We start from the raw sequence: 60,948 nt of genomic DNA on the forward strand, positions 1-60,948 counted from the left end.
GATAGAAAGAATGTTTATGTTAGATACGAAGGCTGTTATTGTCATGAACCAAGGACAGATGGACAGTATTCAAGAAGACACAGTGAGTAGGAAAGTTCAAAACGTTTATTAAATAAACGTTCAAAACGTTTATTAAATAAACAGAGGTCATGCTGGAAGCCGATCCTGGTCGGGGATCCAGAACAGACAGAATCCGGATCAGGCAGGAACAGAAACAGGTGGCAGGATCCAGACTTCCAGGCATCCACAGGCTCCAAGGAGGGTTCAGAGTCTGACTGGGACCAGAAGCATGACCAGGTGGTCACGCACAGGAGCAGACAGGATCAGGTGCAGACAGGCAGGCAGGCTCAGTGGAAGAGGGTAGCCGAGACAGGACGTGGAACCAGAACTTGAAGCAGGACTTTAAACTGGTCTCCTCCTTGGAGCCAGGCTTACTGGATAAAAACTGAACCTCCCCACATAAAGAGCCAAAAACCCAGAGGACTCCGTGGGGGAGGAACAGTGGACGATCAGGAGACGAGACAAACACAAAAACCCTCTTTCCACTGGCAGCTAGGATCCAGGACATGAACCATGAAATAAACTCAGACAGAAAGACAAGTAATGATCTGGCACTGAATGCTCAGGCTGAACTGAATATAAACCAGAGGAAACAGGTGAGAGGAATAAATTATAATTGAGGCTGGGAGGGAAAACGACAAGTGAAAGGGATTACTAATTAAGGAGCAAACAGGCCAGATCATGACAGTTATTTCAGGTATCTGGAAATAAAAGCCCAATACAAATGGATGGGAAACCTGGCATCATTTGTAGTGGTAAGAATTACATCTCAGATATCTGAAATGTTTATTTTAGATAGGAGGAGTCAAGCTAATAAATGTCAAATGCATAGGCGGAGCTAGAAGGGGGGACAGGGGTGGCCATGGCCATCCTTTGCCAATCAGTGGCCTCCCTTGTGGCCACCCTACCTTTTTTTCCCTCTTATACAGATGTTGGCAGCAGTAATACTCTCAAGTGGAATTTTCAGAACATTTTATTTTTTGTGGTTGATTATACACATCAATATACTAACATCAAAGATGATGAATACAGAATTCATGCTCTTTCCAGAACTAGATTTTGTGTTTTATGGGGTAAAGAGAAAATGATGTGTCTCTGTAAGTGATCTAGGAGTCTTCAGTGAAATCAAAGATAAATAACAATTTTAATAACAACTTACCAAATGGTAAATTTATGTAGATATTGGTGCTTGTAAATATTAATTTTATTCAAAATGTTTATTGATACAAGTAGGTGATTAATGACAATGGAAAAGATTTACGTCCCAGAACACAAAACTGAGTTTTATCTACTATACCTTCTATCTAGAAATTATGAATGTTTGAATATATGCATCTATTTGTTAGCAAAGGCTGTAGGAAAGTATAGTTAGTCTTTATTTAGAAAATATGGGTGTTTTGCTCGTTAATTTTCCTGTTGGAACACTGTAGGTTGACCCCGGGGTTCTGTGCCTATCCACTCTTGGCCACCCCTCAGCGTATGTTGGTCGCCTTATAAAACATTTCTGGCTACGCCTCGGGTCAAATGGTCTGCCATAGGCCTGGGATCCGCTTTGCTGAGGACCAAAATGAAACAAGCTTTTATCAACCAAAAAAGTTGTTCCTTTGAGTTCACTTTCAGTTTTGACACATAATCAGAACCAAGCAGAGGAATGTAGAGAACAGCCTGAGCTCAGCTGTTCCTCATCAAAGCAGCTCAGGAGTCTGGATTAAAACAGTAAAACTAACTAATAGGTCAATCACAGTGGCGGCTGGTGAAAAATATTTTTGGTGGGGCTGATATAGCCTAGTGTATGTCTCCAACTAACCCGGAATAAGAATTCAAATAAACAATTGGACAATACATACAATTTAACAGTAATGATTTAATTTACTATATAATAACAGTAACAGTGATGATTTGGGTCACTGTGACGGGGTTCTTTGGCCTCCAAGAATCCAGTCTCAGTCGGGTTACCGGTGTTGGTGATTTATTGAGCTCAAAAACTCAAAACAGGGTGCAAAAGAAACTAAACATATACAAGATACTCTGGGCCTCAGCCTCCCTCCAGTTACCAGCAATGTAACAAAGAAACAGAAAACAAAAATTGCCGCTTTTCTTCCCACAGCCCTCATTAAATAGTTTAAGCCCCTCCCCTCAGGCTCTCTTATTTCTGATTTCTTCTCATTAATCAGTTTTGTCCATATATTACCTCCACAAACAATTGATGTACAAAAACAAATAATTTTTACAACTTAATTCTTTTACACAATTCTTTTACACAATTCTTTTTTCATTGACTTATTCAATTACACCAAACTGGGTTTGAACCCAGCAAAGACGCAGCCAGACTGAAGATGACAAGTCCCCGCATAAACACGTACACACCCACACCCCCCACATACCCACACACACACACACACACACACACACACACACATGGCTAACCCCACTGAAATATTAAGTGTGCACCCTCAATACGCCAGCAGGTAACCAGGAACAGCTTGTGTGTTTTAAGTTAATAGAGCTACTGATCTCAGCGCGAGTGTATTGGTCCTCACAAACACAGTATAACAGGAATGTGTGTGTGGCGCGCAAAGTTAGAGAGGTTGTTTTAAGCGACGAGGTGGATTTGTCACAGTCACAATAACCATGACATGAAATGTTCATATCATACAACAGGGATGTTCTTCTGGCAAACGGGTAGATAAATAAGGATCTCACCGAATTTGGTGGAAGCTGCATCTCGCTCGTTACATTCGCCATCATCCCTCTAATTGTCTGCACCTGCGCATTGGGTTCAGAAGCCTGTAAAAGCGCAGTATTTTCAGCGCCCCAATACCATAAAGTTCCGAGACGCTGATTGGCCATTAAATTCACCTAGCAATAGTACATGATTGACAGATTCTCTGCAAATGTGGGTCAGTCTGATCAGCGCCCCCAGAACAGAGACGGTAGGAGTCTGTCTGTGGAAATCCACAAATTAATGACAGTAGATAGGGAAATGTAGTTTATATAATTTGTTTTGCTTATAGTTACACAGTGTTAAAGAAAAATGATTATTTTTTTAGACTTTAATACAGTTAATCTTATGGCATGTGTAAACACTCTCACTTGAACATATTTCTTAATTTTGAACAAGGCTGTGTTAATGATTTAAAACTACTAATGGGTAAGTATTTAGACCACCAGCCCATAGAATGAGTATCTCCTGGGGGGTGAATAACAGTTAAGCCTGCAGGAGAGATTTCTGCTTGGTTTACAGAAGGTCAAAAGTCTTCCAGAATAAACAACCAGGGATGGTGAGGCCCCCCGCATTCCACAAGCTGTCTGTGAGAGCTTATCTTGTGTTTTATGACTTTAGGAATTCTAGATGCCAGGACAAGCTTTCCGCCTTTTCTTGTTAAAACAAAGAAGCAAATGACCCCAGATGTTTGCAGTAAATAAGGGGAAGCCCTAGCAGTGTCAGAGATGGCGTTTGGTTGGAGGACCGAGGGCCAGCCCCTTTTTGAATGGATTAGATACAAGAGGATAAAGCTTTCTAAATAGAAGAAAAAGATCAGATTTGCCCTTGCAACTCTCCAAAAATGTCTCTGTACTCTTTGCTTTCTTTCCTCCTATGTCAGGTAATGGAATGTATGTCTCTGTTGTTCTGCAGTTTCTGGTGTAGGTTTGTGCATTGTCTTATTTCTAAAGTGTATGCATTGTCTTATATTGGATTAAACTCTGTAATTCTGTGACGTCAACACGCAATGTTGGTTTTATTACCAAACGCAGCTCGCCGAGTGGACCTGGGGAAGGGAAGAATCAGAAGCCAATCTTTTTCCAAAGTTAACTATGTTAGAATATTTTCTTCCTTTACAATTGGGGGCTCGTGCCGGTTCTGGAATCTCGGCGCGCGGCTGTTTGGTCCTGATTGATCCGTTTCGGCCCGACGCTTCGGTGTGGTAAGACAGTATTTGATTATTTTTCAGTTGTCTGAAGCGCCGTGTGGTCGGACCGGGGCTGATTTGCTGTGTGCGGCCTCACAGAATTCAGAAGCTGCAGAGGTAGATAAAATCCCTTCTAAAAGAGTCAGTTGTTTAAGGATTTGAATAAATACACATTACAGGGAACTGTGGCTAGTTCAAAACAGAGCCTTTACGTTAACTCTGACTTAAGCTGGGTTTTAAAAAATGTATATTCTTTTTACCCTGAGGAGCAATGCCTGTGCCTCTAGAAAAAGTATTTTGGAAATTTGTGTATTGGTTAGTTTTGGCTTGTATCAGCCGGAGATTTCGACTCATCTCCAGTGGACTTATAATTATTTGGGTTAATTGGATCGAGTTGTATCACTCATGGAAAAGGACTAATAGCAGGTTAATTGGACCGAGTTGTATCACTCGTGGAAAATAAAGGACTAATAGCAGGTTGGATCACCTTTCTTTGGCACCCTTAAGCGGGTTGCTTATAGTATAAAGGACTAAAATAAATTATTTGATTTAATACGGGTTCAATCGCTCTCCCCAGCTGAAAAAGAAAAAACCTTTTGTCACTGGGCGGATTGAGTGATCGAATAAACTAAATTGAGGCTTATTTTCGCCTCGAGCTTGACCCAGCTCTGAAGTGTAGGACTGAGAAGTTGAAATGAGAATAAAAGGGATTTGTAAAATTGAAATTGGACAATTAAAAGATGCGTCATACATTCTTTTAGCCGGCTCCTGACGTTTTCTTTTCTTTTTTTTTCTGTCTTTTCTTGACTGAACTACAACGTTGTCTGTGTTTCTGTGTTTTGTATGTTTCTTTGTGTTTGTGGCTGTGTGTCTGTCTTCCCCCGTTATACTGTAGCCTATGTCCCACCACGCGCTGCTGTCTATTCGTCTGTCTGTGTCTGAATTGTGCTGAGATTGTGCGGAAGTGATTTGTGTTTCAAGATTGTGTTCTGAAATATTGTTAAATATTTTTGCTGGATGTTGTATTACTAACTTTCTGTTAAAATGTGCTTCTGTGGGACAGCGGTGTCTCCGTTTTGGATGCAAGTTTTGTTTCACAGCGGGGGGACTGATTGACCCCCCTTATTTGCATTTTGGGAGTGCTTCAGTTCTGTGCTATTTCCAGCTCACGCTTTCAGGATTCTTGGATTTTGATGTGAATTGCTTTAGGACTGTGTTTTGTGTTGAAATGAAAAGTACAAAATAACAGATTTACAGATGTTTTTACTTTCTCAGCGGATGAAATGTGTTGCATCAGTTCCAGGCTTGAGCACTGGAATGATCCAATTGTTTATTATAATACTGTAACATTGACAATCACTTAAATTTCTAGGTTTCCTGACAGGATGGAACACCCTCACTGATTGGAACAGGAGAACATATGGATGTTTTTCTGCTTAACAGTGTTTTCTACACTGTTAATGTGGGACATGTTGAAACACTAATGAATGACTTTGTTTCTTGTAGGACGATCTTCGTGTGCAGCCCATTTCGCATATTACATGACCACATGAACGGTTTTTGGGTTTTCCTACAGGGGGTCTAGGTAGCCATTTAATAACAGTGGGCTATCATGAAATACGGTTGTGTGTATAATTTGGAGTTTTTAAAAAGGTTCACTCAAAACTGAACAATATTAGAACTATTGGATAATAATGTCTTTTTATTATTTTTTTCAACCATGGTGTTATAATATTTGTGTTTAAGACTTTTACAGGATGAATTTTGGTTTGAAATCTGGGGTAACATCCTGCATCTTTCTTACAATGGGGTGTTGATGAGTGCTTGAGTGTGAATGAGAGTGAATGTGTAGGCTGATGGCCTTTGATGGGTTTTAGGATGCTCTATGTAAATATGACCTCAGTTTAGTGTGTAGCTGTGTGATATTTTTCTTATTTTAAACTATTTAGGTACACTGAAGGTTTTGTTTCATAAATATGTTTTTATTACTGCTTTAAGGGACAATTTTAAGGTAATGACGATTTCATATTTTGGTGTCACAATCTGGTTGAAGCTGAATCATCTGCTTGTGCAGTGAAATTAATATGAAACGAGAATTCAGCCTTGGCTTAAAGCAGATAGATGTAGTTATTAGGAAATTGTGTTATCCACTTTGACTAACAACACTAACAAACTAACCTAAATTCTAACTAAATAAACTTGGTTTATATTTCATATGGGTGACTGATTGGACATGTTGAAATTTTAGCATAATGGGGGTAAGTTCTTCCATTTTTGTTTTTCCACCTCTAAATTGTTTTTCTTTTGGAAATAAGAAAACACAGGGGGATGTTATAAAGATAAGACATTACAGATGGAACTTTGAAATTTACATAATCTCAGTCTAGTTTGAATACTAGATGGAAGATTTGGAGAAATGGTGGAACATCTTATGATATTTTGGTTTTTCAGCAAATTATTATATAAAAGTGACATAGATTCCAAATTGTTTTCAAAATGAGAATTTTATTATATCAACAGGGGGAGAAGCAGAAGTAGACCCTAATTCCTGGTAAATTTTTGGATATGGTTAATGGTAAATTAGTTAATCAATAATTTTGATTTTTTCGATTCAACAATAGTGAATTATGGATTTCTTTAATGTAGAGTCATATGGCCTTCCTGCTTTACTACAATATGGTGTATGTGATATAGAAGCTTCTACTAAATTAGATTTGATCATCTCAAATTGAACGGTTTCAAATAACATCTATGCCATGTCTATTTACATTTAAAATTGTTGATAGATTTCTGCATCACTGCTGACTTTGATTATATACAGTTGGGTGTAAATTGTTAATTTTGAGGAAAATTTTGGTTAAAACTGCTATGAAATTCAAATAAAATGTAAATAATTTCTGAAATTTTGAAATAGGACTTTGTCTTGAAGCGTGGGACAATGATAAGGATGTTTGGTATTTAGTAGAACAATATGCAATTCATAATTATTTGACCAAGGGCAATTCCATCACAACTTTTATAAGTATCAGTACTTGGACATTCTAGAGTTTGTTCTAATTCTTTAATGAGTTTGTGAGGTTGTGATTTTAGAATTTGTAGTTGATATTTGGCACAAGCAGAGTGAATGTCATCGAGGTATTGACGTTTATTGATTTTGAACAGTAAGTGTCATTATTTTCTTAATTCTGGCACATCCGATCGTGGACTATTTTAACAAATTTCTATCTATTCTTTTTGCAGTTCAGGATTTGGGGCAGTTGGCCGTTTGTGCTATAACAACAACAAATCTAGCGCCACACGGGAGGAGGCATCACAAGATAAATTTTATTTATAGTAGTGAAAGTAACAAAATGTGGCAAATATAAGTTTTGCTTTTTAATTACTTTGTATTATTTTTTCTCTGGCAGTTCTCCTTCCTTCTGACTTGATGGCAATCTTGGGGGAAGGGTCTTTTGAGCTCAGAGATCATGGGAAGATGTATTTGAAGGGATCTTCTTGATTACCGCATCAGGCCGCTGTTGTTGCTGAACAAAGACATGATGATGCTGAACTGTGCCCATCTTCTGCTGGACTGCTGTATGAAAGCCAAACGCTGTTGAGCGATTACGAAGGTCAGTGAAGGCGAACTGTTACCTGGCAACAGATGTCTCCTTTGACTGTTGCTTTTCATGCCTGGCTGAAAACAAAAGGGACTCAAGCGTTATCTGTGGGAGTCTTCTATGGCTGGGAATCAGCAGTGAGTCGGGACCACAAAGATCATAGACAAACCCGGACGGGGGCTTCAGTAGATGACTGGTCTGCTGGTTTCTATGTCCTGCTCTGTCGACCACGAAAGGCTGACCAAAGTTCATCAAAGCGGGACTGTATCCAGATGTTTCTGCACTGCTGGAATGACTGCTTCTCTAGACACGTTCTGATTCAGCAGATACAGAATTGGGGCATGGCAAGTCGCTCAGCGGTGGTCCTGTTGTGTGTTCTCATGTTTGATCCTGGATTCTCACCTCTGATCATGTGACCTGGGCGCCAGAGCCCACTCCTGGGGTTCCCTTCAGTCTGCAGGTTGGAGACGAAATGGGTGCCAACACAACTTGGTAGTGGTGAATAAGTTCTTTTCTTTAAATTTTTGTAGTGTGTGATGCCATTGTTCTCTTCTTATTTTAGATATAGCACTGAGGCGCCCTGTTTTCTTCACGTCCTGCAGCCCTGCAGTGTAATTCTAGGTGTTGAGGACAACCCCATCTCCTGGGGTCAGAGGTTTTACGATGCAGTTAGGGGTTGGTGTGCACCAACTGTTACGACACTGCATTCCTCCATGATTCACTCTGTTTGTCTCACAAAATGCTAGTGTGTTTTTTTCCTTTCCTGCCTGAAAAGAATGGGCAGGGACTAACGATTGCAATTACATTTTTTTTTAACTATAGCTGAATTGCATTGTGTGTTACGCTTCATCTACTAAGGAAGATGATCTAAATTTTTATTTGCATAGTACAGTGGCTACCATTCAGTAAAACTAAATTTAAATTTAAATGGAATTTGAAATTAAGGTGTTAAAGTGGATTGGGTGTCTATAGACTGACTTACTGAGCAAATGACACCAAGTTCTGTGTTGATTTCATAAATTTAATCAAACATTAAATTCTTTGATTGAGGTGTGCAGATTGTAACAGTAACTGGGACACCATGTTTGAATTGCATCCAACTGTGTTACATGAGGCTAAAGTTAGTGGTGATAGCGGATTTCATCTCAATGAGTTGTATAGGATTTTTATTGTATTCTATGACAGAACATTTGTTCTGTTATAGAAACAGGGGGACATGAATGGAATTGATCTGATAGGCAAATTTTTAGTTTGGATCTCTGCATTTACTTTTCGGAAAAAGAGGTTATTGAAGTTAAATCAAAATACATTAAATGTTTTACGGTGTATTACCAGCATTAAAGATGAGCTAACTATTTGGATATGAAATAAGTAAAATGTATAAATTGAATATACTAAACAAAATATTGACTATCAAATAATTTACATAAAATAGTGTTCTTAAACTAAGGAAGGTGATCATTGGATTGTTGTATCTCTATTCATATGTTTTAAAATAAGTTGTTTAACTAAGACATCCAGGAAGGTCTAAACTAAAGATTTACATCATTTAATAAATTTAGCTGTATTGAATCTCTCTCCAAAACTGAAAAGGCATTGATAATTGATAAACAATATAAAAAGGGTAATACATTATTCAATTAAATATTTTATAAATAGGTTTTCAAATGAATAAATGGATCAAAGGTAAAAATGGTTGAAATTTTTGGGATTTAAAATATGATTGGAATAAAGTAGGTCATTTTTGATATTTAGTGACTCATGTAAAGCAGGCTGATCATTCTTTAAGGTTTTAAAAAATAGAAAATATGATGATTGAAATTAAATTGGTCTAAATTGGAGATTTACAAATTAACAGTTATGGAACTGCTTCTAAAATACAGTTAAGTTTTGGGTTTAACATGATAGGAAACTTTCATTTCTCATGTAGGCCTTATATAAAAAGAGGGTCAAAGGATGGTTAAAATACAGCTCCAAAGTAGCAGATTTATAATACAAAAGGAAGACAGTGAAGCTGTCATAAAGTGTAGGATCAATTATTAACCAATCAACAGGGTTCTCTCCATATGAGCTCCAGACAGGACGGATGTTTCCAGGACCTGCTACCCGCATTCCAGGATGGAAAGGTAAGCTTGCACATTTATCTCATAAAGATTTTTTCAATGAGTTACAGGTCCTGGCAGCAGAATTTACAAAATACCAGACGTCACAGGAACGTCCAGGCTCGGGATCAGTTCGGGGAATCGACTGGGTGCGCCTGATGGTCATCAAAAGAAAGTGGTCTGAACCTCGCTTCGCCAGACCATACCGAGTCGTGGAGAGTACATCTCATGCTGTCCGTCTACAAGAGAGAAGGAGACACGTGGTTCCATTGGAGTCAGTGCACATCAGCTGAGGAGCCACGGCGCACGCTGCAGGGCATACAGGAGAATCTACAGTCTCAACCTGCGGTCGAGGAGTGTCTGAGGGCCATCACAGCGCGGAGGAGGATCTGCATTTCCGGGCAGAAGTCTGCCAAAACCACTTCATTTTCCTGAATTACAAGGCTTAAAAGGCCCAGACAGGCACAATAATCCTGTTCCGGTGTCCTTCCATTGAGAAAAGGAGATTGCACCCTCTCCTTAAACTCACTGTTAAATTGGCATAATACTCCAATTTTCAGTGAGCAACGGACACTCAGGTGGAAAACCTGAGGTTTACAACCGAGGAGGAACACGTGAAGGATCCAGCTACAAGATCATCATTAACTTATCTTCTTTTTATTGCGTGTTTTCGTTTTTGCGAACTCTTCAAGAACATTCGTTTCTTTTTGCGCGTATTTTTGGATCGTTTCCTGACGAAGAATTCATATTCATTTTTGAAAGACTATCGAAGGAGCATAGAGACGAACTCTAACTTCTTATTGTTGAATTGTGAAAAAAAAAGAAAAAAAGGTCTTTTGTAATTTTTATGTGTTTATGATGTATTTTTTATGTTGTTATTGTTTTGTATTGACAAATTGTAATTTTTGTGGCGAGTATTGTCTTTTGAGTCTGCTGAGCATTTTTTGGTAATTTCGAGATATCTTGCTTTGGTTTTCTAATTTTATACTTGGGCTAATATTTCTATTGTGTGTTTTCTTCTATTGACATAACTGAGTTTTATGATTTTTCATGTTTGATAAGTGAAATGTATTTTTTAGTTTAGTTTTTACTGGTTAAAATTTTGTGGTTCATCAGGTGAGTATTAAATTGTTGGACAGCGCAAGATACATTTGATAAGTTTAGATTATGGAGTTCAGCTTTAGACACATGGCCTGGCAGGGGACCTAGGAGGTGCTGTTTAAAAAGGGGACTGTTATAAAATTGGGCTAATGTTTTAGTTTTTTAGTATACTAAATAGTTTTTTGGTTCCTCTATTAGAAGGCTTAATCATTTTATTTGTGAGGTCTGTATGTCTCAGACCTCAAAACGGGGACTGTTAAAGAAAAATGATTATTTTTTAGACTTTAATACAGTTAATCTTATGGCATGTGTAAACACTCTCACTTGAACATATTTCTTAATTTTGAACAAGGCTGTGTTAATGATTTAAAACTACTAATGGATAAGTATTTAGACCACCAGCCCATAGAATGAGTATCTCCTGGGGGGTGAATAACAGTTAAGCCTGCAGGAGAGATTTCTGCTTGGTTTACAGAAGGTCAAAAGTCTTTCAGAATAAACAACCAGGGATGGTGAGGCCCCCCGCATTCCACAAGCTGTCTGTGAGAGCTTATCTTGTGTTTTATGACTTTAGGAATGCTAGATGCCAGGACAAGCTTTCCGCCTTTTCTTGTTAAAACAAAGAAGCAAATGACCCCAGATGTTTGCAGTAAATAAGGGGAAGCCCTAGCAGTGTCAGAGATGGCGTTTGATTGGAGGACCGAGGGCCAGCCCCTTTTTGAATGGATTAGATACAAGAGGATAAAGCTTTCTAATTAGAAGAAAAAGATCAGATTTTGCTCTTGCAAACTCTCCAAAGATGTCTTGTACGTCTTTGCTTTCTTTCCTCCTATGTCAGGTAATGGAATGTATGTCTCTGTTGTTCTGCAGTTTCTGGTGTAGGTTTGTGCATTGTCTTATTTCTAAAGTGTATGCATTGTCTTATATTGGATTAAACTCTGTAATTCTGTGACGTCAACACGCAATGTTGGTTTTATTACCAAACGCAGCTCGCCGAGTGGACCTGGGGAAGGGAAGAATCAGAAGCCAATCTTTTTCCAAAGTTAACTATGTTAGAATATTTTCTTCCTTTACAACAGTCTAGAGAGTAAAACTGACATTTATGAGTTAATTTCTAAAAATATATTTTACGTTTCTCTCTTCTTATCAGGGAGGGCGGTGCCCCAGCGCCCCCTATGGGCCGGCCGCCACTGGTCAATCATTTCTGTTCACTTCTTTGTTCCCAATTAATCCACTTTAAGTGTGATTATAAAGGAGTTAGTCAGAACAGCTCCAGTTTTATGAATACAGGTTTACAAAATTATTATTTTATATTTATTTTGATTCCTCAATAACTTCAAGACAACCTATTTATGTTTTGTTTTATATATCTGAGATGTAAAGAACTAAAAAATGCCTAAAAAAATAAATCCTCAAGTTAAAAGATTAAATAAAATAGTTTTTATTTATAAGCAGTTTCCACCTTTGGACAATCATGGGTGAGATAAGATGCCCAAAGGGACAGAAGTCACGAAATCTTCAGCACAAAGTCTGATTTTTATGCCTGACGTTGTTTTTACAGGACATCAGTGAACACTAGAGGTCGCTGTTTCTCGGTGGTTAGACCCCACCCGACGTCCGATGGGGGGGGGGCGTCTGACGTAAAGACAGACTGAGGGGGGTGGGGGGTTCTGCTTATTGCCACATGCTCTGTGACAGGACGCCCCGCGTGGAGACAGCAGCCCGATGACGTAGCAGCGACCGATCAGATCCGGCTGACTGCCCCCCCACCAGCAGAGGGTGGCGCAACCGACGGAGTAACAGGTAAACCACTTCCTCCTCCTCCTCCTTCTCCTCCTCCTCTGCTGGATGCTTCCACTCGGAGCTGCGGGCCGCTGTTTGCAGGTAGGACCGTCTTTCGCCTCCTTCTCTCCTCCTGTCCAGCTCCTCCTGTCCTCCTGCAGCAGATCCTCTGGTTCAGGTGATGCCGCTCTGAGGCTGGTTCTGCTGGGGAATCAGAGATGGAGAGCCGGGTTTATGGGACGAACACGGCTGCCTTTCCTCCAGTAGGTCTGAAACCATCCTTATTAGATGGAGAAGGAGCAGGAGGAGGAGGAGGAGGCCTCATCATGGGCTTTGTTTTCCCGGACCTGAGGGTCCCACACACTGCAGGCTGCAGGCTCATTCATCCACCTGAGACATTAGTTTAAGGGATTTAGGGAGGAAAAATGCAGAGTTCAGACTTTTTCTGCTCACAAATTCGATGTTTTTTGATTAAAAAATATTATTATAGATTATAACCTCATTTCTTCTCGAGTCTTATTTAGATTTAAGGGAAAAAAATCATTAAATAAAGCAGGTAAACATGATGCTGAGCTGGTTAAACGAATACAATATCCCCAAAACCAGTGTTTGCTGAAGACTTTTGATGTTTTTAGCTCAGGTCAATACAATAATATCATTAAAGAAACAATTAGTGCTGTTTTAATGTGGATTTAGTTAAACTGAAGGTCAAACATTATCTTTTTAAATGTCAGCTTATAAATGTCTTATAAGTTGTAAAGAATAAAGGGAAAAATAAATCTAAAAACAATGTTTTTTAGTGGATGGTTTGTATAGCTTTGAGGGAAACATCCTTCCTGTTGGATTTTGGACATTCAGCTGATCTCCTGTAAAGTGTGGGACCCATTATGGAGAACACACCACCAACCTGAGCTCCATCAGCTGGCAGTTAAAAGCTCTCAGTGATAACACTATCAGCCTGACAGGCTGCAGCCTCTTAAATGCCCTTTTATCAAAGCACTCCAAAGCACCATGGTTAATGTTTGGTTTCATTTGTAAAGACATATTTTTGTTAAAATTGGGTTTATGTTATTTTTGTTTCTCATTGTTGTCATTTTTATTATGGAAATGGAGGACAAAATAGCAATAATGCAGAATGGATTGGGTAGCAGACGTAAAGGATAGGGACCTGTAATGCCAAAATAATCTGCATCAGCCTTAAAAAACGTATCAGTTTAACTTAAGTGGTGACAGGACAATGTAGTAATCCCACACATTGAGGAAACATGTCGCAACATTTGAGAGGAAAACCTTTCAAACAGCAATAAATCCCCCGTGGATCACTTGTTTATAGATGCTGCAGATTGGCCTGTTTTCCAGTGTAGTCCTGTTTCTCTGACTGTGACTAACTGGATGTGCTCTTTTCAACCTCTGACATGGGAGCTGGCTCGGAGCTCGTCTGCCTGGCTGTGTGTTTCCTGGACGGGGCCGCCTTTTACAGCTGCTGTTTGTATCTCTGTTTCTGTCTCCTTGAACCCCAGTGGGCCTCAGCAGATGGCCGCTCACACTGAGCCTGGTTCTGCTGGAGGTTTCTTCCTGTTAAAAGGGAGTTTTTCCTCTCCACTGTCGCTACAAGCATTCTTAGTGTGAGGGATTGCTGAAGAGTCAATGAGTCGATGCAATCAGCTGGTTTTCCTTAGATAGAAAAATTTTAATCAGTTTGATTGTATGATGGTTGAACTGTAAAGCGCCTTGAGATGACGTGTGTTGTGAATTGGCGCTATAGAAATAAACTGAATTGAATTGTGAGCAGCCTTCTGCCATGAGGTCGTTGATAAACTGCTAATTTCAAATTTTTACAATTGTGTTTTTTCATTAAATAAGACATAGACTACATTTAGAATTGCACATCAATACATTTGTTCTTGAAAAACAACATGGCAGGTGCAGATTTTATATTCATATTTATGCCACACCTCCGTCTAGTTCATCAAATAAATGTAAAAAATACTCTTGCCTTTTCTCAATCTGTGTTCTTGTGCGTTCTCATGTGCTCGTGAAACGTCATCAGCCTCAGCCCTAGTGCTGTTCAAATTCACAAGAACAAGAAGATGGAGAACGGACAAAGTCCCCGGTTTTTGTTCCCATGCACTGCGGCAGAAGCAGCTTTCAATGGAGCACTCATAGAGCTCAGATTATTAAAAGTTCTAGTTTCTGTTGCCGTTGTTCAATAAAAATGCGTATTAAGATCATTTGAGGCGAGAACATTATACTTTTAAGCATCACTATATAGCCCATTTACTGATTTATTGCATAATAAAAAAAAAAAATTCCAAAGTTGAAAGAATCGCGGCAACCAGGGAGCCTAACCACAGCCAGGGCTAACGTTAGCCCGTCTGCAGTGGCCAGGGCTAAGGTTTACCCGTCTGCAGCGGCCAGGGCTAACGTTAGCCCGTCTGCAGTGGCCAGGGCTAAGGTTTACCCGTCTGCAGTGGCCAGAGCTAACGTTAGCCCGTCTGCAGTGGCCAGGGCTAAGGTTTACCCGTCTGCAGCGGCCAGGGCTAACATTCGCCCGTCTGCAGTGGCCAGAGCTAACGTTAGCCCGTCTGCAGTGGCCAGGGCTAATGTTAGCCCGTCTGAAGCGGCCAGAGCTAACGTTAGCCCGTCTGCAGCGGCCAGGGCTAAGGTTTACCCGTCTGCAGCGGCCAGGGCTAACGTTAGCCCGTCTGCAGCAGCCAGGGCTAACGTTAGCCCGTCTGCAGCGGCCAGAGCTAACGTTAGCCCGTCTGCAGTGGCCAGGGCTAAAATTTACCCGTCTGCAGCGGCCAGGGCTAACGTTAGCCCGTCTGCAGCGGCCAGGGCTAACATTCGCCCGTCTGCAGTGGCCAGAGCTAACGTTAGCCCGTCTGCAGCGGCCAGGGCTAATGTTAGCCCGTCTGAAGCGGCCAGAGCTAACGTTAGCCCGTCTGCAGCGGCCAGGGCTAAGGTTTACCCGTCTGCAGCGGCCAGGGCTAACGTTAGCCCGTCTGCAGCGGCCAGGGCTAACGTTAGCCCGTCTGCAGCGGCCAGGGCTAACATTCGCCCGTCTGCAGTGGCCAGAGCTAACGTTAGCCCGTCTGCAGCGGCCAGGGCTAATGTTAGCCCGTCTGCAGCGGCCAGAGCTAACGTTAGCCCGTCTGCAGCGGCCAGGGCTAAGGTTTACCCGTCTGCAGCGGCCAGGGCTAACGTTAGCCCGTCTGCAGCGGCCAGGGCTAACGTTAGCCCGTCTGCAGCGGCCAGGGCTAAGGTTTACCCGTCTGCAGCGGCCAGGGCTAACGTTAGCCCGTCTGCAGCGGCCAGGGCTAACGTTAGCCTGTCTGCAGCGGCCAGGGCTAACGTTAGCCCGTCTGTAGCGCCCAGGGCTAACGTTAGCCCGTCTGCAGCGGCCAGGGCTAACGTTAGCCTGTCTGAAACAGCCGTGTGTTAAGTACCGCTGGCTCTAAAGGAGATTTTATGGTCTATTTGGCAAAATGTTTATTATATTTGTGTTTATCTGACTGCGTTCATTATTATTCCCCCACCCAAATGAAAACGGAAAGAATGTATTATTATCTAGAGACTATTAATAAGAGGAGATAAAATTCAGCTCCAGACGAGCAGAGCGTGTGGTGATGTCATCAGTACGCTTCTGTTCCAATTGACCCATATTTATTCTGCGTGCTCCCGTTCTCCCAGAGTCCAGACTTTCCTGTGTTCTTTTCAAGAACGTACTTGGCGAGGACATGAGTCCATACTTGCTTTCTAGTAAATTGAGAAACGGCTTCAGTCTCCTCATTAATCCAAATATGCGATGCCTTCTACTTCTAACCTAACTACTACTTCTTTGTCTTTTTACAAGGTACTAAGAATTTTTTGCAAAATGTAATAATTTCAATGCAACTGAGAAAAATAGACCATGGACGCTTAAAACATTTAAGAAAAAAAACAGGAGGTTTTTGTTTTTCAAATTCCCAGTGTTTCCATTTAGCAAATTTACTTTTTTGATTACAATTTGCAGATTTTGATGGTTAAAGGAAACACAGCTACTCATACATTTATCAGTCTCAAGTTATCCTTCACGTATTAGTCATTTTTTTTGTTATTTCAAAGCTTGTTGTTTTAAACATAAACATGCTAATACTTGAGTTAGAATCTCTGTTATGTTCAGAATAAAAGGCCTCAAAGTGATATTAATCCATGAAGTCCACCTGAAGCCAAAACCTTTCAGTTCTGTTCAATTCAGTTTGTTTCTATAGATTCAGTACACAACTTGTTATATCATGACACTTGGCAGAGACAGTTCAGTTAATTTACACAGTCAGGTGGTTAAAGCAGAGGCACTTTACCTTTGGGCAAAACTATGCAGTTGGCTGGGGCTCCAACTTCCTGGGGGCCCCATAAAACTCATTTTACCCATATGGGTAAAATCCTTTGGCTAAAATGCCATCAGAACGCTTATATATTTTAAGTGTGTCTCAGCACCCCCTACACAAAAGTCCATTTGCTGCACATGTTCAGAAAGGTCCAAACAGACAGCAGCAAACCATTTGAAAACAAACCATGCAAAGAGCAGTGTTGCCAACTTAGCGCTTTAGTCGCTATATTTAGCCACTTTTCAGACCCCTCTAGCACTTTGATTTCTAAAAAGCTCCTAGCGCCAAATCTAGAAACTTTTTTCTGCTACTGGAGACTTTGGAGACAACATCTAAAAGCAGCGAACTCTGCTCTCCAGAGCAAGTAGATTGGTAACCCCGCCTCCTGCTCTCCTCTATCTTGTCTGCTGTCATGATTCATGCAGCTATTATTTCATCCAAATGAAAAATGGAGAACAGATAAGCAGATCATGGCTTGTCTACAGTGAAAAGAAGGACTGGGTTATTTACTTTGGCCTTTTTGGAAACACAGGAAGGAGCAATCAGCTAAGTAAGAATTGGCTTAGTGTGTAACAAAAGGTAGAACAAATAATGTATGTCTATTTTAACATTTCTGTATCTCACACTATGCATCCATGCACCAGCAGTAGAAAGGAAAAACTCCCTTTTAACAGGAAGACTACTTCATACAGACCAGATATGAGCTTATTTTAAAAAGGAAGAAAGGGAGCATAGTTAGTCACAGTAAAAACTACGCCTCTATAGCTATAGAGATGCCTCTCTGCAGGATGGTGCTACTATGACGAGACAAATGTAAAGAGAAAAGCAAAGATAGCAAAAGTTAGAGGTTAAACTTAAAAATAATGCAAATTTGGAGAATGGAAATGGAATGTAGCCAAGTGATGAAAAGTGGTCCCTATGTCCTTCAGCAGCCTAAGCCTATAGCAGAATATAGAGATAAATCTACATAATAAAAAAGCAGAAATCTGTCTAGATTTCCAGTTTTCCAGGCTCAGGACCCCCAAACTGATGGCGAGATGGAGCAGGGACCCCTTAATTATATATATTGTATGAAATTGTGTTATATCAAACTGGTCCTATAGTCACTCTATTACCGATGGAGTATTTCTGATTCTAATTCCCGATTGATGGGGCAGGTGTTGTGAATGAAAGAGCTCCTGTGTGTCGCTGAATGTGTGCATTGATGACTGAAAGACATCTTCTGCCTCAATTTTTTTGCTTACTACAGTGTTTTCGATTCATGTAAAGGTGTATTTAAAGACATTTCAAATAGTGGAAAAAATTGCAAGGGGGAATATTAAAAAATGCAGTACCCCTTATGAAGACCTCTGGTCTAGACTAAGAGCGAAAGACACAAAGTAACCATAAAAACGCACAATGTAGAACACAGCAACAATAAAAAGGGAAAAACATGTTTATAGGAAAATAACTGGCTTAATGGTCACAATTAATAAAATGACAGAAAACAAGACCAAGGAGAACAAAAGTGACTGGAGGCCCAAAATGGGAAGTATCTGTCGCTGATGCTTAGAGGTGTGACACACTTAAAGCTAATTTTTTTTCAGTAGGTTGGGGTCCTCAGGGGCCAGAGCTCTGCAGATTTTAGACGGGTTCCAATACAACCGAGTCCAAAGCTTGAATGACCTGGAAATAAAACACTGCTTTTATTTTCCCTCCATCTTTGATAAACAGGTTGAATTCAGCTCATTTACTGCTGCTCTAGTGTTTGGACATGGAGGACAGGACATGTTGGACAGGCAGTGTTTAACGGAAGCTGCGTCTTAGTCTGCTCAGGTTCAGGGTGAGGTGAGGGCGAGCAGAGAGGAGCTCCTTAATGCTCCAATGGGTTGGACCCGCCGTGAAATGAAAGATGCTCTATGCTTGTGGCAGTGTTGGATTGTCCCCCCGGAGGGAGGAGTGTAACCACAGCAGTAACGGTTGAGGAGCGGCTGGGCGTTGGCCTGGCTGGAGGAGCTGATAAACAGGAGGGGAGGAGGGAGGCAGATAGATGAAAGGCTGCTTCAAAGGAAGTCCGGATGTTTTAGTCCATTTTTTTTACCTCCTTGTGCAGAAGCATTTACAGACGAGCCCTCATGTTGCTAAGACCCCCTCAGTCCCCAGAGAAGGCTTTGATATCAGCCACCCCTGAAACACACTATGGTGTCTCAGCATCCTCGTCCCAACAGCTGTCCTCAGGGATAAACTGCACATCTGCAGCTGTACTGATGGTTTGTAACCAGGCTCAGGTGGACGACCCAGTCAGCCATACTCTGTTCTGTTGTTCTTGGTTTAAATTCTTTCCATGAGTCAAGACCTCACCTCAAGTATTCATACAGGTCTTCAGTCATACACTTGTCACCTTTACCGTTCAGGTTCACTTTTGTCGATGTTCCACTTGTTTCATTTCGACTTGATGGTTCTGGTGAGCAGAACCAGCGTTGGGTCGAGACAAAATCCACATAACTTTCTATAAACATCTGACTCACAAAAGAAGAACACTGACAACATGCCTTGCCAAAGGTCAAATCAACATGTGCCACGGAAAACTGAAACCAGAACCACAGTTTTGGTGACTGTGATATATTTTCGAAACTCAGACAGGAATCCGATCGGTGCAGAATTCTGCAAATCGGCCAAAGATTACGATGCCGCAACTGAAGCCAGAAGAGTGAGATGTTGCACTGCAAATAATTTAAATCTACATAAGCCTTTTTTTTTTTCAAATAAGTGCATTTTTTCTTAAATGGAAGTAGTAAGTTAGACACTGCTAATGGAACAAGACAATTTAGATTGAAAATAAGAGATAAACTGCATTGCATTGTCTTATTTCAAGTGCATTTGATCTAGGGCTGGGCGATAATTCAATAACGATATATATCGATCGATAGACGTGTGGCACAATAGAAAAAAAGAGGGTCGATAAAAGTTCGATAAAAAAGAAACGCAGTTTTCCTTCCTTCTCATTGTAGCCTAGCATGTAGTCACTGCTTCCTCCCAACCAATCACAATCGCGGACCCAGGCACGCCGTCACCAAGCGCCGTCCTCTCAAACCACAACACAGAGCACATGAAGATGTCGCAGCAAGGAGAGTCGGAGGAAGTTGTTTCAAAGAAGGGTTTTTGTAGTTCGGCAGTCTGGCAGTATTTCGGTCATGGCAAGTCGGACAAAAAACAAACCACAGTCATCTGTAAAATGTGTCGGGAACCAGTGAAAACCAAGTCTGATAACACAACCAACTTTTTTTTTTTTATCATCTCAGCCGCTCACACCCGCAGGAGTACGAGCTGTGTAGGCCCCGACGCGGCTCTCCTCCGAAGAATCTTCGGGAATTTGGGGAAAATATATATATGTTTTCAGTTCTGGGCAGTTTCCCACGTAGTTCTAACAATTGAGATAAAAATGCTGAGGTGCAAGAAACTTCAAAGTAATAACTCAGGTTAAAGCAGGAAACGGGGGCGGCGCCGGTGGGGGGGCATTTATTTATTTGTTATATTTATTTTGGTCACTTATCTGGTCACTTTAGTTTATTCTTTGTCAGTATTTAATAACATAACTCAGGTCTCTTAAGTTATTTTTCTTTAAAACAATTCTGTTATGGTTAAAAAAGTTGGTTAAATAAAGATTTAATTCGAAGTCTGTGTTTGTGTTTTTTATTAAAATTAAATCATTTAGCAATATTATAAAAAGTCCAGGCAGAGCTGCACATAAAATATGGTTTCAAATCTTTTCAATAATTATCGATATCGATCAATATGCATTGTTTTTTATCGATAAGCTTTTTTTCTATATCGCCCAGCCCTAATTTGATCTAATTATCTCATTAGGAGTAAAAATACTAATTTCATTGGCAGATCATCTTATTTACCTACTCAAAATAATGGTAAATACACTAAATGTAAGAAATCATTCAATATTTATAGATTTTTTTTGCAGTGTAGAACAAAAATCTGTGAAATAAAGGACAAAAATGAATCAATAATTCCAATCCAATCCATTGGAAAAAAAATTTTTTGCAGAGATATTTCAACAGTGCAAAGAAGATTAGTTGCAAAGAAAACATTAGAAAATACCATATATGTACATGTTCATTCACACCTTCATGTCCTGGCTCTGTTATTCTGCATTTTGTGCCTTTTTATAAAAATATTCATACCCATCTACATTTAACATATGATAGACATATCGCAGCCCCAAATGCCAATGGTGTGAACAAAACATTAACCAGCTTCTTAACTAACCCTGTAACTTGCTTTTACCAGTTCTTTGTAAGCTTGTCATAATTTGAAAGAAAATAAATGTTTTCATGTCTTTTTCCCTCTTTAGGGCTGTTTCTATGGTTGCTTTGAATGATTCCTCTTCTGACATCAGTGGCAGCTTTGGTTCTTACTGACACCTTCAGGTCAGAGGTAAGAACTGAACCCAGTTCAGCGGTTGAACTTGGATGCCGTCTTCTGTGGCTGGAGGGTTTATCTCATTTTTCTGCCACCAGATAAACTGACCAACATTTGACCTGTGGAGCAATATCTCACTTTGGCCTGAAAAATGTCTCTGTCAGTGGATTATCTGCTGAATGTGCTACGATTCACAATTTTTGTTAAGGACTTAAATGGAAATAAGGATGGCCAGGACCGGTTTTTAAATCGGTTTGGAAGTTATGTGTTCGACCAATCTTATGGCTAAACCAACCAATCTAATTTGGTTTTACCCAGTCTATATTTGTACAAGGACAAACCAATACAAATTGGTCACAGTAGCCAAAATACTAAAGTATGATACATTAAGTATGATAGCAACTTTCAAAATTTAAGGTGAGTCTCAAACCAACCACCTTAGAGGTCTTACAGCCGATGCTAACGTCAATGGTAGCTGCACTCTGGAAAGCAATACTAGGTAATACCAATGTTACAGCTGTAACTAGTTGCTTGCTGAGATTTTGATCATTGGTTTGATGCAGAGTTCATACCTTTAGTGGTTGAAAGGTGCTTGGAGGCCCTGCAGTCGTCAGATTGTGTGTAGCTTCTCCACGATGTAAACCCTTCCAAAGCCTCTTTCCCACTGAAAATACCCGGTTAACGCATCTTTTTTTCAAACATGGATCGACTCGCTTGCAAACAGCATTTTGGCTCCCCTCCCAGTGGCAAAAAAAACTGTGTCCAACCCCTCGCTGCCATTGCTGCATGTCTGGTGGCACCATCATGCTGGGTTAGCGTTGATGATGTCACCAGTGCAACAGAAATCAGGAAATAAACAATGGAGAGTGACCCTCTTTTATCTGTCTGAATCCCTCTCACCAGAGCTGCTCCATATTTATCAAATGTAAACAGAATTGTTTCTACTTGTTAGATGCCCAATGGTATCATGTAATTAAGCGGGTTGACCTGGCTCCAGTGTTCCCACTGCATGCCAATCAGAGCTGAGGAGATTTTAACCTCTCAATACCCATGGTGGTTTTAAAGCGTTTAAAAATATTAACTCAGAATGCATGAAAATTACACTGTTAAACATTTAGATTCTCCAATTTCAACCATCTAGTTCATTTTATGAACATAGTGAGCACCAAAGCACAATTAACATAGATATGGCAGCATGTCAAAATGTACCATGACAAAGCAGCCACAACAAGCATGTATGTCTTTATAACTGCTGTTCAAAAAACGTATTATTTTCAAGAATAAAAAACAACAACTTTGAGCCTTGTTTGAACTGATGCAGCTTGAGCTGTGTTTACTTTTTATGTATATATTCAGAAACTAGAAGGTGTTAGCTTTCAAATAATGTGTCACACATGTAAATTGGGCGCACAGTTCCTAAGTTATTTGCTTTTTCATTTGGGTATGCAATAGGCGAGAATTTCGAAAAAATGAGGTGGATATTAAGAGGTTAAAGTGGGTCACTTGCTGAGTCGTTTGAGTAGAGAAGCGTCAGTGAGCTGTTCCCACTGCCACTAAAAGCTGGTTGTTTCCGGAATCAAGCGGAATCAAAAGCCGATGTTATATTTATAGTCTTTGTCATGAACACACCATGTCTTAGATGTCATCACATTGCTTTAGCAGGAATGCTTTTCATAAACACTTGTGTTTGCATGTTTATCTATCTAATGTTTCTTCCTGTGTTTTAAGCCTTTGGGTTTTGCTGTTGAAGAAAATTATGGATCTTTTGAGAAAGAAAAAAACCTCTGTGGCATTTTCAGCTGTTCCAGAGAAACATGATTAATACAATTCTTCCTCAAAGTCCGGATCCGGATGAGTAATTCTCTTTCCTGCTAAACTGTCCGGCTCTCGTCACATATTGTATATCAGGGTTTACTTTCCCTGAATCCCTGTCTTTCCCCTGTGCTCCCTCAGCTGGTGCGAACTGAGCAGAAGGCGCTCTTTCTACAGAAATGCAAAAGGTAATCAGTCTTCCTGCATCATATCTCTGCTTTTTTAACGTATTGCATGTGAGTTTGTTTTTCCAGATATCCTGCCTCTCAGGCTGGAATAAATGGAACCGAATTCTGTATGTGAAAGAATCTGCCTCGTCCTACAGGTGGAGGGACGTGTTACTCCTGTTAACGTGCCATCCTCTAGGGGCCCAAGTGTTCCAGGGTCTCCAGCCCCTGGCATCATGGTAAAAATATATATTTTCCTCGTGTCTGTTGGAAAATGTGACATCTTTGTAAGTTTGTTCATGGTGTGCAGGATTCACATCATGGCCATTTGCAACATAACTCAAAGCTTATGTCTGTGTTTTTGCTTCAGACCTCACATAGTCTCTCTCAGAGATGTTGCAGCTTCCAAACCTAATGATCTCATTGCCTCAGGGTTGCTTTGTGCTGTTGAAATTCCTTGATATGTTTTTGTCTTACTAGCAGTGAAGTGCTCTGTGTGCACGTTTTTGCTTAGGCTCGCCTGAATGACCAGGTGGTGGGTTACAAAGACCTGGCGGCCCTACCCCGAGACAAAGCCATACTACAGGTGGAGAGGCCTGATCTGATGACCTACCAGCCCCACCTGACTTTCTCCCCACTCGACCCACCACGCAGAGAGGTACACACACACACACATTGCATGCATATACACACAGGTTACTGAATTACAAATAAACAATGGGCCCCATGTCCCAGCAAAAGATCATTTTTTTCATCCTTTCCTCACAGCAGAAACCTGCTTTAAACTGATTTAAAGCATCAATTTTATATAGGTTTGTTAAATAAGGTCTGGATATCAGAACAATTAACTGGTGATCTCTATTTCTCTGCAGCGTTCTCTTTCCCCTCCTCCTATGTCTCCCTCCATGTCTCCTGAGGTAGGACTTCAAAGTTTAAACTATGCTTCAATTAATGCCTGCCAAAGCTTCAAGTTATCAAGTTTACCTTATATTGTGAATGTCTTCTTTGCACTTTTTTCACACTCTGTTCTCTACCTTGAGTAATAGACAGGGCACACCTTTGACAGGTTGCCAGTCCCCTTCCTTGATTAATTGACATTGTACACATTTTACAGGTGACCAGTTCTCAACAGGTGGAGAAAACTGGCAATAGACAGGGCACACCTTTGACAGCTTGCCCGTGCTCTACCTTGAGTTTATTACTCAAGGTAGAGCACCTATGACAAGTTGACAGTTCTCTACCTTGAGTAATAGACAGGGCACACCTTTGACAGGTTGACAGTTCTCTACCTTGAGTAATAGACAGGGCACACCTTTGACAGCTTGCCAGTTTTCTACCTTGAGTAATAGACAGGGCACACCTATGACAAGTTGACAGTTCTCTACCTTGAGTAATAGACAGGGCACACCTTTGACAGGTTGACAGTTCTCTACCTTGAGTAATAGACAGGGCACACCTTTGACAGCTTGCCAGTTCTCTACCTTGAGTAATAGACAGGGTACACCTTTGACAGCCTGCCAATTCTCTACCTTGAGTAATAGACAGGGCGCGCCTTTGACAGGTTGACAGTTCTCTACCTTGATTCATTGAAAGGGCACACCTTTGACAGGTTGACAGTTCTTTACCTTGAGTAATTGACAGGTCACACCTTTGACAGGTTGACAGTTCCCTACCTTTATTAATTGACCAGAGAGACCTTTGACAGGTTGGCAGTTCTCTACCTTGAGTAATAGACAGGGCACACCTTTGACAGGTTGACAGTTCCCTACCTTCATTAATTGACCAGAGAGACCTTTGACAGGTTGGCAGTTCTCTACCTTGAGTAATAGACAGGGCACACCTTTGACAGGTTGACAGTTCTCTACCTTGATTCATTGAAAGGGCACACCTTTGACAGGTTGACAGTTCTCTACCTTGAGTAATAGACAGGGCACACCTTTGACAGGTAGACAGTTCCCTACCTTCATTAATTGTCAGGAGAGACCTTTAACAGGTTGCCAGTTCATCTTACGACAGAACACTATTTATGGCCACATATCAACATTTCTCACCCATAGCACATGTTTTAGTTATTTTAGGGAAAAAAATTGTAGGTAGGACATACAAAGGCGGCCATTTCTATAGACATCGTTGTTGCCAGCAACCAAGCTCATGCTATAGATAAAAACAGATCAACATATTTTAATACAATCCCACAAAAACACAGAAGAGCTTTAGGGTACTAAATATTATGTTAGAAATTCCTTTGACTTGACGTCTTAGTTAGGATACTTCTGATGCCACTCCTTGCTTTTTATGGGGTCACACCATTGTCTCATGTATCCACCACCAATTCATATCCTATGTGAAACCATGGTTTTTCTTCATTCCTTTTATTACAGTGCTTTCACACTGTGCCAGGGGCTAAGCTCACACTTCAGGTATTAATGCTCAATTCCTTTTTAATAATTTCAATTTTAATTCAATTTTATTGTCATTACACTGTCACAAGTACAGAGCAATGAAATGAACTCTCTGCATTTAACCCATCCCCTTGGGGAGCAGTGGGCTGCCATCGTGAGGCGCCCGGGGAGCAGTGTGGGGTTAAGGGTCTTGCTCAGGGACCCAGAGTGGCAGTCTGTGGGAGTGGGGGATCGAACTCACAACCTCAGGATTCAAAGCCCAATGCCCTAACCACTAGGCCGCCACTCCACACTTTTGCATGGTTGTTCACATTTCCAAATATACATGGCTTGTATGTGATCGTCTGTATAAACTGCATTTATACAACTTAAGTGTCCCGCATGCGCAGTAGAGGACACAATGATGTCATAAGTGAGCATGCTCATATATAAACATGAGGACTTGGGAATAAAACTATAGCAAAAAAGAGCATTTAGCGATCTTTCCCAGCCTCAGCCAGTGCATTAACACAATCTTAAAAAGATGGTTGAAGATAAAGACTGCTCTCCGCATTATCGTCCACCATAGGTATTGTTCTTACGTTTGGCCTAGCAAGAAGCAGAATGCGACATATCTGGCTAAACTAATATGTATCTGAAAGATCAGATACGTATCGGCTTCAGGACCACATAGCAAAGTGCATTGGAAAAAAAAAATTTTCTGTTCAAACTATCACGAAAACATCAGATACAGGTCGCATATGGGCGAAAAATTGGATTTGGGTCACTGCAGGCGGCTGTGTAGCCAGAGTCCGGTTTTTGGACATAATCTAGGACCCTGACATGGACCATGAAACTTTAACCTGGCAGCATTGCAACTGCCTGTTTTGGTAAACGTTATGTAGAATGTTGAGTACATACCTTACAGAGTAAATGCGTGCCCATATCAGTGTACGAAATTTAGGAAAAGAGGATGTGATTTCAGTAGAAGAAGTGAAAAGACAAAGTAAGAGTAAAAATATAAAGACGTAATATATTCATCTTTTAACTAGAGGACTGCACGGGACAAATTTTCCAGTCCCACGCCCGCCCGCTCCCACAGTGTTCAGTCCTGCTCCCGACCCCTCCCGAAAAGAATTATGATTTTCAGTCCCGCTCCCGCCATCCTGCAATTCCCGCATGATTCCGACGTTTGCCTACTGCTCAAGGCAATTTGTGTCATTAGTTTTAGGAATTAAAAACGCTGTGCTTAGCTGAGCACATTACTGGCCGATTCCTCACCGCATAGTGGATGACGCGCGTTAGGTGGCACGAGCTGCAATAATCCAGCACATTGTGATGTGTATATATATGATATACATAGACTGATAATTTATGACTTTATTTTACATTTTATTTTACGTTTTAAAACACGTTTTAGTTCGCGGGACTGCCTCTTATCACCGCACCCGCAATGAGCTTTCAGTATTTGTCCCGCGCCGCACTGCTTTGCGTTGGGTCCCGCGGGAGTGCAGGGATCTACTCTTAACCTCAGTTAAGAGGTGAAGGCGCACAACTTCACTTGATCACCGGCATAGCGAGGGAAACTGCATGAGACAGAGTTTGTTCCTTGCCCACTGACCACCCCATGTTGCACAACCCTCTAGTGTCTGTGCTGATCGATCGGCTGGGCCCGATGCTTTAATACCATCAGGTGTTTAAGTTTAATACCAACATCCTGATGCTTGGGCATTTCCCAAAAGGTCTGACAGTGATTTGTAAGTCAATTAAGATTATGTCTGTCTGTTGACACGGTAAGCCTCTAGGCATATTGGTGTCATTCAAAGTCTAGTACAGTGTCGGCCTTGACGCTGTAACACCAACCATTTCATGATCAGTGGTGTCAGGGCCAGAGGCCAGTAATCAATCCTTCCTGTGATGGCAAACGGGATTAGAAGCGGGGATGATGGTGGCAGTTTTCAGGCAGATGGAAAAGACAAAATCTCTCAGGCACAACGAAGAAGCCCTCTGGGTGTTTCTCCCTCTGGTAGCCTCCTTCATGAGACACAGCAGCTAAAAACACCAGAGCCATTTTCCTTGGGACATACAGGGGTCTGCACTTAAAATGGAAGTTCCTGGTCAGGAGAGCAGCATCTCTCAATAATGGACCAACTGTTGTTGATATAGACCCCCTTTATCTTCCTTTGCCTTAGACTGATGTGAAGTCTGTCTGATAGATTGTATTGCCTCTTGCAGCCTGGTTCAGGATGTTCTTATCCGTCTTTATTACCAGGGAGCAGATGTTAACAAGATAAAATCTTGAAACTGCAGGTTTATGTGGGTTCCCAGTAGGGCTGTGCAGTTAATTGCTTTTACAATATAATCGCGGTTTACCAAAATTCTGTTTCCAAATTGCAGATGCCCTAAATTTTATTCACGTTACATTAAAGGTACAGTGTGTAATAATTTCAGGGATATACAGTCAGAAATGTAATATATTATACATAACTATGTTATTTATCATCATCTACGAGCTCAGCCTCTTAACCTTAATATTTGCGTTGCCTTAGAATTCGTTATTTATAATTACACAGGAGCGGGTCTCGCAGCCGTGGAGGAAGACATCTTTGCGCCAGTGACGTGCGGTGAGGTTCATAGCTGGTGAGGCACTGACGTCATCAGAATCAGATTTGCAAATAGATGCATAGATTGACAGCAGTTTACAGGTTATGTTTCACTTCTGCATCCTTACACATACAAACTGTAGCTCACAAAACACACATTTCCTTAAAAAACAAAACAAAATAAATGTTATTACTGTCTTACCTTTACTTATAAATGAATAGAAGTCCTCCTTATCTTCCTTCAGTTTTAAAAGTCTCTCTGTCTCAATGGAGATCACTGCCAGGGAAGAAAGCCTTCCTTGATCCGTCCTGTTCCTGCCTTATGTTTTCAGTCTCTTGAGCACCCCCTGCCATGAGGCAAGAGAACTGCCTGCCTCACCTCGAACTTGTTCTCTGCCGTTTATAATCGCTCATTACACGAAACACGTTACACAAACACAGTTGGTGACAAAAAGCTCTGTACATTATATACATAAGCCAAATTATTAGAAATAAGTTCACATATTACATTTGTTTAAACTATTTTATTGACGCCGTACAGCAACATGCTCTCTCCGCTTTGCAGCCAGCGCAGAGCCAGGGGTTGCGCAATCCAAGGTGAGGCAGAGCTCGCTGCTGCCTCACCGGCATCGCTTCCAAGCATTTGAATGGGAAAATAAGAAAATTCAGCGATTTTGAACAAATAAAAATCGAAATTGGTGAAGCTACATGAAAAATGAATATTTTTTAGTACAAACCACCGGATGAATATAACAATTTAAATTACTTTATGATTATATATTTTCTTTCTTTCCATGATGGCTGGTGAGGCACTGCCTCACCTGCCTCCCCTGACCGCACGTCACTGCTTTGCGCTAAGGCAGCGCAGAGCCAACAAACTAGCGATTGCGAGATCGCCCATTACGCTTGAAAGTAACTACGGCAAGTTGAGAGAGATGAACTGAGACGGTACTGAAATCTATACCCTACACAGACTAATGAAATACTATCTGTAAACAAACCTCATCACTTGAGAAGGTAGGTGATGCGGACGTCGTGGAAGACATTTTGTCCCGTAACGCTCGCCGTGCTGTTGGGGGGGAGAAGCGGTGGGGGGGAGATGTTCATGTTGCTGCGGTCTGCAGTCTGACCGCTAGATGTCGCTGAAAATTACACACTGTAGCTTTAAGCAAGAGTAAAACAATACATTTTTCCTTTCAGCCCTTTAGGAGGCAGTAATGAGATTTGGTTTGTTGCCACACAGAAGGGAAGTGACAGTAGCAGCTAGCGCATTCATAGGGTGTGTTAAGTTTTAACACCTGTTTATCCCTTTAGCTTTAGTTTTGTACAAAAAAAATGACTTTATACTACCTTAACGGGCATATATCCCTTTAGTCATGTACAAAAAAGCTATTCAATTACTTACTTTTTGGGGTTTTGTTTGTTTTAAGCTGAACTTTCTTTGTATGTTTTCAAGTTTGGCTGTGAACCCCCTTTATACCAAAACGCTGCCAGTAAGCCATTATACAGTAGCTGGAAGTTAGAAACACGTTCAGCGCTCGTCTGGAACACGTCAGATACGTTGATATGTGTTGGAGAGAAGTTCTGGATAAGTTACGCAGAAGTTATCCACAAGTTCCTCAGAGGTTTAGGATATGTTGGACGCCACGACTTATGAGTTACCTACACTTAATGTATGTCAAAGATCTGATACTTTACTTGTAACTTGTGGCCCACGTATATCATACGTAGGGGAATTGTGTACAAGCTCAAAACTTCTGGACGTAATCGCTGTATGTCGACGTGTGCCAGCGCGCTTCAGTGTGCTCATAACTTATTCAAAACCTACACATAACTTATCCAGCGTATGCCGGTATTTTTGCCAGATTTTTGCTGCTTTTTTCTGATCCATTCCTATGTGGCTCCAGCTGTATGGTGAGCTGGAAGACCCAGCCACATCCCAGCTTAAATGCTCTTACTGATGGACGGAGGTTTAGGCTTAACATCTCATGATAAATTATCCCATTTATTCTTCCCTTAACATGGATTAGTCGCCCTGTTCCTTTTGCATAAAATCAGTTCCAAACCATGATGTTTCCACCTCGATCTTTACTTGGAATGCAAAACAACATTCCTGTCCTCCAAACAAAATGAAACAAAATACCGCCTGTTCATTGGAGACAAAATTCTTATTTTACAACATAATTTACTTTTTATTTTTGTTTTTAAAAATGAATATCTGTCCCCAGTTTTTCACTTTGCCACCACTGTCTGCAGCGGGGGTGGGCAGCTGGTTGGGCTGGGCAATTAATTGCATTTGCAATATAATTGCAATTTAATAAAACACAATTTTCAAATCGCAGAGGCCTTGATTTTCACACTATTTTTAATGAGAGTAGGACACTAAATTTCTCCCACCAGCCCTCTAGGTGGTGATTAAAAGCTTCAAGTGAGTTTGTCTCAACACAGAAAGGTTGAGAGATTATTGCTAGCAGCAGATCCGTCGAAGAGGTAGAGGTAAACACTTTTTCACACAGAGGTTACAGTAAAGTCCTGTAACAGTGGAGTCTGGGCAAACAAGCTTTAAAAAACAAAAAGCCTGAGCTGAAACATTTCTGCAAAGGAAAATCAAAATAAAATCTACATTTCTATTAAAAATAATTACATTTTGGCAATATTGTTCCTAGCAGCTGCTGACCTCAAACCTGAACATTTTCAGTCCTCTGCTGATCTGGGGGACTTGTCTGCTGTTTCCTTTCTCTACGTCGTCCAATTTAATCCTGACAGCTGTGACTTTCTGGATATATTTTTGCTCCAAAGTATCAGTATACCTTGTTTTGGTCTGAGAGCCAGCTTTATCCTTACTGATTAGCACCACCCTACTGTTGTGGCGGATTATCGTGTAGAACTCGTCCGGTTGTGAAATTTGTTAAACCTGCTTGTTTTAAAACCAATTTTAGATCAAAGTGGAGATTAAAGTCATGGTGAAAAGGATGGAGAATACTTATCTGTTAGATGAAGTCCTTACTAAATAGGAATCTAGCCAATGTTGCTTTTAGAAAAGCGTTATTTTACTTTAACAATGTTACCATAGAAAAGTTTTATTATTAGTGGTTTGATAAGAAATCAGTTTTCTCTCTTGATCCCTCTGCGATATTTTGTACAATGAATGACCGCTGAAGAACCGAAGGCCTCACCCTCAGATGTTCTCATCAGATTCTTCACCATCAATTGCTCCTTTGTGTTTATTAGAGAGGTCTAAATGTGACATTAACCCTGCTGCGTCTGAGTACAGAGCCAGACTCTGTTTTAAATGTTGCAACAGTTTTCATCAGTGGAAATTCTCCTTGGTTCCATTATTACTGTGGTCAAGGTCTGTAGCAGCACAGTTATTTTGGACCTCGCATCCAGAGAGCTTTCTCAATTCTAAATGTCTGGCGTAGCATTGAGTTCCAGGCTATATAGAGTAGCCCAAACAAAAGCCTTGTTGGGACTTAGAAAACATGCAAATGGAACTGGAAAAGAGGCCCATGCCTTAGTAATGGACTACTTTGGAGTTTGGATTACCAGGTTAAAGTTCTCTCTACACTGAGTGACACGACACATATGAATCTTTGAAAAGAGATCCAACCAACGCCCTACAAAAAGAAAATAATGGACTACCTCAAACACCTAGAAAAAGACAAGGTATTTAAGCTTTCATCTTAGAGAAACCAAACAACCTCTCCATAGACGCATGGCTCAATACAGCTAACTCCACCGGACACGACTCTGCTGTCCACCTACACCTTAAGGACAAAGGACACCTGTTTGAGGACCAGATCGTTCACATTTTGGACAAGAAGACAGGTGGTTTGAAAGGGTGTGAAGGAAGCCATTTATGTTAAGGGAGAAAAACCAACCTTAAACAGAAGGGGGTGGATTCAGGTTTCAGCTGAGGGGGATTTCATCTCAGTCCTTATCGCCATGCAGGGGATCAAAACATCTCGCCTGTTTAGCCAGGCCCACAAAGTTCCTCACCACTACTTTTTTCAGACGCATTGGCCAGTAATGGGTTTTGCAGGCCAACAACAACCTGAACGACTCCTCATTACTAAGGGGTGGACCTACTTTTCTGTTTAATTTGTATGTTTTCGAAGCCATAACAACATTTTGTTTAGGCTGTTCTATAAGCCTGGAACGCAGCGCTACTCCAGACATTTTGAATTGAAAAAGATTCCTGGATGCGAAACATCTTCAAAGTTGGAAAACGAAGTTCAGTGGATTGTTGTTTTTAACTGTTTTGGAATTACTTAACCATTTCATTTTAGAGGATTTTTCACACACAGTTCTTTAACTTATAATTGAATGAATTCTAAGGATTTAACTGTTACCTTTGGAGGATAAAAGCCATCTGTAGTGCAGTAGAAACCTCCAGGCTAGTGGCTGTAACCGTCCCTTCATCGACTGACCTGATTCTTATACCTGTCCAGGTAAAAGCTAGCAGAGCAGAGAGCGACGGCGGGTCACCTGGAGGATCCACACTGCAGCTGCAGGCCGGACGCAAGATTAGCACCAGCTTGCAGCATTTCCATCGACCAGGTCACAGCACAAACACACACAGAACAGATGTAGCCATACTTGGATCCAGTCTGGTTCAGGTTATTTGGTAAAAGATTTCTAACACCTCACTAATCATTGCAACAAAACTAGAGTAAAACTTCTTTAAATCCCCTTATTAAGGAAAATAACCTGATAAAACATGACATCTACTCCAGGGCTTTGTAGTTTACTCCAGCAACCAAGTTGAAAAGCAGTGAATGGTTGAGTTTTTCCAGATGCTTTAGGTTAATTCGAACTCAGATATATTCCATTTATTTCAGTTTATCTATTAAGTGCCAATTTACAGCACATGTCATCTCAAGGCAATTTACAGAGACAATTTAACCAGATCATGCAGTCAGACTAGTTTTAAGTTTTCTATCTAAGGACCGACTCATTAACTCTGCAGAAATCTCTCACAACAAGCATGATTGTAGTGACAGTGGAGAGGAAAACTCCCTTTTAACAGAAATAAAACCTCCAGCAGAACCAGGCTCAGTGTGAGCGGCCATCTGCTGAGGCTGACTGGGGTTCAAGGAGACAGAAGCAGACGTAGAAAAAGTACCTGTTTATGATGAAAAAAAAGCAGAGAGGTCATAATGTTACAAATTTAACAATTTAGCCTCACGGACTAAAACTGGTAGTTGGTTCCACAGGAGAGGAGCCTGATAACTAAAAGATCTGCCTCCCATTCTACTTTTAGAAATTCTAGGAACCACTAGTAAACCTGCAGATTGAGAGCAAAGTGCTCTGTTAGGAACATAAGGAACAATCAGATCTCTGATTTATATATCAGGCTGATCATCGGCAGATTTAAAAGGAACAATAGCAAGACTGTGGAAAAATGTCAAATCAGTTTTTTTGTTTGACAGCTTTTCCAGATATAAAAAAGAAAAGAAAAAACATTTTACGAACTAAGAGTCAACATTTTCATAGTTTTCTAAAACATTTCTACAGAAACCCACAACAATTGACCTTGTTTATTGTCATCATGTTTTATTTTGCAATATTTCATTCAAGTTAACTAATTTTCTTTTTTTTCAGCAATGTTGGAAAAATCCATTTTAAGGATATAGGTCCACTTTGACAGTGGATAGAAAATGAAAATGTAAAGTCACAGTCTGCTGCATACATTTCTATCTGTTGTTCTGGTTAACTTTCCTTGTCCAGACTGGATCCAAACCCAGCCAATGGAAATAGGAGTTCATATAAAGTCTAACGAACAGAATCTGTCCTCGTTGTACTGCTTTGATTCCAGGCAGGTAATGGTAGAAGAGGATGAAAGTGTTTGAGGTCGAGGCCTGTATTGCTGCTGGAAGGCGACTCGAACCAGAATCTTTTTAAAACTAATAAAAATGATAATAAAAAGCATCATACTGTAAAGGTAGTAAATAAACTTAATCTGGAAACCTGAATCTAGATTTCAGATAATTTATTATGAGCTTGTAGTTCCTCTGTCATCCACCAGGGGGTGCCGCAGCAACTTTTAATTTCACCTTTTATCAGTAGAGAGTTCAGTAGATAGACTCTACCTGATTCTGACCCTAGAACATACTCTATCTGATAGAGTATGTTCTAGGGTCAGAATCAGGTGTTTTTCTGATAAAATCTGTCCAATAAGCTGTGATGTCTTTATCTTATCTTTCTTTCCCTTTTCCAGACAATGGCTCCAACATCTACAGGAAGCCTCCCATCTATAAACAGGGTGAGCTCTTGTTTCTCTCCGTCTCCTCTCTAAGAAGCGGTTATTCCTGTTGTTGTCACTCAGCTGCCTCCCATCGCTCCGCAGACCTTCACAAACACTCGGAGGGAAGCGGGGTCATTCAGTCCGCCAAGTTTCCTGCCGCCCAGCCTCCAGACCCCAACCAGCCCTCCAAGATTGAGACAGAATACTGGCCCTGCCCGCCGTCACTGGCTGCCATGGGTAACACACACACACACACACACTCACACACACACACCCACACACACACACACAGTGTGATGGTGAGCAGATTTTACACCAAGGCTGACGTTTTGCAGAGATCGAGTGGAGGAAGAAAAAGCTGCAGGAGGAAGGTGATCTGGAGGAGGAGACAGAAGAAGAGCAGCCGCAGCAGGAGCTGGAGAAGGTTCGCCATCCTCCCTCTTGTTTCTGCTGTAACCCATTCACTACCAACCCCAGTTTTAACCTATTCACCTGGACAAGTGACCAAACATTGAAAAACATTTAGGTTTAAATCTTTGGCATTTTCACTATTATATCATTAAAAATCCACCTGCTTCCCAGAAGACATCTTCAGTTTTGGCTTTTCTGTCAGTGTGAGGTAGAGGAAGCTGCTGCTCTCAAACAGGGGGGCTCAATGGTATTAAATACATCTAAACGTCACATATCTTTTAAAAAAATGCTGAAATAGATCAAACTCGTCACCGCAACAGGTCAAAATAGCTGCTGTGATGCGGTTGGAAATAAAGAAACCACACCAAGAGGTTCGGCAAACTGATTAAATGATCACTTTTCCAACCCGACTCATGAGGAAAACTTCCTCTGAAGTATGGTGTCTAATCAGCATCAAGCAGCCAGCTTCCAGACCTGCTCCATAGACCCTCTGAGAGCTTTAGAATATAACATTTTAGAGCATGTTTAATGCAGTTCAATTACTATATCTAAAAAGTTTGTAAATGCATTTACCGATAATTTTACAAAATGTACTGCCTGGTATTCAATGAGAAATGGGCACTGCTGTGTGGATAAGTAAAAATCCTCCATACATTCAACCTTAAGCCTCAAGATTTCTAATTTGAAAGAGTGACATGTTGCTGGTGAAGATTCTCAGTCATCATGGTCATAGTCATTCCAAAAAAAGTTAGAAAACACTGGACTTTGTTTCCGAGGTTTGAAGACGTTTTGCTTCCCATAAAGGAATCTTTTCAAATCAAATAGTCAGGAATCGCGATGAGATAAATGCTTTATACAGTAGCCCAACAAAGCTTTGTTTTTCTTTAGAAAACAAAAACCTACAATTCAGCAGAGGTGTCAAGTAATGAAGTACAAATACTTTGTTACTGTACTTAAGTACACTTTTTAGGTATCTATTCGTTACTCCATTACTTATTTTCCCTCCTACTTCTGACTTCTACTCATTACATTTTCATACAAGTATCTCTACTTTCTAATCCTTACATTTTTAAAACAAACGTTGCTCATTACTCTTGGCTTAATGCAGAGGTCACAGATTAGAGGACCGTGTCCGGTGTTATGCCGAAAAGTGCATCCCTGCTAAGATATGCATCCCCACTCACAGGAGCGCGCTTCGCTCTGTACAACTGCGACAATCGACGAGGAAAACGGATTAAAATATGACCAATGGAGCTACTTGTTGTTATATTAATGATATAAAAACGTTTAAATATTCCTTTCGTGGGAAAAAAATTGTGGTTATTTGGCAGATTAATTTACAAAAGTGGGGGTGTTATGAACAACATTAAATCCAAAGATTTTGTCCGATGTACGGCAGATTAATTTGTTGTAGTCTCTTGTTATTCACACACAACAATATACAGTTATAGCCGACGTGAGTTTTGAAACTGCAAAGCTTTGTCTAAAGAGAAAAATCAAACGCGCACCAACACAGCACAGCCTTCACAGACCAGTGTGATGCATTCGCGAGCGTCAGATAACTATGGTGCATTCAGGAGTGTCAGATAACTATGGTGCATTCACAAGCGTCAGATAGCTATGGTGCATTCACGAGCGTCAGATAGCTATGGTGCATTCAGAAGCGTCAGATAGCTATGGTGCATTCACGAGCGTCAGATAACTATGGTGCATTTAGGAGCGTCAGATAGCTATGGTGCATTCAGGAGCGTCAGATAGCTATGGTACATTCACGAACGTCAGATAACTATGGTGTATTCAGGAGCGTCAGATAGGTATGGTGCATTCACGGGTGTCAGATAGCTATGGTGCATTCAGGAGCGTCAGATAGCTATGGTGCATTCACGGGTGTCAGATAACTATGGTGCATTCACGAGTGTCAGATAACTATGGTGCATTCAGGAGCGTCAGATAGCTGTGGTGCATTCAGGAGTGTCAGATAACTATGGTGCATTCACGAGTGTCAGATAGCTATGGTGCATTCAGGAGCGTCAGATAACTATGGTGCATTCAGGAGCGTCAGATAGCTATGGTGCATTCAGGAGCGTCAGATAGCTATGGTGCATTCACGAGCATCAGATAACTATGGTGCTTTCAGGAGCGTCAGATAGCTATGGTGCATTCACGAGCGTCAGATAACTATGGTGCATTCAGGAGCGTCAGATAGCTATGGTGCATTCAGGAGCGTCAGATAGCTATGGTGCTTTCAGGAGCGTCAGATAGCTATGGTGCATTCACGAGCGTCAGATAACTATGGTGCATTCAGGAGCATCAGATAGCTATGGTGCATTCACGAGCGTCAGATAGCTATGGTGCATTCAGGAGCGTCAGATAGCTATGGTGCATTCAGGAGCGTCAGATAACTATGGTGCATTCACATGTGTCAGATAGCTATGGTGCATTCAGGAGCGTCAGATAGCTATGGTGCATTCAGGAGCGTCAGATAGCTATGGTGCATTCACGAGCGTCAGATAACTATGGTGCATTCAGGAGCGTCAGATAGCTATGGTGCATTCAGGAGCGTCAGATAGCTATGGTGCATTCACAAGCATCAGATAACTATGGTGCATTCACAAGCGTCAGATAACTATGGTGCATTCAGGAGCGTCAGATAGCTATGGTGCATTCAGGAGCGTCAGATAGCTATGGTGCATTCACAAGCATCAGATAACTGGTGCATTCAGGAGCGTCAGATAGCTATGGTGCATTCACGAGCATCAGATAACTATGGTGCATTCAGGAGTGTCAGATAGCTATGGTGCATTCACGAGCGTCAGATAACTATGGTGCATTCAGGAGCGTCAGATAGCTATGGTGCATTCAGGAGCGTCAGATAACTATGGTGCATTCAGGAGCGTCAGATAGCTATGGTGCATTCAGGAGCGTCAGATAGCTATGGTGCATTCACGAGCATCAGATAACTATGGTGTATTCAGGGGCGTCAGATAGCTATGGTGCATTCACGAGCGTCAGATAGCTATGGTGCATTCAGGAGCGTCAGATAGCTATGGTGCATTCAGGAGCGTCAGATAGCTATGGTGCATTCAGGAGCGTCAGACAGCTATGGTGCATTCAGGAGCGTCAGATAGCTATGGTGCATTCAGGAGCGTCAGATAGCTATGGTGCATTCAGGAGCGTCAGATAGCTATGGTGCATTCACGAGCGTCAGATAGCTATGGTGCATTCAGGAGCGTCAGATAGCTATGGTGCATTCAGGAGCGTCAGATAACTATGGTGCATTCACGAGCGTCAGATAGCTATGGTGCATTCACGAGCGTCAGATAGCTATGGTGCATTCAGGAGCGTCAGATAGCTATGGTGCATTCAGGAGCGTCAGATAGCTATGGTGCATTCACGAGCGTCAGATAGCTATGGTGCATTCACGAGCGTCAGATAGCTATGGTGCATTCAGTAGCGTCAGATAGCTATGGTGCATTCACGAGCGTCAGATAGCTATGGTGCATTCAGGAGCGTCAGATAGCTATGGTGCATTCACGAGCGTCAGATAGCTATGGTGCATTCAGGAGCGTCAGATAGCTATGGTGCATTCAGGAGCGTCAGATAGCTATGGTGCATTCACGAGCTTCAGATAGCTATGGTGCATTCAGGAGCGTCAGATAGCTATGGTGCATTCAGGAGCGTCAGATAGCTATGGTGCATTCAGGAGCGTCAGATAACTATGGTGCATTCACGAGCGTCAGATAGCTATGGTGCATTCACGAGCGTCAGATAACTATGGTGCATTCAGGAGCGTCAGATAGCTATGGTGCATTCACGAGCGTCAGATAACTATGGTGCATTCAGGAGCGTCAGATAGCTATGGTGCATTCAGGAGCGTCAGATAGCTATGGTGCATTCACGAGCATCAGATAACTATGGTGCATTCAGGAGCGTCAGATAGCTATGGTGCATTCACGAGCGTCAGATAGCTATGGTACATTCAGGAGCGTCAGATAGCTATGGTGCATTCAGGAGCGTCAGATAGCTATGGTGCATTCACAAGCATCAGATAACTGGTGCATTCAGGAGCGTCAGATAGCTATGGTGCATTCACGAGCATCAGATAACTATGGTGCATTCAGGAGTGTCAGATAGCTATGGTGCATTCACGAGCGTCAGATAACTATGGTGCATTCAGGAGCGTCAGATAGCTATGGTGCATTCAGGAGCGTCAGATAACTATGGTGCATTCAGGAGCGTCAGATAGCTATGGTGCATTCAGGAGCGTCAGATAGCTATGGTGCATTCACGAGCATCAGATAACTATGGTGTATTCAGGGGCGTCAGATAGCTATGGTGCATTCACGAGCGTCAGATAGCTATGGTGCATTCAGGAGCGTCAGATAGCTATGGTGCATTCAGGAGCGTCAGATAGCTATGGTGCATTCAGGAGCGTCAGACAGCTATGGTGCATTCAGGAGCGTCAGATAGCTATGGTGCATTCAGGAGCGTCAGATAGCTATGGTGCATTCAGGAGCGTCAGATAGCTATGGTGCATTCACGAGCGTCAGATAGCTATGGTGCATTCAGGAGCGTCAGATAGCTATGGTGCATTCAGGAGCGTCAGATAACTATGGTGCATTCACGAGCGTCAGATAGCTATGGTGCATTCACGAGCGTCAGATAGCTATGGTGCATTCAGGAGCGTCAGATAGCTATGGTGCATTCAGGAGCGTCAGATAGCTATGGTGCATTCACGAGCGTCAGATAGCTATGGTGCATTCACGAGCGTCAGATAGCTATGGTGCATTCAGTAGCGTCAGATAGCTATGGTGCATTCACGAGCGTCAGATAGCTATGGTGCATTCAGGAGCGTCAGATAGCTATGGTGCATTCACGAGCGTCAGATAGCTATGGTGCATTCAGGAGCGTCAGATAGCTATGGTGCATTCAGGAGCGTCAGATAGCTATGGTGCATTCACGAGCTTCAGATAGCTATGGTACATTCAGGAGCGTCAGATAACTATGGTGCATTCAGGAGCGTCAGATAGCTATGGTGCATTCAGGAGCGTCAGATAGCTATGGTGCATTCAGGAGCGTCAGATAACTATGGTGCATTCACGAGCGTCAGATAGCTATGGTGCATTCACGAGCGTCAGATAACTATGGTGCATTCAGGAGCGTCAGATAGCTATGGTGCATTCACGAGCGTCAGATAACTATGGTGCATTCAGGAGCGTCAGATAGCTATGGTGCATTCAGGAGCGTCAGATAGCTATGGTGCATTCAGGAGCGTCAGATAACTATGGTGCATTCACGAGCGTCAGATAGCTATGGTGCATTCACGAGCGTCAGATAACTATGGTGCATTCAGGAGCGTCAGATAGCTATGGTGCATTCACGAGCGTCAGATAACTATGGTGCATTCAGGAGCGTCAGATAGCTATGGTGCATTCAGGAGCGTCAGATAGCTATGGTGCATTCACGAGCATCAGATAACTATGGTGCATTCAGGAGCGTCAGATAGCTATGGTGCATTCACGAGCGTCAGATAGCTATGGTACATTCAGGAGCGTCAGATAGCTATGGTGCATTCAGGAGCGTCAGATAGCTATGGTGCATTCACGAGCGTCAGATAGCTATGGTGCATTCAGGAGCGTCAGATAGCTATGGTGCATTCACGAGCGTCAGATAGGTATGGTGCATTCACGAGCGTCAGATAGCTATAGAGCATTCAGGAGCGTCAGATAGCTATGGTGCATTCACGAGCGTCAGATAGCTATGGTGCATTCAGGAGCGTCAGATAGCTATGGTGCATTCAGGAGCGTCAGATAGCTATGGTGCATTCAGGAGCATGGGGCCTTTCAGACTTACAAGGAAAGAGGCATAACAGATTTATTCAGAAACAGTGTGGGCTTTCTTATAATAGTGAATTCTCTATAATTACATTTCTCTTATTTTTTGATTATTCACATCTGCTAGCTTTTTATTCTACAAATCTATAATATTACAGCAGCAAATTATCAAAGTTTTTCAAAAGCCTGTTTGAAAGCTCCAAATGAGGCTTCAGATCATAAAGCGACAATTACTCTGTCATTGTTTTACAGGCAGAATTAGCATTTACTGACCCTTGACCTTTAACTACTGATGGATATACAGGAATACAGTGTTAACTCCTCTGAGATAGCATGGGATGCAATTTTTGGCAGTTTCTTTTTTTTTTTTATTCAATGTATAACATAAATGCATAAATACCTCATTTTATTTCAGTGGTAAATTCTGTTTAAAGTAACAGATCATTAAAAATGTCTCTGGACCTTTAGTGGTTGATGATTTTCTTTATTTAGACCCACTGATTTTTTTAATTGGTTACCCCTGGTTTAATGTTTCTAAATATTTATTTCCCGTCATGTGCTCCATCCAATGCAGATCATTGGCTCCACCCACATCTAGTGAAAACTAGTGTAATTGGATGAGTCATATAACGCAAACACTCTTTGGTTAGCTAAAGGAAATCATCAGAAGCAAGCAGGTGTTCTTCAAACTGCTAACGTGAATTATCTATGCCATGCTACAATGTGGGATTCAGAAAAAGATGGAAATGTCTGAAAGGTCGGACACAGGCGAGAGTGTATCGGGAGACAGAGACCAACAAGACCTCCCTCATCCTTGACCCTATCTCAGAGAATTTATAGAAATAGTTGAATATTTGAGCTTTCAATTGATATAGTGGCCTCTGCCTGTTTTTTTAAAGGTTACTTTATACTTTTATACTTTAGGTATTTTCTGGAGCACATACTTTTTCACTTTTACATGAGTAAAGAGGTCCAGTTGATACTTCAACTTTTACCAGAGTGTTTTTAAACTGCAGTATCTATACTTTTACTTAAAGGAATAGTACACCCAAAACATGATTAGCCTTCATTTTCTACTCACCTCCATGCTGAACAACACTCTGGAGTACTTTTTTGATATCTCAAATGCATCTGGAGATCTGGGAGACTTCTTGCTGTCTGCTGACATTCAAATAATGGAGGTCCATGGCGCCCGAGACAGAAAGGTCCATAAAAGTCCACAAAAACGTGTCAATATTCCTCCATACTGCTCGTCCAATGTAATCCAAGTGTCCTGAGTGGGTAGCATCCAGAATTTACTCGAAACGAAGTAATTTAGAATGTTTTTAGAGCATAAACAGTAGTGTATAGGATTTCCTAATAGCGCCCCCATGCGCGCTCACGATTCTACGGAAGCCGGCAGACCAAACCGGAAGGAAGTGCGCATTCAGCGTCTGGTCTGCCGATAATGCAAGCGTAGAAGAAGAAATGTGCTGTTTACCTGTGCAAAGAAAGAAACAACGAAAGAAAAATGTCTGAGGACTTCAGTGTTGAGGAAGAGCATGAGTTCTTTGCCGAGCTGAATGCGCTGGTTTGGTCTGCCGGCTTCCGTAGAATCGTGAGCGCGCATGGGGGCGCTATTAGGAAATCCTATACACTACTGTTTAGGCTCTAAAACGTTCTAAATGACTTCGTTTCGAGTAAATTCTGGATGCTACCCACTCAGGACACTTGGATTACATTGGACGAGCAGTATGGAGGAATATTGACAAGTTTTTGTGGACTTTTGTGGACCTTTCTGTCTCGGGCGCCATAGACCTCCATTATTTGAATGTCAGCAGACAGCAAGAAGTCTCCCAGATCTCCAGATGCATTTGAGATATCAAAAAAGTACTCCAGAGTGTTGTTCAGCATGGAGGTGAGTAGAAAATGAAGGCTAATCATGTTTTGGGTGTACTATTCCTTTAAGTAACTGGGGCGTGTAACAAAAGTATTTTCCCTCTGGGATTATTAAAGTATTTCTGATTCTGATTCTGATAAGTAACTAATGTGTGAAATTTTGACACCACTGCAATTCAGCGATTGAGTTGATCCCTTCCGGCTGTAATTACAACCCCCACTTCTTTACAGGGAAACAGAAGACCTCACCTATTCAGGTCAAAAATTCCCTTTAGCGACCCCCCTTTCAGAGACATAGACAGGTATGGGGCATTGCAGGCTAACAGAAGAAGCCAAATGACCCCCATTCCGAAGGGATGGACCCATTCTTCCATTACAATTTCCATGTTTTCTAAACAAAAACAAGGCTTTGTTGGGCTGCTGTGTAAAACCTAGAAATGAACGCTATTTTTGACATTTTGAATTGAAAAAGCTTCGTGGATGGAAGAGAAACATCTTCAAACTTGGAAACAAAATCCGGTGGATTGTTTTTTAACTTTGCTTTGGAAAAAAAAAAAGGCTGACGTTTAAGTTGTTTCTTTGGGTCCAAAAGTTCAACCGTGAAAAGAAATGGTATAAATGCACCATTAAGAAGCTAAACATCCACATTCCTACCTGTTTTGGTCTTACAGATCAAGTCCAATCTGGGCCGTTTGATCCTGAAGGAGGAGAAGGAGAAAGGCGTTCCCATCAAGAGGAAGACCCAATCGCTGCCCGACAGAACCCACATGCACACCAGTGAGTCCAGTCTCATCACAGGACTCTGTTTCAGCTGAAAGTCTTCTTAGAAACCACTCTGCTTCCTTTTCCCCCAGCAGGCTTATCAGCTGCTGCATCCAAGTCCCCCTCACGCTCCGCCCTGACCAGAGTAAGTGTCACCGTCTGTCTTCAGGACAATAGATCTCTGCCAACATGGCTGCTGCTTTTCTCCTGAATCTGGCCTGTTTGGTTCTTCTTAGATGCAGTCAGCAGAGTTCTCCACAGATGGAGATAAAGAAAAGCCAGGTGAGAATCATCCATCCCTCCGTCCGTCCATCCATCCATCCATCAATCCATGGAGACATCTGATCTCCCATTGGTCCTCAGTGAACTCAGGGGGATTGAGTGTAGCCCAGACAAATGAAAAATTAGAGGGAACATTGATCGAGAGAAGTACTACCTAACCTATTTTACTCAGGTAAAATAAAAAAAGCAGAGTGTTGTAAGAACACTGCTAAACATACATTTTGTTCAATGTTACACAATTAAATGTAACTATGTATTAACCGCCTCATTTTTTTTGCTCCATTTATCTCACTAGCTCATCCATCCCTATGAAATAGGAGATGAGAAAACTTTGAATCAATTTGACTGTATGATGGTGGAACTGTAAAGTGCCTTGAGATGACGTGTTGTGAATTGGCGCTATTGAAATAAACTGAACTGAATTGAATTGAGATGTGCCTCACAGACAAAAATGGTCCAAAGGCTGATCTTAATTCATTGTTCATTCCAATAGCAAATCTCTCATAGTGAAATATTGTAGTGTAAGTATTAAAAAATATTTTTTTAGAAAGGGGCGGAGCTTTCCACCAACCAACACCTGGTGTGGAGCTGGATACGCTGGAAGAGGAGGAGGCCACACAGACTTGGCAGGGCAGAGGGAGAAGTAAGGGTCTGATCTAGTTGACATCTCAGTCAGGGATGCGTTTGAACTCTCACCTCCAGCAGAGCTTCTCCCAGACTCTGGGGGAGGCTGGAGAGATTGAGTCTGAGTGGGCCATGCATTGTTGATGCAGCCGCCTTTAGCTGTCCCCGTAAAGTCTTTGGTGCCTGTTGTGGTGGCAATCTGTGAACTCAGTGGTGCAGTAAGGGATGCTGTCAAGCTGAAGAAGGAGTCTTTTTGAGCCTGGTTGGCTCTGGGACTCCTGAGGCAGCAGGTGGGTAATGTGAGGCCAAGCGTGCCGCTGCATAGGCAGTTGCTGGGACAAAAACTCAGGCCTGGCAGGAGTTTGGAGTGGCCATGGAGAAAGACTATTGGCTGGCCTCGAAGTAATTCTGGCTAACTGTCCGGCATATCCGGACTGGAAGCAAAGCTGTTCTAAGATTTTTTCAGTGGGAGCGAAGAGTTGCTGACCTTGAAAGAGGACATCATAGTGGAAGGAACTTTGTGGATCTCCTCAATCCGGCTGACATGCCTTCCATCGTGGAAAAAGAGACGGGTGGTCGGGATGGATTAATCTCACAGACCCCGGGTGGGTGGAAGAGATCTACCCTGAGTACCTTAGAACTCTGGATGTTTTTTGGGCTGTCCTCTGTAATGTCAGTCGGGGGGGGGGGGGGGGGCGGCAAGAGTCCACCAGATTGTTGAACCTTGGCTTCAGGAGGGGCCGGTGTGGTTTTTGTCCTGGCTGTCCAACAGGGGACCAGCTCTAAACCCTTTGCAGGGTTCTCCAGGGTGCTTGGGAGTTTACCCAACCGGCCTTCGTGTGTTTTGCCGGCCTGGAGAAGACCTTTACCGTTGTCCCTAGTGGTGACCTGTGGGTGGTGATGCAGGAGGTTGGGTGCCCTTTTCTAGGGGCTATCCTGTCTTTATACAAGTGGATCATAAGTTGGGTCCACATTCCCAGGCATTAAGTTGGACTTGTTCCCGGTGCACAGTGGACTCTGGCAGGACTTCTGTCACTGGCTCCTGTTCATAACCTTCATGGATAGGACTTCTAGGCACAGCAAATGGCTGGATTCGGTCTGGTTTGGGGACCAGTGGATCTTGGATCTTGAGATTGATAGACGGATCGGTGTGGCTACTGCTATTCTGCAAACTTTGTCATGGTGAAGAGAGAGTAAAAGGGCAAAACTCTTTCTATGTTCCTACCCTCACCTATGGTCAGGAAATCTGAATCATGACCAAAAAACAAGATACAAGCTGCTGAAATGAGCTTCCTCTACAGGATGGCTGGCTCCCCCTTAAGGCTAGGGTGAGGAGCTTGATTATTTGAGAGCAGCTTCTTCTCCACATCCAGACGAGTCAGCTGAGGTGGCCTGGCAGGCATGCTGGACTGGGGGGAGACCAGTGGACGACCTTGTGGAGGGACTATGTCTCTCGGCTGGCCTGGGAGCGCCTCGGACTTCCTTCAGCAGAGCTGAAGAAGGTTTCTGGGTAGGGGTATGTCTGTGAGTCTCTGCTGAGATTTCTGCCACCACAACCTGGTCCATGATAAAGGCGAAGGCGACGAGTACAAGAATCTTAGGTCATCTGGTTATACTATATCAAACCAATGTCTGTAGAAAGTTTAAAATTGTATTAAAATGATGAAAGAAGTACAATCTATCTTTTTTTTAGCCTGAGTCTGTGGAGAAATCAGAGTTATTTTGCTTAAAACGACTACATAGGGGGTGTGTCCCATTATGAATGCAACCTGAGCTGCTTATCCATAAGCCCCATTTACACTGCCCTTTTGAAACCGTGCAGAGATCGGTTCCAGACTGGTAACTGCTAAGTGTAAATGGCACGCAAAACTGAACTGGACTGTGCTGGACACAACTGAACCGCTTAACTGGTACTAGTTCAACAGTAGGGGTCAGTCAGTTCAGTTCTGGCCGCGTCATCTGCTTTCAGCCCGCGTCATCTCCTTACAGTCTCCAATTACCTCCATAATCATGAAATTTCATAGATTCATAAAAATACAATTTCCAGTGATGATTCTGCTTAGCAGTGTGATAAAACTGTTGTTATTTCCTGCATCTGTAAGCCCTCATTATCATTTGTTTTATCCACTTCCAAAAAGCACTCTGTCAAGTCAATTCACCAAAGGCTGCCTTGTTCACCTGACTCACTGCAAACAACTAAATATCACAATTATACCCAAACTGCCTGAATGTTACAGGCCCCACCATGTTTATTAGAGAGCAGTAGTACCGTAGATCGTCACTAGAAGGCAATGAATGGTGCTAGCGTGGTGTGTAAACGGCCGTTAACTGATCAAAGCTCGATCCGAACTCAGCACAGATCGGTTTTCAGAGGGTAGTATAAATAGGGTTATAGTAACCTCTGGGCCTCAAATGGCCTCTAGCATTGGTTTAATTTAGCCCTATCTGAGCAAAAAGGGTCTAAATGCATGTTCCTCTTTTCAGATTGTCCAACCTCAGCTATGGACCCCTTTGGGTCAGTGTCTCAATGAAGGACACAGGGTTTACTAGGTTGGTAGTGGCTGAGTGGAAACATATAGGGGGTGGAAATACCTCTGCAAGGCCAAATGTAGGCAGGAAGGTGGTGTAAGGTTTCTGATTCTGATGCACCTCATTGGGAGAACATTTTCATCTGTGTGATGATGACGTCTCTCTCTGTTCTCAACTTTTCTGTCCCTTTCTTCTCTCCTTCTCTCCTTGCAGCTGCTCAGGTGAGTGTCTGTTTGTGTGTTTGCATGGCTTTCCCAACCCCCTGCGGCTAACCTGTTACTGCCATCTTCCCCTGCAAGGCCCCTTAATCCACTACTGAACAGTTTTACATCCATATGAAGCTCTCGAATAGATAAGCTCAAAGAAATATTTCTAGTTTTATCTTTAGAATTATCATCTACTTTGTGATAAAATAAAAATGTGTTTCTTGCTTAAACTCAACTTTTATTAATCAAGTTCTCTACGGCTGAGAGGCGGGGTACTACCTGGACAGGTCTCCAGTCCATCGCAGGGCAACACAGAGACACACAGAACAAACAACCATTCACACTCACACCTAAGGAGAATTTAGAGAAGCCAATTAAAAGCCATGTTTCTGGACTGTGGTGGAAGCCGGAGTACCCGGAGAGAACCCACGCATGCTCAGGGAGAACATGCAAACTCCATGCGGGCCGGCAAATCAAACTCGCAACCCTTCATATATGTGTGTGTGTCTATTTTCAAGCCATGCCAGGGGGTGTTGGGGCATGGGATCAGAGATCGCATGACTAACTGAAAGCTACATTTGACTTTTGAAAATCCAATACCAAAAACGACCAGAAGATGGCAAAAGTGCATCTATATCTAGTGTGAAGGAGAGGTCGTGTTCGGTGAGGAAAGCACAAACTATTATTTTTAACTCGCATACACGGTCAGTTATTGATGCTGGTACATCAGCTGTTGCCGAAGCTCCCGTCAAACGTGTAGTGTGCCGCATGAACAGCATCCCGATGACCAGTGTCTAACTCATGTTTGCGTAGCACCTTTTTGCCATTGGATGCGTAATTAAGCTTCCTGGAGCATAGCGTGGCATGGTTCATGAACTGCATTGTGCCCACTACATGTAATTCAGTTTTCTCGATCGTCCTTCTCTCCAAACACAAAGATCATTTATTTATTTTTTGATTTTTAACTCGTCTCTCGGTTGAATGGAGCCGTACACTAGAGGAGGTGGTACACGCTTTCCTGAAACCCACCCCTTCAGAGCACTCCTTGGCTACCATTGGCTGACAAACGCAAGGGGAATTTCGATTGTCTTTTTAAAATTTACTTACCGTCAATTTATTTTTAAGTGATTTTTTTTTAACCCACGGGCAATTGCTACGAGCCGGAATACTTTAATCCCTGTGTAGTTTTCCCTTTCCTTCAGCATTTTCTGGAGTTTCCTCAGTGGTGGTGAAGAGAAAAATGTAACTTACAAGTTACAGATATTTTTCAAAAATTAAAATCGAGGGCGACCCGGATGTATATCTGGTTGCGCAAATGTGCTAATGGTACGGATCAAGCTACTGCTGTAGGTGCCAGATCTGCTCAGGTCCTGCTTCCTGCCAGTGATGTTACGCCACATGAATGGCTGAACGTTGACGTAAAATATTGTGGTTGCCCAGACAATGAAAATAACATCATGCATCTTACGTGTGCCGAGTCGGGAGCATCTGTAGCGTTAGCGTCTCAAATGACCGAAGAAGTTTTACCTGATTGATAACAAAACTGGAAAAAAAATTTGTTTATGGTAAACAGAGTAACAGTTAGATCATGATATAAAGGGGGAGAGCTGGGTAGCGCTGTGGCTAGCTGTACTCAGTAGCTAACAGGTTAGTCTTTTTTAGCTCAGTCAGTTAGCCATATTAAGCTACACTACTTTTAATTCAATTCAATTCAATTCAGTTTATTTATATAGCGCCAAATTCACAACACATGTCATCTCAAGGCACTTTACAGTTCAACCAGATCATACAGTCAAATTGATACAAAGTTTTCTATCTAAGGAAAACCAGTTGATTGCATTGACTCATTGACTCAAATACAATCCCCCACACTAAGCATGCTTGTAGCGACAGTGGAGAGGAAAAACTCCCTTTTAACAGGAAGAAACCTCCAGCAGAACCAGGCTCAGTGTGAGCGGCCATCTGCCGAGGCCGACTGGGGTTCAAGGAGACAGAAGCAGAGATACAAAAAGCAGCTGTAAAAGGCGGCCCCGTTCAGGAAACACACAGCCAGGCAGACGAGCTCCAAGGCAGCTCCCATGCCAGAGGACGAAGAGAGCACATCCACTCAGTCACGGTCAGAGAAACAGGACCACACTGGAAAACAGGCCGATCTCCAACATCTATTAACAAGGGTGTTGATAGAAGCAGCACAGCTGATGTTTTTTCCAGGATGACGTCACAGCCAAACAGGAACAGACGAGGCAAAGCTACTCTGAGGAAAAGCAGAGAGAGCAGAAGGTTAGAGATTGAACTAACAGATTCTGCAGAATAGGAGAACAGAGAGAGAATGAAGCAGAATGATGAAATGGGGGGTCCCTATGTCCTCCAAAAGTCTAAGCCTATAGCAGCATAACTATAGAGATAGCTCAGGATAACCTGAGCCACCCTAACTATAAGCTTTATCAAAAATGAAAGTTTTAAGCCTAGCCTTAAAAGTAGACAGGGTGTCTGCCTCACGGACTAAAACTGGTAGTTGGTTCCACAGGAGAGGAGCCTGATAACTAAAAGATCTGCCTCCCATTCTACTTTTAGAAATTCTAGGAACCACTAGTAAACCTGCAGATTGAGAGCGAAGTGCTCTGTTAGGAACATAAGGAACAATCAGATCTCTGATATAAGATGGAGCTTGGCCATTTAAGGCTTTATATGTGAGAAGGAGGATTTTAAATTCTATTCTTGATTTAACAGGAAGCCAATGAAGAGAAGCCAGGATAGGAGAGATATGATCTCTCTTTTTCATTTTCATTAGAACTCTGGCTGCAGCATTTTGGATCAGCTGAAGGCTTTTAACTACAGTTTGTGGACTTCCTGATAGTAAAGAATTACAATAGTCCAGCCTTGAAGTAACAAATGCATGGACTAGTTTCTCAGCATCACCCCTGGACAGGATATTTCTAATTTTTGCAATGTTCCTCAGATGAAAGAAGGAAATTCTAGAAACCTCTTTGATATGGGATTTAAATGACAGGTCCTGATCAAAAATAACACCAAGATTTTTTACTTTATTATCTGAAATCAGTTTAATCCCATCCAAATGAAGTGACTGGCTAATCAGTTTCTTTTTCAGAGACTCTGGTCCAAAGACTATAACTTCTGTTTTGTCTGCATTCAGAAGCAGAAAATTAAGAGTCATCCAGGTTTTTATGTCTTCAAGACATGCCTGTAATCTATGTAATGGGTTAGCTTCATCTGGATTTATAGACAGATATAGCTGGGTATCATCAGCATAACAGTGGAAATTAATCCCATGCTGTCTAATAATTCTACCAATTGGGAGCATGTATAAAGTAAAGAGAATTGGTCCTAGCACTGATCCCTGTGGTACTCCACAGGTAACCTTTGAGCGTGTTGAAGATCTATCATTAACATGAACAAACTGAATTCGATCAGATAGATAAGATTTAAACCAGTCTAGTGCTGTTCCTTTAATTCCAACAAAATATTCAAGTCTTTCTAAAAGAATATTATGGTCAACTGTATCAAATGCAGCACTAAGATCCAACAGGACGAGCACAGATACAAGTCCATTATCTGAGGCCATGAGAATATCATTAGTGACTTTCACCAGAGCTGTTTCAGTGCTATGATGAGCTCTAAAGCCAGACTGAAACTCTTCAAAAAGTTCATTATGGTGGAAGTGATCGCAAACTTGTTTGGCAACTACTTTCTCAAGAATTTTGGATAAGAAAGGAAGATTGGATATAGGTCTATAATTGACCAAGTCATCTGGGTCAAGAGACGGTTTCTTAAGCAGAGGTTTAATTACAGCAATCTTAAAAGCTTTAGGTACATATCCCTGTAACAGAGATAGATTAATCACATCTAAAATGGAGGAGGAGATCAAAGGGAATACCTCCTTAAATAACCTGGTTGGAACTGGATCTAACATACAAGTTGAAGGCTTAGATGAAGACAATAATTTTGCTTATTCAGAGAGTTCAACTGGATCAAAGCAGTCTAAACCCGGTTCAGATTCCATGACTACCTCAGGTACAATCGCGGATAGAGGAGTGCTTATGATCTTATTTTTAATAAGATCAATCTTATTTATAAAGAATCCCATAAAATCATTGCTGCTAAGAGCAGGTGGAATGGACGGTTCAACAGAGCTATGGCTCTGGGTGAGTTTGGCAACTGTATTAAAAAGAAATCTAGGATTATTCTTATTCTCCTCTATTAATGAGGAGAAGTATGCTGCTCTTGCTTTACAAAGGGTCCTCTTATACAGCAGTAAACCATTTTTCCAGACTAGGAAGGACTCTCGCAGGCCTGTGGAGCGATATTTTCTCTCCAGTTTCCTAGCATTTTGCTTCAAAGTACGCAGCTCTGCATTAAACCAAGGAGCAAGCTTTCTATTTTTAACGGTTTTCATTTTCAAAGGAGCTGCGTTGTCTAAGGCAATACGCAGAGAACTAGCAACCCCTTCAACAAAATCATCAACCTGTGAAGGGGAATAAGCTAAGCTTTTGCACTCTGCAGCACTGCTCAGTGACACAGAGCAGAGAGAAAGTGAAGCAGATTCTTTAAAATTTATAACTGCACTATCTGATAAAGATCTACTAAAATTGAACCTTCTTTTGGGGGAGGAGAACTCTGTTAAAGTAATCCTGAAGGTTATTAGAAAGTGGTCAGAGAGGACAGGGTTGTGAGGAAATACTGTTATTTCTTCACATTCTATGCCGTATGTCAGCACAAGATCCAAAGTATGAAGATGAGAATGCGTGGGACTATTCACATTTTGAACAAAGCCAATAGTGTCTAAGATAGCATTAAAGGCTGCTCTTAAGCTATCGCCTTCAATGTCAGCATGGATGTTAAAATCTCCCACTATGATGACCCTGTCAGTATTTAATACCAAATCAGAAAGGAACTCTGAAAACTCATCTAAAAATTCAGAGTAAGGACCTGGTGGACGATACAAAGTTACAAAAAGAAGAGGTTTTCTTGCCTTGAAATTTGGATCAGGGAAATTAAGGGTTAAATGTTCAAAAGAGTTGTAGGAATTAATTGTTTTGGGAGTAATCAGTAAGTCAGACTCGAAGATTGTTGCTACTCCTCCTCCTCGCCCAGAACTTCTGGGGATGTGAAAATTTAAATAGCTTGAAGGAGTTGCCTCATTTATGCTCACATAATCCTCTTGCTGCAGCCAGGTTTCTGTAAGGCAAAACAAGTCAATGTGATTATCACAAATCAAGTCATTAACTAGTAGACTTTTAGAGGAAAGCGATCTTATGTTAAACAGACCGCATTTAATTGTTTTAACTTTTTCCCCAATTGGAGTTATTTTGATTTTAATTAGATTATCATGATTTACTCCTTTGGGAATCTTTGCTAATTTATTAGATTTTGGTCGTGGGCAAGACACTGTCTGGATGGAGTAAAGAGTGGGTAACAGTAGAGAAGCTGCAGAGATGTGTGTTAAACTACAACTCTGCTTCCTGGTCTGCACCCTGGGTGGTCAGGGTTTTGGAGGACTAATAAATGTGGCCAGATTCCTAGAAAGAAGAGCTGCACCATCCAAAGTGGGATGGATGCCGTCTCTCCGAATCAGACCAGGCTTTCCCCAAAAGGATTGCCAATTATTAATGTAGCCCACATTGTTTTCAGGGCACCACCTAGACAACCAGCGATTGAATGACGACATGCGGCTAAACATGTCATCACTGGTCAGATCAGGGAGGGGACCAGAGAAAATTTTAAATTCGTTTCAACAACAACCAATCTTTCCTTGGTCTAAAAACTGTACAAAAGTCCTTTTTTAGAATGTCCCATTTGTCCTCCTCTGTCCTTCAATCTTTATAAAAAAAATAAAAATAAGCTGAGACTTTTTGTGTCAACTCGTTAAAACAGAGAGCTCAGTCTTAGAAGGCGTTACTTTCCTTCAAGACTGAATTCACTGTTTTCTACTTTCGGCTACTTTAGATCACCAATGAAATATAAAATAATACCAAATATGGGTGATAATATGTTGAGTCCCTAGGAGAGAGGTTCTTTAAAAAAACGGGTGCAATACAGTTTGTCCGAGTGTAGTTGCCATATATTGACGTCATAAGAAGGGGCGGGGCCCCAAGCAATCTGGTACCTGCAACGGATCGGGTAGTGACACGACCCGTAAACATCAGGCTAACATCAAGCTAACATCTGGCTGATTTCACGTTACAGGCTAATGTTAAGCTAACACCATGCTAACATTGGCCCTTTTAAATTAACTGCTTAACTAGCGCCGTACAATGTATCACAATATAACCCTGTCATATCACTCCATATTGAAACATGCTGATTAAGTTTTTTTTTTACCTGTTTGAATTGAGCACCGGAGAAAAAAGCCCAGGTTTAAATTGTAGCCCTTTCCATATTTAAACATAACCTTTAAAACAGGTCAATCCTGCTACCAACCTTCCTTATCTTGGTCGTGAGAAATTAAGAGGCTAAAGCCTTTCCTGGGCCTACATCCCCCAGAATGCCACAGTGGACATATTTTCTATTAAGATATAAGGTATTTATCACGATATACAGGTGCTGGTCATAAAATTAGAATATCATGAAAAAGTAGATTGATTTCAGTAATTCCATTTAAAAAGTGAAACTTGTATATTATATTCATACATTACATACAAACTCATATATTTCAGATGTTTATTTTGTTTAATTTTGATGATTACAAATGACAACAAATGAAAATCTCAAATTCATCATATCAGAAAATTAGAATATTGTGAAAAGGTTCAAAATTGATGGCCCCTGGTGCCACACTCTAATCAGCTAATTAACTCAAACCACCTGCAAAAGCCTTTAAATGGTCTACACAATCATGGGGAAGACTGCTGACTTGACAGTTGTCCAAAAGACGACCATCGACACCTTGCACAAGGAGGGCAAGACACAAAAGGTCATCGCTAAAGAGGCTGGCTGTTCACAGAGCTCAGTGTCCAAGCACATTAATAGAGAGGCGAAGGGAAGGAAAAGATGTGGTCGAAAAAAGTGTACAAGCAAGAGAGATAACCGCACCCTGGAGAGGATTGTGAAACAAAACCCATTCAAAAATGTGGGGGAGATTCACAAAGAGTGGACTGCAGCTGGAGTGAGTGCTTCAAGAACCACCACACACAGACGTATGAAAGACATGGGTTTCTGCTGTCGCATTCCTTGTGTCAAGCCACTCTTGAACCACAGACAGCGTCAGAAGCGTCTTGCCTGGGCTAAAGAGAAACAGGACTGGACTGCTGGTGAGTGGTCCAAAGTCATGTTCTCTGATGAAAGTAAATTTTGCATTTCCTTTGGAAATCAAGGTCCCAGAGTCTGGAGGAAAAGAAGAGAGGCACTTCATCCACGTTGCTTGAAGTCCAGTGTAAAGTTTCCACAGTCAGTGATGGTTTGGGGTGCCATGTCATCTGCTGGTGTTGGTCCATTGTGTTTTCTGAGGTCCAGGGTCAACGCAGCCACATACCAGGAAGTTTTAGAGCACTTCATGCTTCCTGCAGCTGACCAACTTTTTGGAGATGCAGATTTCATTTTCCAACAGGACTTGGCACCTGCACACAGTGCCAAAGCTACCAGTACCTGGTTGAAGGACCATGGTATCCCTGTTCTTAATTGGCCAGCAAACTCTCCTGACCTTAACCCCATAGAAAATCTATGGGGTATTGTGAAGAAGAAGATGCAATACACCAGACCCAACAATTCAGAAGAGCTAAAAGCCACTATTAGAGCAACCTGGGCTATCATAACACCTGAGCAGTGCCACAGACTGATCGACTCCATGCCACGCCGCATTGCTGCAGTAATACAGGCCAAAGGAGGCCCAACTAAATACTGAGTGCTGTACATGCTCATACTTTTCATGTTCATACTTTTCAGTTGGCCAACATTTCTATAAATCCTTTGTTTTTATTGGTCTTCAGTAATATTCTAATTTTCTGATATGATGAATTTGAGATTTTCATTTGTTGTCATTTGTAATCATCAAAATTAAACAAAATAAACATCTGAAATATATGAGTTTGTATGTAATGTATGAATATAATATACAAGTTTCACTTTTTAAATGGAATTACTGAAATCAATCTATTTTTCATGATATTCTAATTTTATGACCAGCACCTGTATATGTATATAGATTTTTTTGCCCAGCCCTAAAGTGAACCTATCATACAGGGTGCTTTTATTTTCAAACTAAAAAAAGTTACTTCATCCCAATTGTTTTCTTTTTTGTTTCTTATTTTATTTTTCAATGAAACTATCCCGGTTAAATAAAAACTTTTAAAGGAGAAGTCCGGTCAGCATTAAATCAGTGATGTAATGAATTTAGCATTAATAACAAAAAAAATAAAAATAATAACTTTAGCCACGATCACTGAGTCTGGGAGCGGCCATTTTTGCCCAAATCTAGTAACCCCTCCCTCCTGCCATCTTCCAGCAGTGACGTCACGGTGCGGTAAGCCTAGCGCCATTCTCCCCGCTTTACAATCTAAATCAATGGGAACTACTAGACACATCTGCAATCAACAACAATTATTTTAGATTTCCAGAGGACTTCACCATTGAAATTCACCAGAGCTATAGTGAAACTGACAATGCCCACGTGCATGGCAGCTGGATGCTGGAATACATCAGGGAAAAAAATAAGTTATTCCACCTTTCTGATTCCTGATCCTCCACGGACGGGTTGGTCGTTGGATCGCCAACTTGAAGAGGGAGGATTTGCCATCGAACTACTGGCCAGAGAAAAAACCCGTAATATGTAGCCAACATTTGGAAGAAGAATGTTTTCAAGATGACTTGGATAATAGCGCGTTGTGGCAAACACCAGATACAGCACTGGGACTTGATCAACAGCCGATACCGCACCGTGACGTCACTAACCAGTAGGTGGCAGTAGTGTTCTTTGACAAGCATGGATGCCTCCAGTAAAGCACATTCACATGAAAATGACTCTTAATTGAAATACTTATCATTTATCTAACAGTATTTCATAATTTCATATTTAAAGAACTTTCAGAAGTTGGAATTCTGAATATGAGCGGACTTTTCCTTTAATAAAAGCATCCTCTAAACATGAGGCCTAATGCCAGGCTAATGTTAAGTTCACATCAGGTTACTTTAGGTTAACCTCAGGCTATGATTAAGCCAATATAAGGTTAAGAATAGATTGAAACATCAGGACACCAGTAGGGAAACACTGGTTCCTATTTAGCCGTAGGTGGAACCAGACTGTAGGAACTGAACCTGGTGTCCCTCAGCTTTCTCTGCCCTGCTCTCTGTGAGTCTCATATGTTAGCAGCTGTTGAACAGAGCGTGTCTGGAATGTGTGTGTGTAGAACGGAGAAGCCCGGAGAGAGCGGATGGACAGAGGGAACTCCCTGCCGAGCATTCTGGAGCAGAAGGTGAGCCCTGATAAACAGACCAGCTGCTGGGGTCTTCTGTTCTTCCCAGGCTTATCTATCAGCCAGCAGCAGTTCTTCAGTCAGTTCGGTGTAAAGAGATATTTAGACATTGATTTGGAGACAGGAAGTGATGAAAAATGAACACTTCCTTCTCAACATACCTTTGAGTTTACCCTAAAAGGTTAAAACAGCTTCTCTGTCCTCTAGAAAGGTTGAGATCCAGGAAAAAATCGGGCCATACACTGTATGATTTTTTTTTGTGCCCTTTTTGGGCTTATTTTCCAGTCGTGCGAGAATTTTTCGATTGGGCCGACTTTCAGCCTGATCATATGTCTTGTAGTATACAGGGGGTAATCAGCCTCTCACAACCCCCTCCCAATCAGGAACCGGAAGGTCGGGAGAAAATCAAACACGTCTGAAATTCAGTTGCCCGTTTTAAGGTGGTCATGGCCAAATCGCTTCTGCTTCCAGATTGACAAGTCCGACCAGCGCCATCTCTCGGCGCTGAGTCCAACATGGTTTTTAGACGAACAGTGTGAGCAGGTAGATCGCACCAGAGCGTCGGGTCGCACAGTGTGAGAACAAACATCTCGAGCTGTGAACTTTTAAACCCTGCAATTTCATCGTACAGTTTGAGCTGTAGCTGCGTGCAACGATTGAAGATGTTGCGCAGTAAATGCTCAGCTTTAGGTGTAAACAGCAAAGGTGTGACAGACTGTTGCATGTCCGCTGGCGTATCCAAACTTTAAACAGCTACTAGTGATCAGAACTGGGTCCTACTTCTAGTGGATGTGTTCTTGGTGACTCAGTGGGTTTTACAGATGGTGCTTTGTAGCAATAGATTTTTTTAGGTTTAACCACAAACTTGGGGGTGGACCTATTCGCCGTGCATCGCGTAGTGTACAGGGGTAACGAGGGGCGATCAGCTTCTCACGACCACCTCCCGATCAGGAATCGTAAGGTTGGGGCCGACCGTCATGGGCAAATCGCTCAGGCATGCGCAAACAAGCATTCTTCTTTTTCGTCTTCCTCTGAGATGTAAAAACAGCAGCATGGCGGGGAGTGACTGAAATGGAGTTCTTCCTGTAAGATGGACTGACCGTAGTAGCCATGTTTGCTCAGCCATATCTTTGTCCAAGTACGTCCTCACCTTTTCTTTTTAGGGCACAAATGTCCAAGGCAGCGTGTTTGACTCTAGTGAGCTTCACATTCCTCCTCTACTCATTTGGCTTCCAGATAGACAAGTCTGAGTAGCGCCATCTCACCGCGGAGCTGAGTCCGATGTGTTTTTTAGACATAGAGTGTGAGCTGGCAGATCTCATGAGAGCATCGGGCTGAACATGCATCGTCAGCTGTGATCTCACACTGTACGACGAAACCCTGCACTTTTGTCGTACAGTGTGAACGATTGAAAAAAATCGCACAGTGTATGCCCGGCTTAAAGCCTCGAACTCTCGGAAGCAAAACAAACTTGGAAACACAGTCCAGTGTATTGATTTTTTACTTTTTTGGAACACAAACTTGTGTGTTTGTACAAAGTAGTACTCTCTAAGACCCCCTTCACCTGCTGCTAAAGCCGCAGATGTTTAGACATGTCTCCGCCATGTCTGATTGAATGTATCACTGATAACCTAATCAGCCATGTGTCAATGATTATCACGACTTTCAGTTAATTATATTTTTAGTTGAAAAAGGTGACGAAAGTTTGTCTGTTCCTCAGATCTATCCGTATGAAGCCCTGATTGTAACCCACAGAGGGCGCTGTAAGTTGCCCCCTGGAGTGGACCGGACTCGGCTGGAGGTGAGAATCATCCCGGTTCCACCTTGAAACTAGTCTTAGACTTGGTGTGAATGAATCTAACGAGGTTCTGTCCCTGCTCTGACAGAGGCATCTCTCCCCGGAGCAGTTCCAGCAGATCTTTGGGATGCCCATCGCTGACTTTGACCGCCTGTCGCTATGGAGAAGAAACGAACTGAAGAAAAAAGCGTTGCTGTTCTAACAGGAAGTGACCTCTTCTCAACCAGTACTTGATGAAGCCTGAAGCCCTTCCTCTGTAACGAGGAGAAGCAGAGAGCTACCGTAATACCAACCTATGTCCCTGGGAGGGTTCTGGATCCGTACCTCTGATGACCGTTCTGGTCAGACTTTAAACATAAAACCATCTGACATATTATCAGTGCTGCACTTATAACCACCACTGCTTGTAAACCATTCCTGTCATATATCCAACCGCACCGTTAACGTGACATTATTCTCACTGAGTAACGCCGCAAAGCTCAACATCCGGAAGAGGAACCAGCGGATTTCTTTAGGATAAACTCACATGTTTTTGGTACCATGAAGCTGATGCTAACCTGTGAGGCTGACTGCCTCCTGCTGGAGTCCCTGGGCAAGGCAGCGTAAAGTTAGGTGTTTTTGCCATCAATGGTGCTGTTATGTTATTCTGATTGGATGATTATTGAGATGGCGGTCAGTTGTTTGGCACAGAAGGAGCAGCTTCTTCCCGTTCAGTGATATTGGTGTACCTAACAGTAGTTCACAATTCCCACACTTTCCTTGGCTGGTCCTTTACAATTTCTTTTTAAACATTCATCTTCGTACTAAAATATTCTTTCTGTCATGATTTGTGGACATTAAGATCTAAAGAGAAGCGCCATCTCCTGGTCAGACCTTGTAACTCAGTGAAAGGGGTTCGCTCCAGTGGCTGGAAGTGTGAGGGGAATTTGCTGGGAGTTGCAGGTTCTGCTGCCATTGGTCCGGCGTTTGAATGGGAAAGGCCATTTTGAATTGCTGCTACTGTAAATCCCCAAAAGTGGAAGAAAGTAACATGTAGTGTTTCCCTGCCAATAAATGTTATAAAGCGTGTGATGAAGGGTGACGAACACAAAGAACAGAGGAAGTCCATCGTCTCCCCTCTTTTATTTCATCCAGGTTTTTTTCCTAAATATTTATAACCCGACCATTTAAGGTCAGAAACACAGAAACCTTATTTCTTAACACTTTCAGGATTGGGTATTTTCAGTTTAGACTTTTTTTTGGAAAAGAACAACATAAACTACTAGCCAAGGCTCCATGGTGTTTGGCGGCCTGGTGGGCTTCGCTTCAGGAGACTTTTCTATTCCCGTTTCTGTCTTGAAAATACCACCTATATAGTTGCCTAATCCATAAACAGTCCTCTGCTTGTGTTGGAATTTAGAAAAAAATCAGGTTGGTTTGATCTTTGAACAGGAGTCGCCATCTCAGCCCGTTTTTCAATATGTGTACTTGGCATTAGCCTTAGCCCTACTACTGTTCCAATTGACAGTGCCAGTACCCGATCCGTCCCGGAAGCACATCCATCCTGTGCATGCGCAAATAGAATAACTTCCCGGTAGGCAATACTTCAGTTTTCTTACTTTTTTTATTCTTTTCTATTTTTCCAGCGGGGAGTTCCTTTTTAACATTTTGGTATTTGCATAAATATTGCATATTCTTCAAACGAAAAAAAGCCTTTGGAAGGTTCCTGTGACTGCTCCGAGCATGTCCGATGAGGATGTCACGCAATACAGTGGAGAGAATGTAAATCGTATCCATTTCTTCCAGAAGTCCTCAATATTTTCTATATGATGTATTTTAGAATTCTTTAATGTTTTAAGGATATAAAAAAGTATTTTCAATACCGTTCTGTAGTTTTTCGGCGATCCGGATGTTATGATTCTGCTTGTTCGTGTTCAGCACGGATCGTGCTTCCTGGACAGACAGCAGACTTGTCCGTTCTTGAGATTGACACCGTCTGATGACTCAAGGCTGTCCCAGCATGCACTGCGGCAGCAGCAGCTTCAGAGTATTAAGTTAAAAATTATTTTCTGTCACTTTTGTACCATAAAAGTACGTTTTAAGATAATTTGATCATTATACATTTAAGCGTCACTATATGGCCCATTTACTGATTTAGTGCTTAATTAAAAAAAGTTCCAATGCTGAGACGAAAACCAGCGGACTGCAATTCCTTTTTAAACATCTAAAATATTCTTTCTGCCATGATTTGTGGACATTAAGATCTAAAGAGAAACATCAGACCCTGTAACTAGTGAAAGGGTGGAGTCAGAGTAAATAAATATAAACGCCCAGGAGAAAATGGCTTTTGACTGGGAAGAGCCATTTTGAATTGCGTTTTAATACGGATAAATGGGTGGAAAGTAAGAGCTGTTTGACCCCTCAGGTCACCAAGAAGGATCTAAGATCACCTCTAAAACACAGCAGAGCTGTAAAGCAGCTCTTCAGTCTGACATCAGCTTCATGGTACCGGTTCAACCTCCTCCTGATCCGATGAGGACAGCTAGCTGCTCTATAGTCTGAGTGACAGCCGGGTCCAATAGCTGACAGCCATTTTATTTCTCCTTGGCAGCTTCAAAGGCTGCGTTTACTTTAGAGTTCTTCAGGTTTGTTTTAAATGAGCACTGAAATCC

The 60,948-nt window shown here is 41.9% G+C and overlaps 1 protein-coding gene across 7 annotated transcripts; it reads left to right on the plus strand.

The window, feature by feature from the left end:
- The first annotated feature begins 12,438 nt into the window (after window positions 1-12,438).
- On the plus strand, window positions 12,439-59,973 carry dmtn (dematin actin binding protein). Of its 7 annotated transcripts, none has more exons than XM_038306955.1 (17): window positions 12,439-12,576; window positions 21,271-21,353; window positions 23,292-23,338; window positions 23,476-23,556; window positions 23,832-23,975; window positions 24,190-24,234; window positions 32,753-32,861; window positions 34,522-34,566; window positions 34,651-34,785; window positions 34,884-34,972; window positions 43,343-43,448; window positions 43,526-43,578; window positions 43,670-43,715; window positions 47,082-47,089; window positions 56,434-56,499; window positions 58,220-58,300; window positions 58,386-59,973. In XM_038306955.1, exons 3-17 carry the CDS (start codon window positions 23,330-23,332, stop codon window positions 58,497-58,499), a joined length of 1,131 nt encoding a protein of 376 aa, XP_038162883.1. In that variant the 5' UTR covers window positions 12,439-12,576; window positions 21,271-21,353; window positions 23,292-23,329; the 3' UTR covers window positions 58,500-59,973. The 7 variants fall into 7 exon arrangements, 5 of the variants coding, with proteins under 5 accessions (XP_038162883.1, XP_038162885.1, XP_038162882.1 ...); XM_038306954.1 differs by having other exon boundaries at window positions 12,574-12,657; XM_038306959.1 differs by having other exon boundaries at window positions 12,574-12,657; window positions 43,529-43,578.
- The last annotated feature ends 975 nt before the right edge of the window (window positions 59,974-60,948 follow it).

Source organism: Cyprinodon tularosa, unplaced genomic scaffold, assembly GCF_016077235.1.
Source record: "Cyprinodon tularosa strain WSP-4 unplaced genomic scaffold, ASM1607723v1 ctg598, whole genome shotgun sequence".
NCBI lineage: Eukaryota > Metazoa > Chordata > Actinopteri > Cyprinodontiformes > Cyprinodontidae > Cyprinodon > Cyprinodon tularosa.

What these genes read in the sequence shown, in the direction of transcription:
- dmtn (XM_038306955.1), top strand. An exon ending in CGCAGCAGGAGCTGGAGAAG is followed by an intron (nt 34,973 to 43,342) that starts GTTCGCCATCCT and finishes TTGGTCTTACAG; the next exon opens with ATCAAGTCCAATCTGGGCCG. An exon ending in CGAGCATTCTGGAGCAGAAG is followed by an intron (nt 56,500 to 58,219) that starts GTGAGCCCTGAT and finishes TCTGTTCCTCAG; the next exon opens with ATCTATCCGTATGAAGCCCT.